Genomic DNA, 72,089 nt, shown 5'->3' with positions numbered 1-72,089 from the left:
AATTCACAACATATATATAAATATATCAAATAATTTAATTAAGTAAGAACTATCATTTATACAAGTAATTCATGCTTTTGAGGCCTAAACTACCCGGACTTTAGCATTAATAGTAGCTACGCACGGGCCCTCGTCACCTCGTGGGTACGTAGCCCCCACAATTAGCAACAATTATTTAATTTAATCACCTATGGGGTAATTTCCCCCTCACAAGATTAGACAAGAGACTTACCTCGTCTTGCTCTAATTTAATCCACTAGTAGGCCTTTTCCTCGATCATCCAACTTCGATTGGCTAGAATATAACCAAAAATAATTCGATACAATCACTAAAATTTATAGGAATCAATTCTATAAGAAAATACTACATTTTCAATAAAAATCTCGAAATTAATTAAAAATTCGTCTGTGGGGCCCACATCTCGGAATCCGGCGAAAGTTACGAAATTCGACAACCCATTCAATTACGAGTCCAACCATACCAGTTTCACTCAAATCCAACTCCGAATCGATACTGAAATCTCAAAAATCCGTTTCTATGAGATTTTTCTAAAATATTTCCCAACTTTCAATCTCAAAACACTAATTTATGGTGAAAACAATGATATACTTGTATATGTAGACCAAATCCGAGTTAGAATCACTTACCCCAATGTTTTTTCCTTGAAAATCTGTCAAAAGTCGCCTCTGCTCAAAGCTCAAGTTCGTCAAAAATGGCGAATGGGACGAATGCCTTCTTTTTATAAAACTGCCTAGACAGCCTTCGGAACTGGGCCTTGAACTGGGCCTCAATCGTGGCTTCTATGATGGCCCTCGAGTCTAGGCCTCGATCGTGGCTTCAATCACAGGCTCGAGCCTGGACCTCGGTCATGGCCTCGATTATGGCATCGAGCCTGGTCCTTCGATCATAGCCTTGATCATGGCATCGAGCCTGAGCCTTCGATTGTAACCCTCGATCTTGGGTCTCGATCTTGGCCCTCGAGCATTGCCTTCGATCATGGCCCTCGAGCTGGACCTTCGATATCTGGGCTAGATCCCGTGCCTCATCCATGGCTTCGATATCTGGGTTTGATCCTGGGCTCGATATCTGGGCTCGATCCTGGGCTCGATATCTGGGCTCGATATCTCGCTTGATCACACCCCAGAATGTCCAACAGAAGAGGAAAAATTGCAGCAGCTTTTTAAGTCCAACTTTTGATCCATTAACCATTCGAAACTCACCCGAGGCCATCGGGACCTCAACCAAATATACCAACAAGTCCTAAAACATTGTACGAACTTATTTGAAACCTCAAATCACATAAAACGACGCTAAAATCACGAATCATGCTCCAATTCAAGCTTAATGAAACTTAGAATTTCCAACTTCTACATTTGATGTCGAAACCTATCAAATCAAGTCCGATTGATCTCAAATTTTGCACACAAGTCATAAATAACATAACGGAGCTATAAAAATTTTCGGAACTGGATTTCGACCCCGATATCAAAAAGTCAACTCCCCGGTCAAACTTCCAAACTTTAAATTCCTATTTAATCCATTTCAAGCCTAATTTAACTACGGACTTCCAAATAAAATTCCGAACACGCTCCTAAGTCCAAAATTACCATACAGAGCTATTGGAATCGTCAAAATTCTATTCCGGGGTCATTTTCTCAAAATATTGACCGAAGTCAAACTTGGCTTTTTAAAGCCAACTTAAGGAACCAAGTGTTCCGATTTCAACCCAAACACTTCCAAATCCTGAACCAACCATCCCCGCAAGTCATAAATCATTAAAAGCACATACGGGAAATTGTATTTTAAGGAACAGGGTTCTAAAAGTTAAAATGACCGGTTGGGTCATTACATACTACTTGATTCATTTCTATTGTCATTTTATCTTATTATAATGTTTAAATATTTTACCATATCATTATTTATTCTCTAGTAGGGCCTGACCTGACCTCGTCACTACTCTACCGAGGTTAGGCTTGGCACTTACTGGGTACCACTGTGGTGTACTCATACTACGCTTCTGCACATCGTTTTGTGCAGATCCAGATACATCTTATCATACTAGGCATCAGTGAGTACCTGTGCACGGAGACTTTGAGGTATATCTTCCAGCGTCCGCAGACTCCGGAGTCCCCTTCTATTATTGTTGTGTTGCTTTCTCTATTTTCTTAGACTCTGTTATATAGAGACATTGAGGATAAATTCTTAGAAGCTTGTGACTTATATCTACCAGGTTTTGGGAGTTGTAATTATTTGAATTGTAGTTTATTTATTTCAGATTTAAATTTTTATTCCGCATTGATAGGCTTACCTAGTCTTAGAGACTAGGTGCCATCACGACATCTTACGGAGGGAATTTGGGATCGTGACATAAATGCAAGGCAGCAATCACACCAAATCATCATATAAAAACAATTTCAACAAACAAGGATCTAGGCATGATAAATAGAGGATTTAATAAGTGCCAATAATTTCTAATTTAATACATAAGGGCGTCTACAAATTTAAACCGATATAATTTGTGCATATAAACCAGGTACGTACTCGTCACCTCGCGTACATGGTTTTCAATCACACAATTTTCACATAAGACTCAATGCCTAAGGGAAATTTTTCCCACTTAAGGTTAGGAAAGATACTTACCTCGACGAAACTAAGTCAATGCTTTAAATGATCCTCGCGAGTAAAGCCACCTCCGGATGGCTCAAATCTCAAATTGGCCCCTTAATAATACTACGATGGTCCACCACACTAAACAAATTTCAATCTACAACAATGAAACACAATTGCACTAATATTAGTAACAAATTTCTAGATTTTTGGTCATTTAGGCATTTTGTCAAACATCTAGAGTGCATAATTCTCTACAACCTCCTTCATTGGAATTTCCTCACCTAACAACCACCTTCTACACAAATGATTCACCTCACAATCGTCTCTAGTCCATCCGCAACTTCCTTTAGCACATGCATGCCCAACAATTCACTCCCAACCCACAAATCTTATCAATTAATTCATTTTACAATCTCTACAATGGGTATTCATTTAACTTGAGAATTTCTGGCTTCCAATCACCATACCATGAGTTATAATACTTAATTCATACTCATATTCCCATAATAAATCCGTACATATAAGTCTAAGCGTGTAGGATTATCTTTTTGGAAGAAATCTTGCAAAGCCCTCGTTTGAGTTCTTGAAGAAATTTCTTGAAGATCTAAGTATTTTGCGTGTAGATTTCATCAATACTAGTGTAGAAATAATGGAATTTCACATCCAGATAATGGGGATTGCTTACCTTGAAGAAGAGAGGAGTTGGTGGTCTTGAGAGAGCGGAGAAGAGCTCCAAAATTCGTCCAAATGAAGTGGGAAAAATGAACCCCGAAATTATATCTATAGGCCCAGATTTTTGGGTTTCGGATGCTGCCTCGGATGCTATGGCAGCACTTCACTGCCATCCCTTCATTCGGATGCGGCCCCGGATGCTTCGCATCCGCAGTCTCCTCTTCCAGCCTTTGGTAATTTGGTCATAACTTCTTGTAGAAATGCCCGATTGACGAACGGTTTGAAGCGTTAGAAACTAGACTTAAATATATTTCATTTGATAGGTTGTGCATAACATAAATCCTTATATATATGTAGATACTCTCGTCCTAAGTTAGGTCTTGTGCCGAAACATAACAAATCGATCCGGAATGATCTCAAATTTTGCACACAAGTCGTAAATGACATAATGAAGCTATTCAAATTTTCGAAATTGAAGTCCAAGCCCAATACATCAAGGTCAACTCCCGGTTAACACTTTTCTTTTAAGCTTCATAAATAAGGATTGCTCCTCCAATTTAATTCCGAACCTTCCAAAACCAAATTCGACCGCACACACAAGTCATAATACATATTACGAAGTTGCTCGGGACCTTAAGTCGCTGAACGGAATGTTAATTCTTAAAATGAAAGGTCGGGTCGTTACACTCCCGAAGATAAGTACAGACGTCTCTGTACCGATCCGCGAGACTCTAATAAACTGGCTTGTGACTCACGACACCTATGAACCTAGAGCTCTGATACCAACTTGTCACCACCCAAACTCCCTCCGTATAACATCGTGACGGCACCTAGTCTCTATGACCAGGTAAGCCTAACAAATTGTGGAAAATAACAAAACAAAAGTAAAACTTGGCAACTAACAGGAATGGATAACTGAATAACTAGTAACAATGCCGCTCGACATGTACAATAACCAATACTCTATAAATACACAGTCTTCCCAAAACCCGGAACATCGTAAGTCACAAGCTATAGAAGGAAAATAGCATCTCTATACACCATAGTCTAATAAAAGGAATGCATGAAGTGTTTGACATAGGGGAGAATAGAGGGGGACTCCTAGGTCTACGGAAGCGGCAGATGTACCTTGAAGTCTCCGTACAACAGCAAGCACTCTCAGCTAATAGCGGGGCTGATAAGAAGTACCTGGATCTGCACACAAAAATGTGTGCAGAAGAGTAGCATGAGTACACCACAACGGTACTCAGTAAGTGCCAAGCCTAACCTCGGTCGAGTAGTGACAAGGTCAGTCAGGCCCACTGGTATATAATAAATAAAGCATGGAAATATAACAGTATATTAAGAGACTGAAATTTAACAAAAGGAAAACACAGCAAAAGTAGCAGTACAACACAGGGGTAAATAATAGGGGATCTCCCAAGATACCGTCTCGTAGTCCCGAAGTAAAGAAACAAAGAGATCTCCCGAGGTACCGCCTCGTAGTCTCAAAAGTAAATGTGCAGGGAGAACTCCCGAGGTACCACCTCGTAGTCTCAAAAGTAAATATGCAGGGAGAACTCCCGAGGTACCGTCTCGTAGTCTCAAAAGTAAATGTGCAGGGAGAACTCCCGAGGTACCGCCTCGTAGTCTCAAAAGTAAATATACAGGGAGAACTCCCAAGGTACCGCCTCGTAGTCTCAAATGTAAATGTGCAGGGAGAACTCCCGAGGTACCGCCTCGTAGTCTCAAAAGTAAATATGCAGGAAAAAACTCCCAAGGTACAGCCTCGTAGTCTCAAAAGTAAATGTGCAGGGAGAACTCCCGAGGAACTGCCTCGTAGTCTCAAAAGTAAATATGCAGGGAGAACTCCCGAGGTACCGCAAGTAAACACACAGCTCAAACCGATAAATACGATAGTTAGCAGCAAGATTTCTACAGTTATACTGATAAAGAACAAGGAAAAGCAGGAAATCAACTAGGCATGCTTCACAGAGTTCAAATAAGCAGTTAAAGCATGTAGACATGCGATATTAGACCAAACAGGATAACTACACATATTGGAATAGCTCAATTAAGAATGAAAACAGACTAATACTCATTTAAACGGTATAACTCAAATTAAAGGAAAAACAGGTTACTACTCAATAAATAAATCGGGTTTTACAACAAATAACTCATGTACGTACTCGTCACCTCACGCACACGACGCTTACATATCACAACAGTACCAAATCCTAAGGGGATTTTTCCCACACAAGGTTAGGCAAGCCACTTACCTCGAACCAAGCCCAATTAATCTGTAACAATGCCTTTTCTATGAATATCCGACTCCGAATGGCCCAAATCTAGCCAGAATCAATTACATACCATAAATACAATTATAAGAAACTAATCTAATTAATAAAATCAAAGCTAAAGCAAGAAATTAGAAAATTGTCCCAAAAAGCCTCCCCGGGCCCACATCTCGGAATCGGGTAAAAGTCACAAAATATGAACACCCATTCACTCACGAGTTCACTCGTACCAAAATTATCCAAATCCGATATCAAAATCTGGATCAAAACTCAAAACTTAGTTGAAGAACTTCCACCCTTTTCCCCCAAATTTCTCAACCAAATTCCTTAATTAGATAATAAAAACAATTATAGATTAGTGAAATATAACCATAAACAAGTTAAGAATCATTACCCCCAAAGTTCTCTCTAAAATATCCTTGAATTAACGCCTCAATCTGAAATCTCAAAGACCCAAAAATGAAAATGGGACAAAACCCTCGAACTTGGCCCAATTCTGCCCAACGATTTCGCATCTGCGGGCTTATAATCGCACCTGTGATGCCGCACCTGTGGAAATTCCATCATAGGTGCGGACTTAACTTAAGTCCCCTGGGTCCGCATCTGCGAGAAAGCGTCGCACCTACGGATGCGCTCCTGCGACCAATGAACCGCACCTGTGACCCTCACCGCTCCTGCACGCCATTCCACCGCAGAAGCGACCTGCGAACCCAGTTTGGGCTGCCCAAATCCGCATCTGCGCTCCTCCTTCCGCACGTGTGAGTCTGCACCTGCGGTCTCCCCACCGCAAGTGCAAAAACACCAGAAACCAGAAAACTTCAGCAATTTGCATAAGTCCAAATTCAATCCGTTAAGCATCTGAAACACACCCGAGGCCCCCGAGACCTCAACCAAACATACCAACAAGTCCTAAAATACCATACGAACTTAGTCGAGTCCTCAAATCACATCAAACAACGCTAAAAATATGAATCACTCTCCGATTCAAACTTAATGAACTTTAAAACTTCAAACTTCTACAACGGATGCCGAAATCTATCAAATCACGTCCGATTGACCTCAAATTTTGCACACAAGTCATATTCGACATTACGGACCTACTCCTACTTCCGGAATCAGAATACGACCCCGATATCAAAAAGTCCACTTCCGGTCAAAATTTTCAAAAATTTGACTTTCGCCAATTCAAGTCTAAATCAGCTACGGACGTCCAATTCACAGTCCGGGCAGCTCCTAAGTCCAGAATAACCCAACAGAGCTGACGGAACCAACAAAACTCTATTTCGGAGTCGTCTTCACACAGTTTCAACTACAGTCAAAATCCTAAGACTTAAGCTTCTGTTTAGGGACTAAGTGTCACAATTCACTCTGAAACCACAACAACAACCTCCCGACAAGTCACATAAGCAGAAAAAGATACGGGGAAAGTAATAAACAGGGGATCAGGGCTATAACTCTTAAAACGATCGGCCGGGTCGTTACACCTAGGGTGATAGTTGAAAGGATATTGGGTACGATTAAATACTTGTAGAATTAGTGATTGATCAAGATGGAATCTGCTAATACTTGGTAATGAGTTTAAGCTCTATGTTGTCATGAATTATAACCGACCAAATTAAGACCTTGGCCAGGGCGATTCAATGAAAGTAAAAAAGAGTTTCTTAGGTCATTCAATGGTCGATTATTTTTGACATGAACACATAGATAGTCGCCTATTAGGATTTGACAGTTAAACCATATCCTAGGGTGACCCAGAGCTATAAGGATAGAAGGAATTAATGCATTATTCTTCTACGGGTTCTTAAGAGTAAATTGTATACTTCATGCTATCCGGTCGTTGAGGAGTGTTGCTAGACGCCACCCTTGATTGGTATATTGATGTGATCAATTTACTACCGATTTAGTATTGAACCTATGGGGCCGCACACTAACGAGTGTTTTGATCTTTGCTAAAGGATGAATTACTTTATTATTTGATAATTAAATTAAAGAATTTAATTTAGTCAAATAAATTTAGTTATTAGTCCAAATAAAATATTGTTATATTCTTTGCTAGTATAGAGAATATAATTAATATTGTGAACAAATTAAAGTTTTCTATTTGGAATAGAAAATTATATATATATATATATATATATATATATATATATATATATATATATATATATATATATATATATATATGTGTGTGTGTGTGTGTGTGTGTGTGTGTGTGTGTGTGTGTGTGTGATATATATATTTGGTACTTATAATTAGTATTTATTTATATATGGAATATATATTAAATATTAATAAGGAGACTAATTCAAAATCCACAAAACACCATTTTAATTCTTCCTTGGAATTATTTTTCTAAAGTTCAACTTTGACTTGGAAAGGAATTAAAATACCATTTTAATTCTTCCTTTTCCATTCACTTATATATAGTGATATATTTGTGAACTTGAAGAATATATGAAAACCTATAAGGTGTATGTGTGCCCCAAAAAATCAAGAGAAAATATTATTGCGAGAAAATTGTTTCTTGTTCTTCTACCTTTGAGTTGAGATTTTTGAGAAAATTTTAACACAATATTTTTCGTTCAATTTGTTCGCGGTTTTCATTGATCAAAGAGTTGATAGTAAAGATCGGTCTCGGTGTGGATACGCATAGAGTCTTCGCACTATCGAAGAATTTTTGAAACGAGACTCTCTTCACCAGGTACGTCTTAGATCCGATCCGATTTTTGACATATAAATAAATTTTAAACACGAAAAGATCTTCCTAGGATTGTTATTATCTTCCGCTGCGTGTTATGAACACCTCCCGCAATCCTGCACCTCTACCCGAGAAACAGAAGAGAAAATTTTTTTTTCATATTTGTGTCTCACGCGGAATAAATTTTTTCCAGTAACTAGAATGGAATTATACGCACATACAGGCTGAAAACATGAGAAAATTGATGAGATGCATTGTTTCTCTAATTTTAAGAAATGCACCTGGACAAAATGATATTCACGCTAAAAAAATTAGCATGCACATAAATGTACATATGGGCAACAGGTTGAACGAAAATAAATTCCATTAAACGTGAATTATAAAAATAGATTATGACAAAGAGCTTTTATATTTTCTCCATACCATGTTAAAAGTTCTTTTTTTTGGGTCCAAATGTTAAAAGTTCTAGTTTTACTCGATATGCCTTTTGACTGAAGAGTTGAAAATATGAGTTGTTAAATATCCTGGAATAAAGGAAAACCCAAATCATTAATAATTAAGAGAGCCTGCATGGCTTAGAGGACACTCATTAAGGAATAACGAAATTAGATCCCTCAATGTGTGTCGTTTACCTAGATAATATTTTATTATTTTATCATAGTTTTCGTCAAATCTAATAATAAACTTGTTAGATATTAACGGAGATAATAATATTTAGAGTCCGGAACCAAAGTGTGATTCTTTTAGACTCAAAAGACACAAATAGGTAAAAAAAGAAATTGTGTACCATTTTATATATAGCGCGGTTATTCAACGCGCTCTATCTTAACGGCGGCACGTTTGTTCGTTAAGGTATAGCGCGGTGAATAACCGCGCTATATTTGAACTCAAAAAGGGCGGGAGATATAGCACACATATAGGACGCGCTATCGTATAGTGCATATAGCGCGTCCTATATGTGCGCTATACCTACTTAAAAAAGCGGGTCTCCATCTTTCCCGACCAGGAAACCAGAACCCCCCCCCCCCCCCAATTTTTAAAGCAAAAAAACTCTCCATTGGATCCCACCCATCCCACAAAAAGTGTATCTTCTCCGTATTGTAGCAAGCTAATACCGGATCTAAGTGGTTATCGCGTAGTGGATTGCTCGTTTCAGCCCCCAAATCATCAAATCTTCACCTTTCAAAAACTTTTAAATCGAGGTATTCCGCCTTACTTTTTGGTAAAACTCATGTATAAAAAATGCGTATTAGTTATTTTTTACTGTGGTCTATATTTTTTCGTGATTGTTTTGTGATTTAATTAATTTGTTATTTTTTATCCGAATTAGTTTATTTATGTGCTAAAAATGTCACGACCCAAAATCTCACCCGTCGTGATGGTGCCTATCTCAATACTAGGCAAGTCAAAAATCTCAATAAACCACAATTTCTCTCAAGATTGAAAATAAAATAATTAAATTCAGCGGAAGAAATCTAAAAATTTCAAATATATCACTCCCAAAATCCGGTGTCACTGAGTACATGAGCATCTAATGTGAATACAATATTTGACTGATAAAAACCACTGCCTGAAAGTATAGAACAGTACAATAACTAAAGAAAAGAGAGACATGGTCAGCGGACGCCAAGCAGCTACCTTGATAGTCTCCAAGTGACAGTACTCTGAAATCTAACAATCTCCGTGTCCGAAAGCACCTGGATCTGCACACGAGGTGCAGAGTGTAGTATGAGTACAACTAACTCAATAAGTAACAAGACTAACCTCTAGGCTGAAAGAAATGATGAGCTCCGCAAGTACAGTTCAGTAAAAATAATGGTACAGAAATATAGGCATGCTTTCAAGTTCAACAGATAAACTCATTACAAATGAAATAGATCAATACTGCATGATATAAGGAATATGACATCTCAGTAGCAAGACCTCCTGTAGATACTGGTCACCAATTATTCAGTCACTCGGTACAGTTTATGGCCAGTCTAGTCCCGGGATGTTTCAACCCGTATATATATACACATCGACTGACAGTCAGTCATTCAGTACCGTATAAGGCCAATCGAGCCCTTGGATAATTTATCCCCAAATGCAAATGATACGGACAAGATCCATGTCCAGGTAATTTATTACTATATAAATAAGTAAGGAAAGTCCATGCCCCGGGAAAATCCATCCCAAATATATATATAAGCAGTAAGTAAGGCAAGTCTATGCCTTGGAAAATTCATCCCGAATATATATAATCATCTACGCTCACTGGGGGTGTACAGACTCCGAAGGGACTCCTTCAGCCCAAGCGCTATAAGTCGACCGCGCTCACTGGGGGTGTGTGCAGACTTTCGGAGGCGCTCCTTCAAGCCAAGCATGATATAAAGCCAATATGGCCTACTGCAGGTGGGCAGTCCCGATCCGTATAATAATAAAGCCAATGAGGCCTGCTGCAGGCGGGCAGCCCCAATCCATAAAATAGTAAAGCCAATAAGGCCTGCTGCAGGCGGCAGCCCCGATCCAGAATAATAATAATGTATAAAGCCATTCTGTTCTGCTGCAGGCGGGCAGCCCCGATCCATTTAATAATAACATATATAAAGCCAAATGGCCTGCTGTATTGCGCAGCTCAATTCCATAAATAACCTCACAATGGATAATTATTACTGAGTGTGAAATGTATATTTTAGAACAATTAATTCAACAGCATCACGACCCCATAGGTCCTAAAATATTGACACATAGCCTAAACATGATCTTTATTGCTAGCCTCAGCTTAATTCCTCTAACACGTGCCACATGTTCAGATAATAACATGATTCTTTAATTTTGCTTCTTCACAGGATTTATTCAAGACACACTTTCTGTGGTGCACGTCTACATGTTCGTTACCTATCGTGTCTGTCACCTCCAAACAATTCATATCATACCAAATTTGGGGATTCATACCTTCATAACCAAATTTAGAAGTGTTACTTATCTCAGAGTGTGAAATTCTTTACTCTGGTATGCCTTTGCCTCGCAAATCGGTCTCTGAATGCCTCAAATCTAGTCACAAATAATTTGTTTCAGTCAATAAAATTTATTGGAATTAACTTTATAAGAAAATGCTAATTTTCCATAAAAATCCAAATTTTAGCTCAAAAATCGTCTGTGGGGCCCACGTCTCAGAACTCGACAAAAGTTACAAAATCCAAAAGTCAATTTAACCACGAGTCTAACCATATCAATTTTATCAAAATCCGACCCCAACTCGACCCTCAAATCTTCAATTTAAACTAAGAGGGTTTTCAAACTTTTCCAACTTAATTCGCCAATTAAATAACAAAAACAACCATGGATTCGGGTAATTTAACCAATATTGAGTTAAGAACACTTACCCCATTGTTTTCTCTGAAAATTACCCAAAACTCGCCTCAATCCGAGCTCCAAATCGTCAAAAACTGAAAATGGGACAAAGTCCCATTTTCAGAACTTAAACTCACTGCCCAGGCTTTTTCTTCTTCGCGAACGCGGTCAGTGCCTCGCGTTCGCGAAGCACAAAATAGTTCCCGTCAAAATTCCTCATTCGCGAACGCAACATTACCCTCACATTCGTGAAGCACAAAATGCCTCTGCCTCAATGCCTTCTACGCGAACGCGTTCAACCCATCGTGAACGCGATGCTTCATTCCCCCTCACTACGCGAACGCGACACCCCCTATGCGAACGCGTAGACCAATTGCCTGGGGTCCTCAGCTGCTTCCTCTCTTCTTCGCGAACGCGTAACACCTCTCGCATTCGCAATGCACACCCAGTCCACCCTTCGCGAACGCGTTCTTCTCTTCGCGAACGCGAAGAGCAAATATTTCCAGCCTCTCAGTTCCTCTTCACGAACGCGAGGATCCACTCGCGAACGCGATGAAGGAAACCAAATGGTGCATCGGAAAAATTCCAGCAGAGTTCCAAGTCCAAAATCTAACCCGTTAACCATTCGAAACTCACCTGAACCCCTCGGGACCTCAACCAAATATACCAACAAGTCCTAAAATATCATACGAACTTAGTCGATTTTTAGAATCGAATTTCGACCTCGATATCAAAAAGTCAACCCCCCGGTCAAACTTTCCAAAATTTGACTTTTGGCATTTCAAGCCTAATTCTACTACGGACCTCCAAATAATTTTTCGGACACACTCCTAAGTCCAAAATCACCATACGGAGCTATTGGAATTATCTGAATTAAATTTTGAGGTCGTTTACACATAAGTCAATATCCGGTCAACTATTTCAACTTAAGCTTTCAAACTAACTCCGAAATACCTTAAAACCAAAACCAACAATTCACACAAGTCATAATACCTCGTAAAAAATTATTCAAGATTTCAAATAGTTGAAAGGAGCGTAAATGCTCAAAACGACCGGTCGGGTCGTTACAAAAAATTAGTAAAATCGATAAATTATTATTTTATGAATAATTAATGTTATTAGTTGTTATAAAAAATGTTTACTAGTTGTTTTTTACCGTGATCTATGTTTTTTCGTGATTGTTTTATGATTTAATTAATTTGTTATTTTTTATCCGGATTAGATTATTTATGTGCTTAAAAATTAGTAAAATAGATAAATTATTATTTTATGAATAATTAATGTTATTTGGATTTTATTGTTATACGTATATTAATATGTGACTTTATTTTTGTTTAGTGCCATTTTGTGCTATGCTGTGCCCGTAATTATAATGTAGTGCCCGTAATTGTAATGTAGTGCCCTTTAGCGTAGTAAAACTGATAATAAATTTTAGCTAATGGTAGTTGACTTTGTTCATGGCCATTTTGAGTAGTGTTACTTTAGTGAAAAAATATTGGAAACTAACATATGAAATATTAATATAGAAAATGTATCAACCAAAGTATCTGTTATATGAATAATTACTAAATTATCTTTGTAACTATTGAAATTTATCATTTAATTATCTGCTAACCCAAAAATAATCTGAAAAAAAGATGATAGTTCAAACACAAACTCTCTCGAATTTTAATCAACAAATGTAAGAAAAATACCATAAAAACAACAATATTTGTCAAACTAAGTATTTTTATATGAATACTTATTAATTATATCGTGTATAGTTATAAAAATTAATTATTTAATTCTATTATACCCAAAAATAGTTGAGTAAGAAACAAACATATAAAATAAGAAACTAACATATAAAATAAGAAACAAACATGTAAAATAATAAACTAACATATAAAATAATAAACTAGCATATAAAGTAATAAACAAACATATAAAATAATAAACTAACATATAAAATAAGAAATAAACATATAAAATAATAAACTAACATATAAAATAATGTAATAAACTAACATATAAAATAATAATATAGAAAATGTATCAACCTAAGTAATAATGTATTAAAAATATCGATTAAATATAATACATGACACGTACAACATAAAAATAAAATACTAGACTCAACACATCAATGTGTTTGTTTAGTCACTATCACCCATTATTTTGTGCTTCAACCACTTAAATTTCTCTTCCAATCTATTTTTTTCTTCTTCTGCCTCTTTTAGTTTCTCCTGCAATGCCGCAAGTTGTTCTTGTAATTTCACGATCTGGAGTTCGTATTCATCAGTCAAATTCGAAATGTTTAGCAAACATGATTTGTAGTATTCCTGATTAATGGGTTCATCATACCATTCCTCAAAACCACATTGATTTTCGTCCTACCAATGAGAGAATAACACAAGACTATTAATTAACATGTTATATAAAAAGTATTAACAAATATTTCTTCCAAGAATAATAACTTACAACTTGTGTACACATCCAACATCTGCGCCCCAGATTATGTCACGACCCAAATACCTAACCAGTCGTGATGGGTACCTGCGCTCACTGGGGGTGTACGGACTCCGGAGGGGCTCCTTCAGCCCAAGCTCTATATTGATGCGGTGTGCAGCCTGATCTAATATTATTGCGGCGTGCAACCCAATCCAATATTGTTCCGGCTTGCAACCCGATCCAATATTGTTGTGGCGTGTAACCCGATCCAATATTGTTGCGGCGTGCAACCCGATCCAATAATATATATATATATATATATATATATATATATATATATATATATATATATATATATATATATATATATATCCCACCCGCTTGTTGCGGCATACAACCCGATCCATATACCTCACAGCTCGCAGCTCGGCACTCAGGCCCTATCTCAGTCACTAATCTCTCCAGCCCCTCGGGCTCACAGAATATCATAATAATTAGCCCAAATAGAGAATACAACAAGTATCAACAATAAATGAGAGGGAATGGAGATATAACACACAAGTAAGACTGTGACTGAGTACAAGACAATAATTAGCAGTCAATTCAACAAGTATACGATAGTTGCGGGTCCCAACAGTGATATCATATGGCCTAAGCATGGTTTCTAACATGAAAGGAGTCAATTGCTCAAAGACAAGGAAAAACAAGTAATAACAATGGCTATTCAACTTTACAGTCTCACGGAACGGACCAAGTCACAATCTCTCACGGTGTACGCTCACACACCCGGTGCATCACCTCCAAATATTCACATCATACCAATTCACGGGGTTTCATACCTTCAAAACCATATTTAAGACTGTTATTTACCTTAACAGCACAAAATTCCTACTCCAAAATGCCTTTGCCTCTCGAATCGGCCTCCAAAAGCCCACATCTCAAAACCCGGCGAAAGTCACAAAACCCGAAAGCCCATTCATTCACGAGTCTAACCATGCCAAATTTATCAAAATTCAACCTCAATTGCCTCTCCAAAATCCCAAAATTCACTCTCCAATTCCCAAGCCCTAATCTCCCAAATTTCACCTCACACATTCACCAACTAGGTGTAAATATCAGTGGGGAAACACCATTATTGAAGATAAATAGACACAAGGAACTTACCTCAGTGATTACTCCAAAATCTCTCTCAAAATCCCCACGAGCTCAAAAATGATGAAAATGGTGAAAAATCTCAAAGTCTTCTATTTATAGGTTTTGCCCAGACTTCTCGCACCTGCGGCTCCATTTCCACATCTGCGGAGCCGCATCTGCGGGAAAAGCCCCGCTTTTATGGAAAATCACTAAAACACCGCTTCCGCTCCTGCGATCAAGTGACCGCATCTGCACTCTTCGCGGGTGCGGGAATTATATCGCACCTGCGGTCCAAACTCGCACCCGCGCCCCTAAATTCGCTTCTGCAACCATCGCAGGTGCGGGAATGCCATCGCACCTGCGTCCTCTACCCAGATCCTCCTTAGCCGCATCTGCGGCTCCTCCTTCTCTTCCGGGCTCGCATCTGCGGTTCCCACTCCGCAGGTGCGGTTACACCAGTAGCAGCAGCTTTAGCTAAAATTCCTCAACTCCCATCAAGCCGTTAACCACCCAAAATCACCTCGAGGCCTCCGAGACCTTAACCAATTATACCAACAAGTCCTATAATCCGATACGAACTTAGTCGAGCCTTCGAATCCCTCAAAACAACATCAAAACACCAAATTACACCCGGATTCAAGCCTAAAGAACTTCTAAACTTCCAATTTCCACAATGACGCCGAGACCTACCAAACCACGTCCGATTGACCTCAAATTTTACACACAAGTCAAAAATGATACCACGAACCTATTCCAACTTCCAGAAATCCAATCCGACCCCGATATCAAAATTTTCACTGCCAGCCAAAATCGCCAAAATTTCAACTTTCGCCAATTCAAGCCTAATTCTACTACGGACCTCCAATCACATTCCGGACGCGCTCCTAAGTCCAAAATCACCTAACGGAGCTAACGGAATCATAAAAATTCAAATTCGATGTCTTTTTCTCACAAGTCGACTTTTCCAACTTAAGCTTCCAATTAAGAGACTAAGTATCTCAATTCACTCCAAAACCACTCCGGACTCGAACCAACCAACCTGGTAAGACATAATACAGTTGTAAAGCACAAAAGAAGAAGAAATAGAGGAAACAGGGCTATAATTCTCTAAACGACCGGCCGGGTTGTTACAGATTGCAATTTGACCAACATGGCTTCAAAATCGCACGTTTACCATAGTAACATCTTGGTACGTAACTGCGTCCAAACATGTCGTAATGCTCGAAAATAAAAAATTAATGGAAAGTTTTTCTATTCATTTTTTCACGACGCAAATAATAAATAATATGCGCGAGGTTTTTATAGGTAGCTAAGAGTGATTTTAGGTTACATAACGCATATTGGCGAGGCGCTATGTTTCGTGTGATAATGATTCTTTCGGGTACAAGTGGGTCCAGCTTTTCAGGTCAACAACTTTTTCAGGTCGACATGACAATACACATAGCGCATATTGGCGAGGCGCTATATTTCGCGTGATAATGATTCTTTCGGGTACAAGTGGGTCTAGCTTTACAGGTCAACAACTTTTTCAGGTCGACATGACAATACACATAGCGCATATTGGCGAGGCGCTATGTTTCGCATGATAATGATTCTTTCGGGTACAAGTGGGTCCAACTTTTTAGGTCAATAACTTTTTCAGGCCGACAACTTTTTCAGGTCGACATGACAATACACATAGCGCATATTGGTGAGGCGTTATGTTTCGTGTGATAATGATTCTTACGGGTATAAGTGGGTCTAGCATTTCAGGTCAACAACTTTTTCAAGTTCGCGCAACTTAGTTCTTCTTAAGCTGAACTAAGAGATCAGTATTCAAATACCATTTGAATAACCGTAACAACATCCAATTCAGAAATGCCACTAACATTTAATAAGTGGTTTACGAAGAGGCAAAAAGGTGAAGGTAGTTCAAAATATCCACATGGAACACGTCATAACACAATCGATCCCTACCTTGAAACAAATATGCTAGGTTGCTATACTGAGTTGGTTGATGACAAGTGGTATGGTGTTCTGCGTCCCTTGGAAAATAAGCCTATCAATATATACACTGAGCTCAAAGTTGCAGGGCACATTATTGAGGGCGAAGTACATTCTACAAAGCCTGAAAGTATGCGAAAAACTACAATGGGTTCCCCTTTACTCAAAACGATGTGATTATGAAGTACTATGTCACTGGCATGGGCTTGTTGTGACACAAGCACTGTCTGTAACCTTCCAAACAAACACACACAAAGATGAACCAGAAGTGATTCGGCATTTGATGAAGGAGATTCAAAAGATGGAAAAGGCACTAGTTGTTCATCATGCAATGGATGATCTTAACTACCTGGAAGGGACGGAGGATCAGTACTGGGATTTATTAGAAAATAAAAAATTGCATAGAGACAATGATTATCCTGTTTTCCCAACATTTGTCGATAGGAGGGACTACATAAGTTTCTACCACAAACGTTGGACGTGGGAGTCCCATATTGTTGTCGAAATCAGGCAAGTGGTCTTATTGATGATAGCGAGGAAATACAAGAAATGTGTGTCAGCTGGGGCCTAGATTACGATGCCCTTGGTCCCGAAGGGTGCGTACGAGATGTTGACGAAGAAGATGAAGATGGTGACAATGAAATAGTGCCAGACAACGACGATAATGGCGAATGACAATTGTTTTTTTTATCTCTTGGGGTGTATGCTAAATTGTTGTATTGAATCTTTAATGCTAAATATCAATTAAATTTAACCCCATTGGAAACATAATTTTATTTCATACATTTTGCAACCTAAACATTTACATAAATTTAGTACAACAAAATTACTCCAATGAACAACTATGTTTATCCTTGATAATTGGGCACATTGGATGAACTACCACCTGGAGCTGAATTATCACCGCTTCCCAAACCAGCTGAAGGATATTTACGGTGTTCTTGTCCTATTTGGGAACATATGCCACATTTACATGCATAAACAGTAGCACCAACATCTATTTGGTTTCGTATACGCATTCTTCTTTTCACTTGCCATTGACACATATAATCCTTGTTACACACCATTTTAAATAGTTCCGGCGGCCAATAATGCTCAGCACCCACTGGCTACAACTGTCCACTATAGGTGTTTAAGTATGCAGCAACACTATATTCTTTATCAACGTACCTCATTGCCGTGAAACCTATATGTTGAAAGCACTTCATGGCATGTGAGCATGGCAAGTGATAGATTGACCATTTTCCACAGGAGCATAATCTTCTGGATTTTTTGATGGTGTGTGTATTATTCTCGCGGTTTTGATGCATACCAGTGCGAACTTCAAAAATATTTCGCTCGCTGCAATACTGCAAAAATGAATGCCACTATGCTCGCTTCCTATATTTCTCAAATCGTTTCATTGGTTGTGGCATAAAATCAACACCCCTTTCTATCAATGACGATGCACCTCTAGATCTTTCAACAAACCTCTTCGCTCTCTGCTTGAATGACATCCGCACCATGGCAGTGACAGACAATCCACATGCAGACTTCAATAATCCATTGAAAGACTCTCACACATTTGTAGTCAGAATTCCCCATCTTCTACCACCATCCGCATGCAAAGTCCACTTGTCAAGCTCATGTCGCATCAACCAACGATAGGATTCTAGGTCTTCCTACCTAATCAATTCCATTCGACTCCTGAATTTACACTCTTGGTGATCTGTTGCAGCCATCCACATTAAATCATGCAAGTCCTTTTTCCACGAAAAGCCCTCTGGAAGTTGGCCTTCAAGTGCCTAACCCAGTAACGGTGGTAGGAATACGGTTCCTCCCATGCACGCAAATTTTGTATAGAACTTAAAATACCGCCATACCGATCAGATATAAGACAAATACCTAAATGCGGTTTCATAACGTGCTCCTTCAAGTGGTTCAAAAACATTGTCCACGTCTCTTGGATTTCATTGGCACAAATAGCAAATGCTAGGGGATATATACTTCCATTAGCATCTACTGCAATGACTATCAATAACTTAATATCATACTTTCCATAGACATGAGTTCCGTCTATGGATATTACCGGCTGACAATGCACAAAACCATCAATGGCTGGTTTAAATACCTAGAACATATATCTGAATATGTATTCCGGTATTCCCGGACTCCGCTCAAGCTTCCATTCAACAACAGTCCTGGGGTTAAAGTGTTGTAATGCAGCCATGTACCTGGGTAGAGCGGCAAATGACTTATCCCAATTACTACAAACAATTTCAAATGCACGTTTACGCCCGAGAAATGCCTTTCTTTTGGTAATGGTACATCCATATACCTGGTGGACAAATGTTATACACTCTTCGATCTTGTACCTTATGGACGCTTCAATGTGTGGAATCAAGACAAGAGAAATCATGTCAACATTCAAGTTAAAATGATACCCACTGAATGTGTCCATTTCACAATTGTGGGTGCCAATGTATTTCCCCATAATTCACTTATTTATTTTCAACTTTCTCACATGCAACATCCAATTACAACCTTGAAACCATCTACGACAAATAACCTTGTATACTTCCGAAGATGACTCATGAACTACGATCTCACGACACTCTTTTATGCTGTACATCCGCACTGCCCTGCTTAGGCGCGCTTTATCAGAAAAAAACATACCCTTTGACAACATCGTTGCTCTAGATTCATCCCACATTATTGTCCGAATTTCGTCAAGATCCCTTGTGAGGGCATCGACATTGTCACACCCCAAAATCAGGGAGCGCGACCGGCGCTCAACCGAGTGAATCCGACTGAGCAAGATAATACATATTTTCATTAATTAGACAAAAAGGTGTTCATGTCTACAGTACCAATTCACTTACCAATAGTTTCATCATTTGTAGTGTCTCAAATGGAACAAGTAATACAACCACAGCATAATAAAGTTTGACTTTCCCAGCACCAATACACAACCCACACTATGTCTACGGAGCCTCTATAAATACAGAAGAGTACTAGGATAATGCCGGTAACAAGGCCCCGGCTGTACCTCAACAACAAAGTACATGAGAAACAAAAGATACATGACCCCGAAGTGAAGTGGGGCTCACCAAGTCTGTTGGGAGGAGAGTGTGCCACTATCACTGATCAATGTCGCCTGCTATGGAACCTTCTGCATCCATTAAAAGATACAGCACCCCCGAAAAAAGGGACGCGAGTACATGTGGAATAGTACTCGTATGAAAGGCAGACAGAACAATATTTAAAAATATGGTAACTCAAATAAGAGGCATTTAAAGTACATCAAAAGACTACAAAACATCGCGTAGGTTCAAATATCAAGCCTTATTATACTTGCATCATTCTAAACTTCTTTTAGGGTCAACCGAGCCATATGATCTATACGTGGAACACATAATATAATGTAATTGAAATAACATGTACAAACGAGGACAACGAAAGTGACACCTATTGTCTGCATTACTAATGCATCTCATTAGACCGCCCTTAGTGTTCACATATCATATTATACACTTATGCATTTCACTGACCATCCATAGTGTTAATTCATACCGTATACCTATACATCTCATACACAATGCACCTATGTGTTTCATAGACCATCCACGGGATTTCATAACACAATATACATATGCGTTTTATAGACCGTCCACAGAATTTCATAACACAATATACCTATGCGTTTCATAGACCGTCCACAGGATTTCATAACACAATATACCTATGCGTTTCATAGACCGTCCATAGGATCTCATAACACAATATACCTATGCGTTTCATAGACCGTCCACAGGGTTTCATAATACATTATACTTATGCGTTTCATAGATTGTCCACAGGATTTCATAACACAATATACCTATGCGTTTCATAGACCGTCCACAGGGTTTCATAACACAATATACCTATGTGTTTCATAGACCGTCCATAGGATTTTATAACACAAGATACTTATGTGTTTCATAGACCGTCCACATGATTTCATTCATTATTCTTATTTTGGCAAACGACCACAATTCATGTTCATACTATCGCTTACTTGTACTAGCCACGGGTGATCATAGGACATTAATGACATTATTATGTAAAGGAGCTAAAACTCATCTCATAATTTTCACACATTCTTTCATTTCATTCGAACTATTGGCCACATATGTAATTCTCATTCTAGGCATGATGGCCACATTTAGTATTCCATACTCACTCTTTTCACTTTCAAACATCATCATCATCAACAACAACAAGGCATTATAAATCAATATTTTTAGTACACATGCGAGCAATTAAGAGTCTTAGGCACATAGAGGTTTTTCATAAAATTTGGCATAATATCCTTCGTTTGAACTCGACTTGAGGTCGCAATATTATTAACGCACAGCCCATACTTTGAACATATTCTCAAATGATAACATAACATAGTAAAATCATCTTGGGATATATATTGTACATATATCTTTAATCACAAGCTTATTCGGAATAGCCACTTTCATAATCAATAATTCAGGACTTTACATAAATTGCATGAATATCGTGGGGTTTAGTTATAGGAGAGGAATTTAGCCAACATGCCTCAATGGAGCTTCCTTAAACTCTAAAATATTCTGGAATTCTTAGCAACTTCAATCTATTTTAAAAATATAACAAATTGAACCAAAATTAGGAAGATGTTCATGATTCTAGCTCATTTGAACATTTTATCAAACACTAGGTGTGCATTAAGGTTTCAATGTCCTTTTATGGAGGATTTCATCACCCCCGCAACCCAATCTTTACCATTTTTAGCTCAACAAACTTCCTACACCCTTTGATAACACATGCATATAAAATAAACAACTCTCATGCCCTAAAATTATCTCGCTAATTATCCATTTCTAGACAAAACTCAAAATTAAGGGTTAGGGTGTAGAATCTTACCTCTAGGATGAAGACCTAGTGAATTTCCCTTCTTAATCTTCCAAAATTTGAGCAAGAATTGAAGAACAATTATTGAGGAATACCTTCTCACTCTAGGGCACTCTCTCTCACTCTAAAATGTCAGATTTTAGCTCAAAAATGGCCCAAAGCATGTATTTAACGAAGTAGGGGCGTGTGAGACTCGACAAGTACTATTTATCATTACTCGACTTGCGTGCGCAGTCCGTAAAATTTTTCAAAAAGTTTTTATGCGAAAAATAAATAAAAATGTGAATTAGAGCTTAAAAACTCAACTGAGTTGACCTTGGTCAATATTTGTAGAAAACGGACTCGGATCAGTATTTTTGATAGTTTTGGTAGGTCCGTATCGTAATTTGGGACTTGGGTGAATGCCCGGAATCAAATTTCGAGGTCCCTAGCCCAAGTTATGGAATTTTGAAGAAAAATTAAAAGTTTAAATTCAAATAGTGACCGGATGCCGAATTATGTGCAAACGATCCCGAAATAAAATTTTGATGATTCCAACAGCTCCGTATGGTGATTTTGGACTTAGGAGCATGATTGAAATTTTATTTGGAAGTCTGTAGTGAAATTAGGCTTGAAATGGCTAAAATAGGAATTAAAGTTTGGAAGTTTGACCGGGGAGTTGACTTTTTGATATCTGGGTCGGAATCCAGTTCTGAAAATTTTAACAACTCCGTTATATCATTTATGACTTGTGTACAAAATTTAAGGTCAATCGGACTTGATTTGATAGGTTTCGACATCGAATGTAGAAGTTGAAAATTCTTAAGATTTATTAGGCTTGAATCTATGTGTGATTCGCATTTTTAGTGTTGTTGGATGTGATTTGAAGACTCGACTAAGTTCGTATGATGATTTAGCACTTGTTGGTATTTTCGAACGGGGTCCCGAGTACCCCGAGTGCGATCCGTATCGAAATCGGATCAATTTTTGGACTTAGGCAAATTCTGAAATTTGCAGCTTCTGGTGTCATCTTGGTGCGGGCAGGTCCGCAGGTGCGATGGAATTTTCCGCACCTGCGAAGACGCAGATGCGGTCCAAAGCTCGCAGAAGCGAAGGCAGCTGGGCTGAGCAATTTCCGCAGATGCGGGACTGCAGGTGCAAGAATTTTGTCCGCATGTGTGAAAGCACTAACCAAATTACAAAAACAAAGGGGTTCCGATATTTTTGTCATTTGGACATTTTCAATACGGTTTTGGGCGATGTTTCAGAGAGAATTCACGGGAAAACTTGAGGTAAGTCACATGTGATCATTGTTAGTCAATTATATTGGATTATCATTGAATATTTCGAATAGATTACATATTTTTGAGGTGAAATTAGAGGATTTGGGCCTAGGGATTTCAAAATGAGAATTTGAGATTTGAAGGTTCAAGTTGATGTCGGTTTTTTGTAAAAATGGTATGGTTGGACTTGTAGTTGAATGGGCGTTCATATTTCATAACGTTTGCCGGATTCCGAAACGTGGTCCCCACGGACCATTTTTGAGTTAATTTCGAATTTTATTGAAAAATATAGTATTTTCTTATGGAATTGATTCTATAATTTTTTGTTAACTGTATCGAATTAATTATGACTAGATACGAGTCGATCGGAATCGGAAAATCGAGAAAAAATCAAACTACTTGGTTAAATTTGAGCAAGTCGAGGTAAGTGACTTGTCTAACCTTGTGTGGGGGGAAATTTCTCCTATAATTGATATTAATGTGATTATTAAAATGTATTGAAAGTCGTGTACACGAGGTGACGAGTGTGTACACTGGCTAAATATAAAAAATTATATTTTTAAATTGTGTAGATCATTGTTGCGCATTTATTAAATTATTTTATCTTGTTATATTGTTCATCATTGATCTGAGATATATATCTTAAATTTGTTTGACCTTTTCCTGCTAATTGTTATACCTGTTTAGCTGAAACTTGATTTCTTTTATTCTGTGCATTACTTGAAGGGTGATTTTCTTTAAATTAAACATTATCAATATAAAGTATTTGACATTTTAAATTTGATATTGAAGCAACGTATTAAAGATTTTGAAATATTATTTTCCTGAATTATTTATTCTTGAATATTTTGTAAGATTTTTGTACTCATTGTGATGGAGCCGTGAGCTCTTTATTATGAAAAAATATTATTTATGATTTATTTTGGCATGCGCCGTGAGCTCTTTATTGGAAAAAAATATTGTTGTTGAATTATTTTGGCAAGTTACATTATTTGAGCACTTGAGGTACAAATTATGATATATTGTGATATTAATACGTATGCGGTGGTATAAGGTCTGGGTATTAAAACACATGCGGTGAGATAAGGGCGGCTTGATACGCGTGGCTAGTAGGGGGAACTACTAGAAGTCATGCGGTGTGATAAGGATGGCTAAAACATGGGATGCTATTTCGGGAAAAATATTTTCTTTCAAATAAATTGTGAAGGCTCCCGCGGTGAGATAAGGAAATGAGATATTGTGAATTTATTTATGATTTGGAACTACGAGGCGGTACCTCGAGAGTGCCCTTGTTGATATTGATTTATGGCCGCAGTTGCCTTGATTATTTGTTGTGATTTTCTTAAAATTGAAAGGAAATTCTATTTTTTTCCACGAGATATTATTTAAAATTCTGTTTTGTTTCCACGAGATATTATTTGCCATTATTTTGCTTAATTAAATAGTGACACACTACTTGATTCATTTCCAATGTCATTTTATTTTACTATATTGTTAAACATTTTTTCATGCCATTATTATATTCCAATAGGGCCTCACCTGACCTCGTCACTACTCTACCAAGGTTAGGCTTGGCACTTACTGGGTACCGCTGTGGTGTACTCATACTACGCTTCTGCACATCTTTTTGTGCAGATCCAAGTACATCTTACCAGCCTAGACGTCAGTGACTTACCTGCGCAAGGAGACCTCGAGGTATATCTGTCAGCGTTCGCAGGCTCCGGAGTCCCCTTCTATCATTTTTATGTTGCTTCCTTATTTTTCTTTAGACCTTGATATATAGAGACATTGAGAATAAATTCTTAGAAGCTTGTGACTTATTTCTACCAGGTTTTGGGAGTTGAAATTGTTTGAATTGTAGTTTATTTATTTCATATATTTATTATTATTCCGCATTGATAGGCTTACCTAGTCTTAGAAATTAGGTATCATCACGACATCCTACGGAGGAAATTTGGGGTCGTGACAGGTCGGGTTTTAAAAACTCAAAAATAAAACTCCGGAACAAGGTCTGCGATCGCATATACGATCGCATAATCGATATGCGGACCGCATATCGGCCGCATAATTGGTGTCCAAAGCTAGCCAAAACTCTGCTTGGGTCTGCGGTTACAATGCAGCCCGCAGACTTGTTCTGCGGTAGCATAATGAACCGCAGAACAGTTCTGCGGTCGCATAGTCGACCGCAGAATGGCATCCAAAATTGCCCCTCTCCTGCCTCACTCTGCGGCCATTATGCGGTTCGCAGAGTGATTCTGCGGTCGCATAATGGACCGTAGAAATGTATTTTTCTGCCAAAAAATTTCCTTTAGCCCTCAGTGCATTGTTCAACCCAAAATGTCTCCCGCAAACTTATTCTGCGGTCGCATAATGAAACGCAAAATAGTTCTGCGGTCGCATAGTCGACCACAGAATGGCATCCAAAATTGCCACTCTCCTGCCTCACTCTGCGGCCATTATGCGGTCCGCAGAGTGATTCTGCGGTCGTACAATGGACCGTAGAAACGCATTTTTTTGTCAAAAATTTTTCTTTATCCCTTAGTGCATTGTTCAACCCAAAAAGTACGAACCGCTATGCGGCCCGCAGACTTGTTCTACGGTCGCATAATGCAACCACAGAGCAGTTTTGTGATCTCATAGTCGACCGCAGAATGGTATCCAAAATTGCCCCTCTCCTGCCTCACTCTGCGACCATTATGCGGTCCGCAGAGTGATTCTGTGGTCGCATAATGGACCGTAGAAACGTATTTTTCTGCCAAAAAATTTCTTTTATCCCTCAGTGCATTGTTCAACCCAAAAGGTTTGAGCCGCTATGCGGCCCACAGACTTGTTCTGCAGTCGCATAGTCGACCGCAGAATGGCATCCAAAATTGCCCCTCTCCTGCTTCACTCTGCGGCCATTATGCGGTCCGTAGAGTGATTCTGCGGTCGCATAATGGACCGTAGAAATGCATTTTTCTGCAAAAAATTTCCTTTATCCCTCAGTGCATTGTTCAACCCAAAAAGTCCGAGCCTTCTAAAATCCTTAAACACGTAAGAACCAATTCGGCACCACGAAATATTATTTTCTTTTGCAAAACTTTTACTGAGTTTTACACTTAAGTACTTCAAAATTTTCCGAGGTGTTACAAACATCCGGCATACTTGGAAACTGATCAAGGTAGGGAATCTCCCTTGAATGAAACGGCACATGGGACTCGTACACTCTTGGTCTAACAGGAGGTGGAGCATGCTCCCTCATCAAATCAAGTTCAGCATTATCTTCCTCCTCATCATCACCCTTGTCAGGGAAGAGTGTGTCATCTTCGGACTCATCAGCATTGTTGTCATAATCACTATTCTCTTCCTGACTTTGCGCATCTGCCAGATCCCGATTAAATATGTCGTCTTCGGACAATTGAGTAAGGACAGGACCTTCAAGTTGCTCGTTTTCACTGCACAACTAATAAAATAATGAGTTTCTCAAATTTATCCAAATATTACATATAAACTTTATCACTTCACTTACAAATCATAATGTGTTGATATCCCATGATGCACATTATCCTGTTGATGATGACTCCCGAATGGACCACCATGATCCAACACACCAAAACTAGGCATATTCTAACTGTATGTTGGTTCATAACTTGTAAAATTTATATCTGGCCGGTACCCCCTGTGGAATATATGAGTATTAATACACATTCATTACATAAAAATAAACATCATAACATAAAGGAAAATTGAAGTTTACCGCTCAGCTTGTGGATTATGTAAACTTGGGGAGAAATTATGTCCTCGCTCTGTATTCGCCCGTGGAGATAAGTTTAGGTCTGGCCAAACTCTTTCACCCAGAACCTGTTCGGATAAAACTGCTACAAAAAAACCACTCGACGATTGAGGGATATCCCTATTTTGCGGAACCTCATTATTGCGAACGTCTTCAACCTTGACGTACATTTCCAATATTTTTATCACAAGAAGTTCCCGGTGTTCATTCGGAGTCCTCAAAAAATCTGTCAGAGTTTCATCGTCTTCGATGTTAAATTCAGCATAACAAGCAACCCCTTGCGGAGTAACTGAATATGGATATCTTTCGGTTACTTTAATATTCACCGAACGTTTGCTCACACTCATTTTTTTTTACATAACAACGATACCAATCTATCGTACTCCATTGTAAGTGACAACTTAACATGACACTGTGGAGAACAAGTATAACGTACTGAGTTATTCTCCACCACAACTTCACCCCCAATATAATGAAACCCTAATTTTTCGCTCTTAGGACATTATGACAAAATGCAAAATAACTTAACGAACAAATATTTTGGAAGACCTGAAGGATCCAGAATGAATTTTTACCTAATTCTGGAGCTCCTTAAATAAGAAAAAAACCAGACCGAGGGTACAATAATTGAAGTATAGCGCATGCATAGTAGGCGCTATATATTTAGTGCATACATAATAAGCGCTATACCCATATGAATTATTGGTGGTCAGTTAAGTGCAGAAGAATTATTGGTGGGGCAGGACATTTTATATATAGCACGGTTATTCACCGCGCTATACCTTAACGGGCAAACGTATCGTTAAGGTATAGCGCGGTGAATAACCGCGCTATATATAAAATGATACACAATTTTTTTTTTTTACCTATTTATATCTTTTGAGTCCAAAAGAGCCACACTTTGGTTCCGGACTCATAATATTTACCTTTGAGATGAATGGATTAATTTGGTTTAAATCTTAAATAAATTTACAAAGAACTTAAGTTCAACGGGTTGAGAGTATAAAAAATATTTACAGAATTATGTCACATTTTGATAACTACAAGTGAATACAGTAACCATTCGACTGTAACAAGTTTTTAAAAATAAAAAACAAAAAAGGAAAAACCAAATCTATTAAGTACATACCGAAAGCGTTTCTCCCCATTCTAGTTCTGTTCTCAAATCACTTCCTTCAGCTCAGTGGCATCCCAAGCTTTTTTGGCGGGAAAACCTTCATAGCTTGTTCATCAAACAAATATATACTTAGATTGAATTTTTGCAAATTGATTGTTGATCAGCTCAACAATGTCGAATATGAAAGTTTGCGCGCTGTTCAGACCTCTGAATTCGAAGGAACTCTCTGAGTTTCGCGATGCTGTCTCTGTTCAAGGCATTACCTCTGAGTCCTTCGTAATCAAGGTTTTGTAGCTCAAAACTCTGTTAATCTTACATCAATTTTGAACTCGTGTATGTATCGCAAAAAGTTGGAATTGTAGTACTAAATTTTCACATTAGCAATTTAGAATGTGGTTTTTGTGATTTAGTTGATTTTGTTCGATCATTATAGGATGAAAAGGAACAGGAATTTGATTTTACGTTCGACAGAGTTTTCTATCAAGGATCTGAACAAGCTGATATATATGAATTTCTAGCTCTGCCTATAGTCCAAGGTACGAATTGAATTTTGTGAGAGTCATTATAAACAAATGAACTAGTTTTAAATCCAGTTACTCTTTTCACTTACAATATTCGTTGTTTGGATGGATTTGAAATTAGGTGCTGTAGATGCAATAAATGGTACGATTATCAATTACGGACAGGTAAATGTTTGATTACAGCCTTTTATGTTAGCATGCTGCGTTTTTATATGTGAATTGGAGATTTTCAGTACAAATACTGCATCTGATTTGTTAAGGGATCAACTGTAGAAGGATAAGAACGAAGACAACACTCAAATCCTAGTGGATAATTGTAGTAATTTGTTAGTGGTTAATATAACTATGCCTCAGTCTCATACAAGTCAAGGTTGGCTATATGAATCTTCCATGGACAACGTTACTCCATTTAAACTCATCTTTTGCCAATATTATGAAAATATAAAATAAAAAGTATAGAAGTTCTGTGTATTTTCTAAATAATTGTTAGTGATTGATATGAGGAGAAAATTCTTCTTTTCTTTTCCGTACTTTCATGTTTTGACTATTCTTTGTTCTTTTGTTTCTTTCTCAGACCGGAGCAGGAAAGACATATAGCATGGAGGTAAAATGATTTTACAACATTCATGATTCTGCGTTTTATGAAAGTATTAGTTCATTGTCAACTCTGTTGGCTTTAGGGACCAAGCATTCTAGATTGTGAAAGCAAGAACAAAGGACTATTGCAGAGGGTAGTGGATGGGCTTTTTATGGCCATAATGAATTCGGAGAAACCAATCAAATACACAATCAAATTATCAATGGTGACAATCTATTAATTCTTGATTCTATTGTTATTGATTTCGACCTTTTATATGGAGAGTGCAATGCGTCTCTCTTAGTCATCAAGGAATAAAAGCTATTTTAAGCAAATTTCTGACTCTTACAGGTAGAGATCTACATGGAGAAAGTAAGGTTTGTGTCACTTATCAGCACTTTTACCTGAGGAGATTTTCTTGATCCGCGTCTATTGCTTTAACCCAATATCTCTTTGTTCATAAGCATGGCTTTAAGTTGTCAATTTCTCTCAGGGATCTGCTTGATTTATCGAAGGACAATATACAGATAAAAGAGAGCAAAGTACACGGAATAATTCTAAGTGGAGCAACAGAAGTAAGATTCATTAACGCCCTCTTGTTGTTCCACGTTTTCCTCAAAATAGCTGTACTGTTTTAGTTTTCAAGCATGTAGTATGCTCAACATAACTTGGTATTTTCAGTTTGGATTTAGCTTGGATTGCCTTCAGCAATCTTGTGCTTTTCCACGTGCAAAAGTTCTAAATATATCCACTTCCTATGGCTGACATGTCGGAAGCCTGATATGGCCTTAGTGCTGAATTCTTTGACTTTCAGAAACAACAAATTTATGAAAGAAAATCTATTTGTCCTTGATTCACAACTCAAAAGCTGTATATCTGTCTCTAAATTTCTTTTATGATCCTTGGAAATTTCTAAAGCCTCCAGAATCTTAATTTTTTTCCAGGTAGCTATATCCGACTCTGCAGAAGCACTACAAAATTTATCTGTAAGGGAAAAGGAGACAATAAATTTCCATATGAGGTGTTTTATATACTTTGCTACTAATATGGCTGTTCATGATGCAGAGTGGGATAGCTAATAGGGCAGTTGGAGAAACACGTATCCTTAGCTCTTTCTGTGCATCTTGTCTTAAGAAAACTCTTCCTTTTACGTCTCTATTCTGTTTATTCTTTGTTAGGAAAATTTAACTATCCTAGAAATGAATATGTCGAGCAGCAGAAGCCATTGCCTTTACATATTTACTGTCCACCAGGAGCTGACAAAGGATAAAAGGTATTATCCCTCAATAGGTTTGATATACTTGAAAGATCTATCCAAAATATTTGAATTTCCAAGCAGGACCAAATTTGGAAAGCTGATACTCGTCGACTTGGCTGGGTCTGAAAAAGTTGATAAGACTGGAGCTGAAGGTAAAATTCTTGAAGAAGCAAAGACCATCAATCAGTCCCTCACAGCACTTGGGAAAGTGATAAATGCTATGACTAGCAGTGCTCCAGGAAAGCCAACTCATATTCCTTATCGTGATTCTAAGCTCACTCGGATCCTACAAGATTCTCTTGTTGGTTTCGCTTCCTAAGCTCCATTTTCACCATACTTCCAAGTTCCAGCCTACATGATGATCATCTACATTGTTTTTCGCAGGGGGGATACTCTCAGACTGCATTACTTTGCTGTTGCTCTCCAAGCCCTTACAATGCTTCAGAGAGCCTCTCCACCCTGCGATTCGGTGCTAGGTATGTAAAATTAGTTTTCTTTAAACTTGTTATCATGGTGTCAAGAAGGGAATAATGAGGGACATAACGCACAAAAGGAGATAGAGGAAATTATGTAAAGACCTCTATTAGCTAGCTCTACACTTAAATGGAATTTAGGGATTTCATTTTAGTATTACTTTCACTAGAGTAACTTTGTTTATTTCCTTTATTGTGATCCCGTAAGGTAAAGGCACATGCTGCCATTGTAGTTTTTATCTTGTTTTCGTGTCCCTCCAATTTACATTCCAGAATATTGCTTTTGCTCTTATTTTTCTTTCATCAATTTGTCCTCATGTTAGTTTACTTTGTATCAGCCAATCATGTCTAGCTAGCAATGTATCTGCATCTAGGAAACTTCATTTGGCATTGACTGGATATGGTACTGTGAATGATCAATGAGTCTAGGTAGTGCAGCATGGATCTGTTAATTATTAATGATGTTTGAACAAGGATTCCACCAAAAATTACAACAATAAATTCTACATATGGTTCTCTTTGTAGAATGCAGAACTTCTTTACTTGTGAAAGGTGTACTTTCACAAAAGCTACAAACAATCGGAAATATTCATATCATAGTGATTATTCAAAACTGAAAATATGTATCTTCTTTCACCAAAAACCCCAAATCTGTTCTCTCTCTCTCTCTCTCTCTCTCTCTCTCTCTCTCTCTCTCTCTCTCTCTCTCTCTCTCTCTCTCTCTCTCTCTCTCTCTCTCTCTCTCTCTCTCATTTGTGGCTTGATCTAGTTTTATCTAAAAAGTAATGCTATTTGGTGCTCGCTGATACTTATAAAATACCTCCAGTATGGCTCTGAGTTCTACTTTCTGTCTTTTCAAGCAGAGCAAAGCATATAAAGGCATCAGTACATGTTAGTTGCAAGGAAGATCTAGACAATAACAAGGAAGCAACCGTCTCAACCAATGGAGATGAGTCCAGGGAGAGGATATTGGCCAAGGTCTGAATTTCTTGATTCATGTAATTTAAGCTATCCTTGGTTACTCTAGTATAAGCTAATATCTTATTTACATAGCTGAGAGTGAGAATGACTGCCGAAGATGTTCAATTGCTTGAGGAATTATTTGTACTGGAGGGGATTTTCTATGATCCCAATTCAGTTGAGGAGATAGAAGCTGCATATGAAGATATTACGTCAAGGACAATCTCATCATTATATAAAACCGTGGTAGAGCTGAGTACAGTTGCGGAGAAGGTAAGAGATCCATGATTTGGAAATTCACTGTGAAATTAATAGGGTTCTATTCAGTTTGATTTCACTGATTTCCTTTTATTTGTGCTGTTATTTAATGAATAAGAAAAAGATTAAAAAAAAACTTAGGGGTAACTGAGCTTTGCCAGAAGTTCTTTTTGGCATTAAAAGCTCCTCTGCATCGGCTTGTTATAAATGCTAGTGTGTTTGCTGGAGTACTTTGGAAGGATATTTCCAGAAAGATTTCTTACTCGGCAAAGGCTTCAATGAGTAGGTTAGGAAGGAGTTCTGCATATATTTTTTGACTTAAACACTTTTTGGTAGAAGATTCTGCGGGATTTTTGAAAAGAATGAACCAACTATACCTAAAGAAGACTGAAAGCCTGAAATTGAGAAAATTAGAGAACTATGTATGATTTCCTTAGTAGTAGTAAAATGACTAAAATCCTTCGCATGTTTTACCTTCCCTTTTTTTTTAATTAAATAAATACGAGCAGAAGATTGATGTTATATAAGTAATAGTTTATGATTCACATACTGTTTTAGAGAACATTATCAATTGGACGAAACTAATGTATGGTAGAACCAGCAAGAAAAATATGTAGGTAAGTATTTTAGAAATATATGATTAGAACTCTATTTAGATCATGGAGACGAGTGACGAGTCAAAACCATCCAAAAGCTTTTCCCACTCAATCGCATTATTCTTTTACGAGGCGAGTTTTCCTAATGACTATAGAGCTTCATTTTGATTGTGCCGTATGAATCATTTTGCAGTTGAAGAGGGAGAATGCCGCTCTTAAGGCCAGCTTGAAAGCTTCAGAAGAGTCTTATCTACATCAACTCGAAAGAAGGCCGCTCTGCTTGATTCTCTGATTGTAATAATGGACCTTCATTTTTAAAGACGGCGTTTAAGACATGAATATATCAAATAGCAATTTTCAGAAACCACTATTGTGTAGTGGCTATTAACTTCCAAAAAGCTACCATATACATAATTACTTCGTATAGCTACTATTCAGTTGTTACGGTAGTGTATTCACATGTATTCGCGCTGCTGTATTCATAAATACAGCAGCAAAAAGCGTCTAAAATCATGGCAGTTCAGCTGTACGCGCATGTATTCACATGTATTCGCGCCATGTATTCATGAATACAATAGTAAAAAATGCTTAAAACCAGGGCAGTCCTGCTGTACGCGTATGTATTCACATGTATTCGCGTTGCTGTATTCATGAATATAACAGTAAAAAGCGCCTAAAATCAGGGCAGTCCAGTTACGTTGTACACGCATGTATTCACATGTATTCGCGCCATGTATTCATGAATACATCAGCAAAAAGCGCCTAAAATCAGGGCAGTCCAGTTGTACGCGCATGTATTCACATGTATTCGTGATGTTGTATTCATGAATACAGTTGTACGCGCATATATTCACATGTATTCGCGCCATATATTCATGAATACAATAACGACAATCCTTTAAAAATAGGTATGTCCGGTTGTCTAAGAGAGGAAAAACATAAATAGCGTATTTCATGGCTTATTTCATGCCTCAATGGTAGTATATACCATAAAATACTTATTTTATTATAAAATATAAAAAGTAGCTATAGAAAATAATATTTTAAAATAATTTTAGTTTATAATAAATAGGGTGTATACATTTGGTACAAGAGATAAAATTTTCTATATCAAATAATCGATATTAGCTAGGTTGTTTGGCGTCTGGTGCTTTTGTTAATCAACCATAAAAGGTAGCAGGTTGTTTGTCTTCATAAAAAAACAAAAAGGTTGTTTGTCTTTTTGTTGGCTTACTGACCAATCACATTATCATCTTCCATCTCGCATTGAACCATGCAAAGTGTTTCTAACGGTAAAACAGCTGTATTATGAAAACTTCTTGTGAAAAAACTCTTACGCAGTAACAAGGTGAATTTCGTTTCAATCAGATTAACTGATTTAGGCATAAAACACTTTTTACATCGATGACCCTAATCTTTGAACGATTAACCCGCTTTGTAAAGACTAAAGAATGATCTATTTGCTTACGTGGTAAATGGTAATTCACTTTATGTTGAGTTGAAAATAGTCTCGTCAAAATATAAATCCGAAGCCAAATATATAGGATCTCTTCCTAAAATGAATTATGAATTAAGGGGAGTCAGAAATTTGGGTGATAGCAAAGAGCTATTTGATCTTCGGTTTAGTTGGACTGATTTCCCCAGCCAAAAAAGACGTGCTTTTGATATTATTTTGCAGAATTTAGGTGGTCCGCTTATATAGAAACCGAAAATCTGAAATGCTTTTTTTATTTTTGGCTTTTGGTTAAAAAATAACTTTTGCAAAAAATCTTCAAATTTTTGAAACAAACACCACCTTAGATTGGTGCACTTTCTTTTTGTGGACATGTAACAGAAGCCTTAAAAGTTTGCTATTCGTGGAAGCAAGTTCCAATTTTGCTTGTAAAAAGGAATTGAAGCGTTTTGGTCCCATTTGCCTTTGCCTTCTGATATTTCTATTTTTCACATTACTCAAATTTGTTTTCAAGCAATATTTTCTTTAAGCCAAAAATGCCCTTATTCTTAATCTTTTTTGAGTTTATCTATATAACAGGACTTTCATTGACTGTGTATTTCACGATCCAAAATCCAACTAGTCGTGATGACATTTAACCCAACCCGCTAGGTAAGCCAGTTAACTACTAATCAATTCCAATAACAATTAATAAAGCAATTAAGTAAAGAAATATCTGAATCTGATACATTCCTCAAGAACTGGTAGTACAAATCATGAGCTTCTAAAAACAGAGTTTACAAAGCTGGTATGAAGTAAATACATCATTTGTTTGAAAATTACATAAACAGAGTTTTATGAATCTAAGGCTAGCATGAACAAGAGACAGCTACAACCGGAACGCAGGTACATCTTCAGATCCAGCTCCCAACGAACACAGCAACATCAGCAACCAACATCAGCAAGCAAGGTGCAGAAGTGTAGTATGAGTACAACCGACCCCATGTACTCAATAAGTAACAAACCTAACCTTAGGTTGAAAGTAGTGACGAGCTTGTACCAAGGTCAAAGTCCAACTCCAATAACCAACAACAGTTCATCACAACATAACGCAAGTAATAAAAGAAGTAACTCAAAGATAAAATGCTCAGCTTAATCATGATTTCTGAAAATAGTTCTGCCTTTCAAGTATATCAGTGAAAACCCAAATCGTTCTCCGAAGTTGCCAAAAATATGAATAAGTTTGAAAACAATAATTTTCCCAAAAATCCTTTCAATAATAAATAAGATGTTTCATTTTCTTTCCAGATAACCAGTGTAAAACAAATACATCACTATGCCCATCTGTCAAATATGTGTGAGAAATCATGAATGATGTGATACCGTACAACATGAGGAAAATACATCTCTATGCTTGTATGTCATGTGTGCATGTCAATGCAATGTATCTCAGAGATGAACTCATGTACTCACACTCTCAGAGTACTCAATCTCACTTTCTCACACATTCCACTCATCATGCCCAATCACTCGGTACTGTATATGGCCAATCCGGCCCAGGGAAGATCCATCCAGGAATATACATATCAACTTATCATCAGTCACTCAGTACTGAGTAGGGCCAATCCAGCCCGTGGAGAAGATCCATCTCCAGGTATATAATGCTTCAGACAAGATCCATGTCCAAGGAAGATCCATCCATCAATAATATCAACCGCGCTCATTGGGGGTGTGTGCAGACTCCGGAGGGGCTCCTTCAGCCCAAGCGCTATAAACCGCACGGGCAACTCACGTGCTGCACGGACAACTCACGTGCTATAATATCAATATCTGGATCCGCACGGACAACTCACGTGTTGCACGGACAATTAACGTGCCATGGTATCAATATCCTCACAGTCAGACCCTCAGCCTCACTCAGTCATCAATCTCTCCAGTCTCTCGGGCTCATAATGTCAGGAAACTAGCCCAAAATGATGATCTAATGTGTCAATATGTAGCAACAGAGACTGAGATATGATATGAAATGAATGAACATGACTGAGTATGAAATTGCAATGTAAGCAAATAACTCAACAGCAATAACGACCTCAATGGGTCCCAACAGAATAAGCATTTAGCCTAGATGTGATTTCTAACATGAATCACAGCTCGATAACTCTAGTACGTAGAGATTTCATGATTACAGAGAAGTTCAGGTAACTACACAGTACCACAGGAATAACAAAGTCACAGTTCACACGGTGCATGCCGACGCGCCCGTCACCTAGCATATGCGTCACCTCAACACCAAACACATAATACGTATAATCAGGGTCATACCCTTTGCTCCAAGATTAGAAGAGTTACTTACCTCGAACAAGATGAATCCAATGTCGAGCAAGCTAAACACTGTTTCAGAAATTCCATTCTCCGCGTATCAATTTCTGAACGGCTCGAATCTAGCCACAATAAATTTGATTCAGTCCACACAATTATAGGAATTAATTCCATATCAAAATACTAATATTTTCACACAAAATCTGAAATTACACTCCAAAAAATCGCCTATGGGGCCCACATTTCGGAATCCGACAAAACTTACAAAATTCGACAACCCATCCAATTACAAGTTCAACCATACTAATTTCACCCAAATCCGACCCTGAATCGATGTTCAAATCTTGGAAATTCCTTTAATGAAATTGTAGAAAATTCCTCCAATTTCTCTTGAGAAATCAATAATCTAATGTCGAAAACGAAGATTAATTCATGGAATATAATCACAAGGGAGTCAAGAACACTTACCCCAAGTTGTGTGAAAAATTTCCTCTCCAAAATCACCCAAACTGAGCTCCAAAATTCGAAAATGGCTAAAAATAGCGAAACCCCGAACTTAGCGCCTTCCGCATCTGCGGGCGAATAGCCACATCTGCGACCTCCGCTTCTGCGCAAGAAGCTCGCATCTGCGACGTGCAAACTGCATCAGCGGTCGCGCTTCTGCGCGCGCATGTCCGCATATGCGGCCTCTGTCCAAAGCCTTCCTGGCCGCATCTGCGGCTCCTTTGTCGCTTCTGCGACCATCGTACCTGCGCAAACCAGCCGTCGGTGCGGTCACACCAGAACCAGCAGCAGCCATCAATAACAACATGAAAAAAAAAGTGTGAAATCAATCCGAAACATGCCCGAGCCCCTCGGGACCCCGTCTGAACATACCAGCAAGTCCCATAATTTTGAACTTTCAACATCAAAACGACAACACACCTCAAATCAAAATCTATGAACTTTGAACTTTCAAATTTTATATCTTGTGTCGAAACACATCAAATCAATCCGGAATGACTTCAAATTTTGCACACAAGTCATAAATGACATAACGAAGCTATTCCAGTTTCCAGAATCAGATTCTGACTCCGATATCAAAAAGTCAACCTCCCGGTCAAACTTCCCAAAAAAAAATCGACTTTCGTCATTTTAAGCCTAATTCCACTACATACCTCCAAATAATTTTTCGGATATGCTCCTAAGTCCAAAATCACCATACGGAGCTACTAGAAATATCAGAATTCAAATCCGAGGTCGTTTACACATAAATCAACATCTGATCGACCTTTTCAACTTAAGCTTTCCATTATGAGACTAAGTGTCTCAATTCATTCCGAAATCTCTCCGAACCCAAACTAACTAATCCAATAGGTCTTAATACAGCTATAAGGCACAAATAGAGCAGTAAATGGGGGAACGGGGCTGTAATACTCAAAACGATCGGTCGGGTCGTAACAGTGTAAAATATAAATGTAAACTAACTTTATAAAGAAGTATAGAATACCACTTATGGTTAGAGAAATATATTGTATGCATGTCAATCATTCTAACTAAGCTCAGATTAAATAAGTATAGATCACATGCGGAGAGTTGGCAGACTTATTTTAGTAGTTTACTGAAACATGTTTGGCCCTTCACCTAATGCTCGTACTCTTCATTATTTTCTCAATTTAGATCCACCTTATGTTTAAAAGTAGAAAGATTACACTATCTTACACTTGGGAAGCCAAGAAAAAAAGGAAACGACAATGTTATTCATAGAGATACGTTGAAGACAAGCAACTTTCAAATGTACATGCCTGACCAAGATTGAGTAAAACATGACATCTGAAATGAATGCACTGACATTCTAAAATGTCATAGTCACATAACTATATCGCCAGTTTTTCTCAGCCGAGTATTTTTATCACTTATCAGTGGTTAGATAAAATAACATAGAAAAGGACAATTGTTACCTGATTGATTACAGGGAAAGTGTCCTAATCAATCTGTTTCTCCTTAATAGAAATACTTCTAATCATAGCATCCATTATCTTTGAAGGATATGTAAGTAATTGAACAACAACCAATTCACAATCTTTTAACCTTTCCCACATCTCAAAGATAACTTGAAATTGAAACAAAAGCTCACCAGCTCTTATTTTAAGAGGACGAAAAATCCAACTTTTCTGTCAAAGGGGCAACAAACATGGCTTCTTCAACCACTTGTTTTCTCCACATTCTTGCCCTCTTCTTCATCTGTTTTCCCCTGGCCAATACCATAGATTTCGATTACCCTGCAGTCTTCAACTTTGGTGATTCAAATTCTGATACAGGAGGGCTTGTTGCAGGCGTTGGTGATCGCCTGGAGCCACCTAATGGACAGACTTATTTCCAGAAACCATCTGGGAGGTTCTGTGATGGCCGGCTAATCATCGATTTCTTGAGTAAGCTTCCCAATTTAATGTGCCATTCTTTTTATTTTTTGGGGAGATGGTCTTCATTTCAAGTTTATATTGATATTCTGGTTTTCTTTTTTTGTTATGCATTTTTGTTGCAGTGGATGCAATGGACCTGCCATTCTTGAACTCCTATTTGGATTCCATTGGTGCACCAACTTTCAGAAAAGGAGCTAACTTTGCAGCTGCTGGTTCAACCATACTTCCTGCCACTGCATCATCTGTTAGCCCTTTTTCATTTGGGATTCAAGTTGCTCAGTTTTTCAGGTTCAAGAATCGGGTTCTCGAAATCCAAGCTAAGAGTAAGTTTGGTCATGTTTTGATTATCAGAACCCCTTTTTCATAACATCAGAATCCTATATCTTGTGAGATTTTATTGATTTTCTTTGCAGCCAGAAAATATGATAAGTATGTTCCAGCTCAAGATTTTTTCCAGAAAGGTCTTTATATGTTCGATATAGGCCAGAATGATCTTGCTGGTGGATTTTATTCCAAGACATTGGATCAAATTCTAGCTTCAATTCCAACAATTCTTGTAGAATTTGAAGATGGTGTCAAGGTCAAATCTAATAACAGAAAATTATGCAAAACTCCTGTAGTGCTTATGAAATGAAGCTCTAAACTTATTTCCGCTTCATTTTTGACATCACAGAGATTGTATGACCTAGGAGCCAGGAATTTCTGGGTTCATAACACCGGTCCTTTGGGTTGCTTAGGTCAGAATATAGCCAAATTTGGAACTGATGCATCAAAGTTGGATGAACTAGGATGTGTTAGCTCACATAATCAAGCTGCAAAAATTTTGAACCTGCAGCTTTACGCTCTTTGCAAGAAGCTGCAGGGCCAGTATACAGATGCAAATATCACTCATGTCGATATTTTCACCATCAAGTCTAATCTGATAGCAAATAATTCCCGATATGGTAATTTTCTTTACTCACAATGCAAAAAAAGGAGAAATTATAGTGTCCAATTTCTTTGGGATTTTAGAATTTATGAGAAATAAATGAAGTTGGTAATATTGTTCCTTCATCGATATCATATGAACTTTATTTAACATTTGATCTTTTGCTTTTATGTATTGCAGGATTTGAGCAGCCCTTAATGGCTTGCTGTGGATATGGAGGACCTCCACTCAACTATGACAGCAGGGTTGCCTGTGGTCAGACAAAGGTGGTTGATGGAAACAATGTCACGGCCAAAGCATGCAATGACAGTAGTGAATATATCAATTGGGATGGAATTCACTACACAGAAACTGCAAATCAGTTGGTTGCCTCACAAATTCTCACCGGAAAATACTCCGATCCACCCTTTGCAGACAAGATGCCTTTCCTTCTTAAACTGAAGTTTTGAGGAATTAACATGCTTGTCATTGTTTTATTCTCTGTATAGTACTTATATATTCTGATTTATTAATGAAATTCATCACTTCCATGAATGCCTGAAAATACAGAACAGCTTGTCGATCATGTGATGAAATGTACCACACTAAATCCCCCTTTATATTATCAGCTATGCAACAGGGAAGTTTCTCTACTCTCATAAAAAGAAATGGTAATATCCCTTATGTTAGGGGAGGTCCAAAATTTTCATTTTTATCCTTTTTAAAATTTCTCATGAATCAGTCATTTCAAAATAGACCATTTGTACAAGATAATATACATGCTTACTCAAGTCAAAATGAAATCTTCCAGAATCAGACAGTTCACTTCTTTGAAACATATGCATAGTATTGAGCCATGGGAACAACGAAAGCAATCACTAACAAGCCACCAACGACAAGTGTGAATTGTCCTCTTTTCTCATCTGTTTCCTCTCTGGATTTGAAATTGGATTCTCTTTTATTATCCTTGAGCTGGGGACCCCCAGGATCAGGAAGGCCATCAATGGCAGCAACAAGACGTTTGGCAGTGCTGTAAATTGCTTCATTGTACTTCTCTTCAGTAGCCAAGACTACAAACATTGAAACCAATAGCCTCACCATCAGAAACAAGAGCATTAGTGTACAAGTTTCATTATGAAACAAAAGATAATTGTTCTGGAGTCTAATTCTCCTCTATTTACAACTGAAATGCAGCCTCTTGAAGAAATGCAGGGTAAGACTGCGTACAATAGACCCTTGTGGTCCGGCCCTTCCCCGGACTCCGCGCATAGCGGGAGCTTAGTGCACCGGGCTGCCCTTTTTATACAACTGAAATAGAGAGACCTTACACTTTCTTCTTTTAACTTCTAAGCAAGGTTGCCTCTTAAAAGTGTAATCCAATTTAATGAATATTCATAAGCCCCATGGACCAACTAAAAAGGGAAGTTAAAGAATGGAGCACTGAAAGCTCGCGAAGTAGATAGCAGTAGCAAGAAATGACTTCTTAACCACCATTTATTTTGCAACACATACCGGAAGAGTACTAATTAACCCTACCGTTAATGACTAGTTAAAACAACATGAGTGGTCTGATCTCTTAGTCGATAAGCTGACAAGCATCCTTTTCCAGCGTGCATTTTTCAAACAAAAATGACAAATATAGGATCAAATTCACTCTTCAAAAAACTACTCGTCATACCTCCCGCTTGTTGTGGAATCTAGCTACTCAGATCTGATTTCAAGCCATTAGTTAGTCTTTTCGCCTTTATTAGCAGCACTGGTAATTTGTTGTTAATCTCGAAATACAACATAACAATCAAAGTTGATACCTGACCTTTGTAGTTTTTGTTTTATTTGGTCATGATATTCAAGATTATGAAGGGGTATTCTCCAGCAAAACTTCAAGTCAAAGACTTTCAACCTTCTTGGCGCTTTAATTGGACCACAAAAACTATCTTAATGCATACATACCTAGCAGGTCCATGTTATAAAAAGATTCCTTGAATGAAGGAAAATTTGCCACAATTCTCATGACAAAATAGCAGAGAAGCAAATCCTGCTACAATAGAATATGCTCCTCAGAGAAGTTTAAAGGGAAAAAAAAAAGAGTCGGGAGAAATGGATATGTTTCCATTTCTTGCATGTTTACATGTCATTGCCATCCAACTAGAATCATTCTTGTTAAACAATTCTTATTGCATAAACTGAATAACTAATAAGGAAAAATCCTCATTCCTCCATTAGATTGTCTCTAGATCATTACGAATATATAAACAACTAGGCAACTCTTTTGGAGTTTGTGTTTCTAGGTACTATTTGTAACTCCATAGACATGACAAGGAAACAGCTTTTCTAGCAGCTAAGACCTAAGGTTAGAAAATCAAGCATTTATCAAACTCAATACAACAACAACAACAACAACAATAAACCCAGTGTAATCCCACAAGTGCGGTATGCGGAGGTTAGTGTGTACGCAGATCTTACCCCTACCTTATGAAGATAGAGAGGCTGTTTCCGGTAGACTATTTATCAAACTCACTAAATTGTTTAAATGCCATTGTTAATGTTGACGAAGGGCATTAGACTTTTCTAACCTAGTAGCATCTATGCAAAGTAATATTCTCATATTCTAATTCTCTGTACTATAATTCATGTCCTACCAAGATTGTTATTCTTACTTCTTGCCAATAATCCATTCAGTTGGAAATCAATTTCCATGACAAAATCAATCAACACGCCCAAAACAATAAGGAATAGAAAGGAAGTGTTGCCTACCTGGAAGGTTCTCTGAGACAGTAGCATCAAGAACAGTGTCTCCAACAGCCTTTACAAATTCAGGACCACCAGTTATCGCGCCTTCCTTTTGACTTGTAATGAGCACAACTATACCCTTGTCATTTCCTTGCTCAACACTCGGGTACCACTTCTCCAAAACAGTATCAGCGTACTCAAAAGCATCAGCTTTGCTCTACAACCCAAAAAGTTAACTTTTTGATTATTTTCCTCCCTCATTATATGACAGGTTCATTTTTTTCTTCTCCTACTGATCTTGTTATCGGAAAAAGAGAAAATGGGTGGGGGGGTGGGGTTGTAATTTACAGGTTTAGGCCTACCAGCACTTAAGTTTCACAAAGGATTTATGAGAAAACTTTTAAGTTTAACAGCAAATCAAGCAGAAAAGCATCATAAAGATTGATTTTTTTTCTAATCATGGTCTAATTCATGGTGTGGCTTCTAATGACAAGATAAAGAAGAGAAGGAAAATTACAGTGAGTTTGCGGACAGTGATGAAATTAATGTGGAAGCCTTTTCTCTTCTCCACATCAGACAACAATGCCTTCAAATCAGACTTTGTCACCCTACTAAGTACACCAGCATCATCGACCACATAGGAGTCCTTTGGAGGACCTTCATTTAGCACATCAAATTCAGAAGCCAATGCAGAACCAGATAACACAACTGGACAAAAATTGAGGGCTAAAGAAATAGCTACAGCAGCTAATCCTTGCTGAACACTGGAAAACCAACTTTTGGGTATTGAAAAAGATGAGTCTTTGTCAATCTTGGAAGCTTGTTTCTTGAGGCTGCAGCAAATTGGCTTAGCTGAACTTATTGAACTTGATCTAGGTAAGTGAGAGAGGGGAAGAAAAGGCTTTGAAAGGGAAGCTGTTTTGGGGTTGAAGAGAGGACAAAGAGAAGGAGGGGAGAGAATGGTTTCCATAGTAAGAGATCAGAAATGGTGAGATAAGAGAGAAGATTCTGTGCATGAGAAAGTTCTTGTTTCTGTTTCTTTTTCTCATTCGGGTGGCTTGTGTTGTCTCCTTCATTGGTTGTGGCTGAATATTAATCCGTATGGATAACGTTTTCCTCCACCAGTCCACCGTGGAGAAACATAAGGGCATTTTGGTCTTTTTGATTTTTAGAGGGAGGTTTACCACACTAACAAATAATCCCAACATAAAAATTTGTATAAGCTAATGTTACTAGAATGGGATGTCAATGAATATTTAAAAATCGATTAAACCGACCAAATTGTACTGTACCGAACTAATTTTTATGTTTCTTTTAATAAAACTGTAGGTTTTTATTTAAATCTATAACAGTACTGCTAATTAGGGTAGGTTTTTTATTTATGAAAATAAAACGAAAAAATACCGAACCGTACCGAATAAATTTACAATGTAAAAATTATATTTATATATTAAGTTTAAAATAATAAAGCATTAAATTTTTTCTCGGGCCTTGGAATTATGAAACAGTTACAAGCCAACAAGTAATTAAACTTAAAATCCTAATTCCCAAACCTATTATGCTAATCCTATTGAAACTAAATTATTTCCAGCATATTCACTAGCAAGACACAAGGTATTGTAGCAGTTATGAGTAACAAACTACAATGTATTGAATATGTTTCCTTTCGCATGATTTAGATTTATCTTTTTGAATATTTAATCTTCTATAGACTTTATTCTGAGTCTCATCTTGGTTAATATATTGTATTTGTGTAGTTTCTTTTACGTTATTGTAGAATAGTTGATGGATCTATACTCTAACCATCTTTCATGTTTTCTTAATTCATTACTTTTTAAATTGTAAGAATGTCGAGAGAATTTTGCTAAGTTCTATAAAAATACGTGTGTTATTGCATTCTACTTCTACTAGTGACTTTTACATGACATTTAAAAAAAATTATCGAAAATTAACCGAACCGTACCGATACCGAAGAGAAACCGACATGATTGGAACGGTTTCGAAAAGTCTATTTTTGGTTATATATAATAGAATAACCGAAAAATTGATATGGTGCAAATTTTATAAAATAATCGGCAGAACCGAACCACTGACACCCCTAGTTACTACTACAATATTTTGATTGATGGTACAAGAAAAAATAATTGTGGTTTATTTTTTTAAGCTTTCTATTGAATGCCTGCATAATAAGTTAAGTGAGATTATGTGTATTATTTTATGCGTCAAATAATATAAATAAAAATATATTTATTAGCAATACATAAGAGTATTTAAATATAAAAAATATAAGATAATCAATCGAATTAATAATAATAATTCCCATATTATTATTTTTCGAATAAAAACGCCATTTGATGCAAAACCAATCCTTGCACTAAAATTTTTTATATTAAATTTCAGTGTAATCTACGGGTGTTTAACGGGCGGGCTGGGATGGGCTGGACACAAAAAAAACTAGCCCGTTCGTTTAACATTGCGGGCTGTTAGCGGGCTGTACTTTTTCGAGTTTTTTTTTGTCCGTCCGGGTTCGGGCTTAGCGGGCTGGATCGGGCCGTATAATTTTTTATTTTTTAAAGTAAATTTTATTTTTCTTATTCAATGTTATTGATACTTAAGTGTTTGCAAACTTTTAAGGCATAGAATTAAACTTTGAAGTTTAAAGTTTTAAATTTGAAATTTGAATTTTATAATTTTAAAATTAAAATTTGAAAGTAAGTGGCTACAAAAAATTATTTAATAAGACCAATAGACAATATGTAAGGATCAAGATTCGAAGACTTTTATTTGATATTTTTATTGAATAATATATAATACTTCAAATTAAGTTGCAAATTCTTTTTTGATTTTGTTATTTTTGAACTTGCAAATTAAAAGTTTACAACAATTATTTTAAAAAAAAAAATAGTACATCACATGCTTTGCATCATTTTTGTAAGTTCATCCATGTCAACATGAGGTTCTTGATTTCCGGTATTGATTGAATCAGAACCATAAACCATTATATCTCCAATTTCTTGGTCCTCCGCTTCATCTACCTCGTCACACCCTTGATTTCGCCGTTCTGATCTTATCCAATCTCTGAAGCACACTAGAATTTCCAAAGCGTTGCTACCCAATGAATGACGGGTATTTCCTAGTTGCTGTCTTGCTTGGCTAAATGCGCTCTCTGATGCGACTGTTGAAATCGGCACATTTAGCACGTCTCGATCCATGGCCGAAAGAACAGGAAATTGATTTGAGTTGCTCCTCCACCAGCCCAGTGGTAGAAATTCCTTTGTGCGGGGCTCTGGTGACTTTTGCAAGTAGAATTGAACTTCACCAATATTCCTGTTACTGGTTTGTTGATGCTCCCCTACTCCCCTAGTGTAGACCAAATCAAATAATCTTCAACACCATCATTATCATCCAAAGCACTGGTCCCACATGTTGAAACTGAACTTGAAGGAATATTTGCATCTACAACAGAAGAAGCATCAACAATGTTAGCATAATAATTATATAATATTTCTAAATGTTTGTGTAGATCAGAAATACAAGTGTCAATATCAGGAGTTTCAGTTGGTCCAATATATAAGAATATAAAGCAGTGATTAATTGGAGACAAGTGGCCATTTTGATAGAAGGGTTTAAAATAGTACCAATTAGGTAAATAGGGGGAATTAGGTAGAAATATTTTTTAAACTTATTTAGCATATATTCAACAACAGAAGTATATCATCTTTCTTCTTCAAATTATGTAGTAAAAGAGAAATTTCAGCAATATGAACTAAACCATTTGCAATAGTAGGATAATTTACAATATTTGAATTTGACCGTCGGCAACGGTCCAAAAAAAAAAAGAGAAAACCCATTAAAAACGGGCTGAACCGGGCTGTAGCCCGTTAAAAACTCGTTAACTCGTTAACGGGCTTAGCGGGTTCCGGTGCACCGGTATAAAAAAACTGTTCGTTTGAAACCCGCTCCCCGCCCAACCCGTCCTAGCCTGCCCCCCCACCCTCCCCCCCACGCTACAGTACCGGTCTGACCCGGGCTGAACCGGGTTATAAACGGGTCAGCCCGGCTCGATTAACATGTATAGTGTAATCATGACATAAACTAAGCAACTCCTAATTTCTTTCTTTTATTTTTCTTCAATTTCTTCAAATCCCTTAATTCTTTTTTGTTTTGTTTTCTTGTGCTATATATTGGAACATCTAATGCTTTGATTAATGTCAAACAACACATTGAAATTTTGATAGAGTATTATTTTCTGTCACGACCCAAATTAACCCTGTCGTGATGGCGTCTATCGTGGAACTTCAAGGCCGATAAGGCTAGGCTCAAAACAAACTGATATTCTTATATTCAAGGATAAATTCAAGGCCATTTAACATAAAAACCTTCGTAAAGGAGTTCAAATTAAAATAAAAGTGCGAAAACAAAAAGCCCGACATCAGGGTGTCACTAGTCATGAGTATCTACTGCAATTTGTCTAACAATATCAAGACTAACATAGTCTGGAAAATAGCTAAATACAACTAAAGAAAAATAGGAGGGAGAAGAGCAGGGGCTGCGATCGCCAAGCAGCTACCTTGTTATCGCCGAGAAAATCTGCAACCAGAATAATCAACAAACGCTACCATGTCCAGCTACACCTGGATCTCCACACAAGGTGAAGGGAGTAACGTGAGTACGCCAACTCAGTAAGTAACAATAAATAAAGACTGAGCAGTAGTGACGAGCAATAAAGCATATCAAGTTCATATCACAAAAATTCAGTAAAGTACAACACGCTCAAAAAAATCAGTGTTTGAATCAAATCATCTCGTTTAAAACCCAATTCTAGTAAAATCATTTGAAGATATTTTTCAACAATTTCAAACAGAGGCTCAATTCAAAGGTGAGCAAAAAATGATAAAATCATAAACAACAGCCCCTCGGGCATACCTCACAATCACTCGTATACAGCCCCTCGGGCAAACCTCACAGTCACTCATGCCTCCCAATCGCTCAGCACTCGGCACTCGCACTCAGTAGGTACCTGCGCTCAATAGGGATGTGTACAGACTCCGGAGGGGCTCCTTCAGCCCAAGCGCTATATCAAGCCAAATCATGGCATAAATCACTCAGGCCCTCGGCCTATATCAAACATGCTGCGGCGTGTAGCCCGATTCCATAAATATCCTCACAAATCAGGCCATCGGCCCCACTCAGTCATAAACCTCTCAAGCCACTCAGGCATTTCAGTAAAAATAGGGTGCTCAGCCCAAAACAACATTTATATGCATCAAAATAGAGTAATAAAACTGAGTTATGCAGTAAACAAATATAACCATGACTGAGTATATATTTTCAATCGAAAAAAATGAGAGGATAATAAGAAAAGGCCCCTAAGGGTCCAAACAGCACTAGCACAAGGCCCAAACACGACATTCAACCCAATTTACAGAAAACTCTTTCTAAAACATATAAGTATCATATAGTTTCAATAAAATATGCAACTTTACAGTTGCTACGGGACGGACCAAGTCACAATCCCCAACAGTGCACGCCCGTCACCTAGCATGTGCGTCACCTCAAAATAGTAGAATGATGCGAAATCCGAGGTTGCATACCCTCAGGACTAGATTTACAATTGCTACTTACCTCAAACCGGTAAAATCTCTACTCAGCTATGCTCTTGCCCCTCGACTCGGTCTCCAACTGCTCTGAATCTATTCACAATCAGTACAATACCATCAATTTATGTTAAAGGAATGAATTTCACAAGAAACACTATCAAATTAGCCCAAAACCCAAAATTAGCTCAAACTCGGCCCCCGGGCCCACGTCTCGAAATCCGACAAAATTTACAAAACTAGAAATCTCATTCACTCACGAGTCCATACATATGAAATTTGTCAAAATCCGACATCATTTGGTCCCTCAAATCCTTAAATTAAACTTTCCAAAATCCCAAGCCCTAACCCCTCATTTTCACTAATTACATAATTAAATAATGAAAAATCACCATATATACGAGTATTAGGGCTCAAGAAACTTACTTCACTGATAGCCCCTGAATCACCTTTCGAAAATCACTGCAAAAGCTCCAAAAACCGACTTGAAAATGGTGGAAATAAACCAAATTCGCGAAGGGTTCTATTTATGGTTTCTTCCCAGGCTTTTCGCACCTGCGGACCATTACTCGCTACTGCGCAACCGCACCTGCGGAAAAATTCATCGCAGGTGCGGAAGTCACTTATGAGCCCAGGTTTAGCATCTGCGGCCAACCTGTCGCACCTGCGCGTGACACGTCGTATCTGCGAAGCTAGCCTTCTTCCTTCCTTCCGCATCTGCACCCCAGGTCTCGCACCTGAGGGCTCGCAGATGCGATAGCCTTCTCGCACCTGCGCATACTACCTAGCCCAGCACTTCCCGCACCTGCGAACCCCCATGCGCACCAGCGGCCCCGCACCTGCGACTCCCCTTCCGCAGGTTCGGAAATAACAGTAGCAGCAGCTTCAACTGCATTTTTCAACTTTGACAAATTCGTTAACCACCCAGAATCACCCCGAGGCCCTCGGGACCTCAACCAAAAATACCAACAAGTCATATATCAACATACAAACTTAGTCGAACCTTCAAATCACTCAAAACAACATCGAAACACCAAATTACCCGTGGATTCAAGCCTAAGAACTTCTAAAATTCCAAATTCGGCATCCGATGCCGAAACCAACCGAACCACGTCCGAATGACCTCAAATTTTGCACACACATCATAAATGACACTACGAACCTTCTCCAACTTCCTAAATTCCATTCTGACCCTGATATCAAATTTTCTATTGTCGACCGAAATCGCCAAATTTTTAACTTTCGCCAATTCAAACCTAATTCCACTCCGGACCTCCAAATCACATTCCGGACGCGCTCCTAAGTCCAAAATCACCTAACGAAGCTAATGGAGTCATCAAAATTAAATTCTGAGATCGTTTACACATAGGTCAACATCCGGTTGACTTTTCCAACCTAAGGTTCTAAATAAGAGACTAAGTGTCTCATTCCACTCCGAAACCACTCCGGACTTGAACCAACCAACCCGATACAATACAATACAGCTAAATAACATATAAAGAAGCAGAAATTGGGGAAATGGGGCTATAACTCTCGAAACGACCGGTCGGGTCGTTACATCCTCCCCCTCTTAAACAACCGTTCGTCCTTGAACTGGTCTAGAAACATACCTGGAGTCTCGAATAGGCGTGGATATCTGCTCTGCATCTCCTGCACAGTCTCCCAGGTGGCCTCCTCCACAGGCTGACCTCTCCACTGCTCCTTCACCGAAGCTATATTCTTTGACCTCAACTTCCGAATCTGTCGATCCAAAATGGCCACTGGCTCCACATCATAAGTCATATCACCCTCCAACTGAACCGTGCTGAAGTCCAAAACATGGGATGGATCTCTGATATACTTCCAGAGCATGGAAACATAAAACACTGGGTGCACACTCGACAAGCTGGGTGGCAAGGAAAGCTTATAAGCCAACTCCCCTATCCTCTGAAGCACCTCAAAAGGCCCAATGAACCGGGGGCTCAGCTTGCCCCTCTTCCCAAACCTCATAACACCCTTCATGGGTGATACCTTCAGCAAAATCTTCTCCTCAACCATGAAAGATACATCATGGACCTTCGTGTCCGCATAGCTCTTCTGCCTAGATCGCGTCGTGTGAAGCCGCTCCTGAATCAATTTCACCTTATCTAATGCATCTTGGACCAAGTCTATACCCAAGAGCCTAGCCTTACCCGGCTCAAACCATCCAGCCGGATATCTACACCTCCTCCCATATAAAGCCTCATACGGAGCCATTTGAATACTTGACTGATAATTGTTGTTATATGCAAACTCCGTAAGTGGCAGAAACTTGTCCCATGAACCCCCAAAGTCAATGACACAAGCGCGCAACATGTCCTCCAATATCTGAATAGTGTGCTCGGGCTGCCCGTCTGTCTGAGGGTGAAAAGTTGTGCTCAACTCAACCTGAGTACCCAACTCTCACTGCACGACCCTCCAAAACTACGATGTGAACTGAGTACCTCTATCTGAAATGATGGAAACTGGGACACCATGCAGGCGAACAATCTCTTGAATATAAATCTCTGCCAACCGCTCTGAAGTATAAGTTGTACCAAATGGAATGAAGTGCGCGGACTTGGTCAGTCGATCCACAATAACCCAAATAGTATTGAACTTCCTCGAAGTCCGTGGGAGCCCAACTACAAATTCCATGGTGATCCTCTCCCACTTCCACTCTGGGATCTCTAATCTATGAAGCAAGCCACCCGGTCTCTGATGCTCATACTTAACCTGCTGACAGTTGAGACACCAAGCTACAAACCCAACTATATCCTTCTTCATCCGCCTCCACCAATAGTGCTGCCTCAAATCCTGGTACATCTTCGCGATACCCTGATGGATGGAATACTGCGAACTGTGGGCCTCCTCAAGAATCAACTCCCGAAGCTCATCTGCATTAGGCACACATATCCGGCCCTGCATCCTCAACACACCATCACTACCAATAGTCACATCCCTAGCATCACCTTTCTAAACCATGTCCTGAAGAACGAGTAAGTGGGGGTTATCATACTGACGCTCCCTAAAGCTGGTCAAATAAATCATCAATACGAGGCAAAGGATACTTGTTCTTGACTATGACCTTGTTCAATTGCCTATAATCAATACACATTCTCATGGAACCATCCTTCTTCTTTACAAATAGAACCGGTGTACCCCAAGGTGACACACTAGACCGAATAAACCCCTTATCAAGGAGTTCCTGAAGTTGTTCTTTCAATTTCTTCAACTCCGCTAGTGCCATACGATACGGTGGAATAGAAATGGGCTGAGTGCCCGGCACCAAATCAATATCGAAGTCAATATCCCTGTCAGACGGCATGCCCGGCAGGTCTGCAGGAAACACATCCGGAAAATCACGTACCACCGGAACAGAATCAATGACAGGAGTCTCTGCACTAATATCCCTCACAAAAATCCAAATAAGATATGCTACCCTTCTCAACCATACGCTGAGCCTTCAAATATGAAATGACCCTACTTGGTACATAATCTACAGAACTACTCCACTCAACCCTCGAAAGTCCCGGCATAGCTAACGTCACCGTCTTAGCGTGACAATCTAGAACAGCATGACATGGAGATAACCAATCCATACCCAATATCACATCAAAGTCAACCATACTGAGCAGCAAAAGGTCCATTTGGTTCTCCAGACCCCTAATAGTCACCACAGATGACCGATATACACTGTCCACAATAATAGTATCGCCCACAGGAGTAGATACATGAACAGATGAAATAAAAGACTCATGAGGCATATCCAGAAATGGGCAAAATACGAGAAAACATATGAATACGTAGAACCAGGGTCATAACATCTGAAGCAATAGCATCTGGTCTGGAAGGGAGGGAATAGAAACGGGCATGGCCACCCCCGGATCTGCATCCCCCTCTAGGGCGACCCCTAGCTGACTGACCTCCACCCCGAGCTGACTGGGCGGGTGGTGAAGTAACTGGTGCTGAAGTCAGAGGCTGACTCCTTTGCTGAGATAGACCTCCATGACGAGGACAATGCCTCCACATATGCCCAAACTCCACACACTCAAAACAACTCCATGGTGCTGGTGGCGGGAACTAAAGGGAACCTCTAGCACTAGGATAACTGGTAGAAGAACTCGGCATGGAAGGGGCCTGAACAGGTGGAGCACGGGACGAACTCTTAGTTGGAAGGGCACTAAGTGATGAGTGGCCCTGATGAGAACGGTGAGAACCATGTCCAGATGATGCACCACGGTGAAATGGCTGAGCTGACTGAGCTTGTCTGAAATGACGACCTCTACCGTGCTGGAACTGACCCCCAAAAGGAGCACCGCTGAATCCACCCTGTCCACGAGGCCTCTTGGCCTCCCTCTCAACCCTCTCCTGACTACGGACCATCTCAATCTGCCGAGCAATGTCGACAACCTCATCAAAAGTAGCACCTGAAACCCTCTCTCTGATCATGAGCAATTGTAGCTGATAAGTGAGACCATCAATAAACCTCATGATCCTCTCCCTGTCCGTGGGAACCAACCAGATAGCATGACGGGCCAACTCAGAGAACCGCATCTCATACTGTGTCATAGACATATCACTTTGGTAAAGCCGCTCAAACTGTCTGCGTAGCTCCTCTCTGCGGGATCGAGGCACGAACTTCTCCAAAAATACCACGGAGAGCTGCTTCTAAGTAAGAGGTGTTGCGCCAACAGGACTACGCCTCTTGTAAGTCTCCCACCATCTGAGTGCAGCCCCAGAAAACTAAAAGGTAGTGAATGAGACCCCACAAGTCTCCAGAATACCAACAGTACGGAGTATCCTCTAACATCTGTCCAAGAAGTCCTGGGCATCCTCTCTCTATATGCCACTGAAAGGTGGTGGCTGGAGTCTCCCAAACCTCTCCAACCTACGCTGATCATCATCAGGCATAACAGGAACCACATAATCCTGTGCAGCTGCAACCGGCTGGGCTGGTGGTGCCTCCGATGTCTGAAGTCCCTGAACAACCTGCTCGGGTGTGCGAGCGACGGGAGTCTGAGTGCCTCCCCCGGCCTGAGAAGTGGCTGCGACCGTCGAGATGGAGACCGCCTGAGCAAGGCCGGTACATGTTGTCAGAATTTGAGCTAGGGCCTCCTGAAGGCTTGGAATCACAATAGGCACAGGTGGTGCCTGAGCTGGTGCATCAACAACTAGAACATGGTCCTGATCTGGTACAACTGGTGGATTTGCAGGTACTGCCCCAGCTATTGTACGGGCTGCACCTCTGCCCCAACCACGGCCTCTACTGCGGCCTCGGCCTCTCGCGGCCCTGGCTGGTGGTACTGGTGGCTGGCCCTCCTGACCGGTAGCACGAGTCCTCACCATCTGTGAGAGAATGAAACAACAGATGTTTAGTTACTAGAATCAACAGATTCGCACGACAAGAATTCAAGAATGTGGAGTTTCCTAATGGTTCTGTAGCCTCTTGAAGATAAGTACAGACGTCTCCGTACCGATCCGCAAGACTCTACTAAACCCGCTTATGACACGTGAGACCTATGTAACCTAGGCTCTAATACCAATCTGTCACGACCCAAACTAACCATGTCGTGATGGCGCCTATCGTGGAACTATGCAAGCCGACTCATTTTCAAAACAAACCGATATTTTTATATTCAAGGATAAATTCAAGGTCATTTAACATAAAAACCTTCGTAAAGGAGTTCAAATCAAAACAACAGTACGGAAAAGAAAAGCCCGACATCGGGGTGTCACTAGTCATGAGCATCTACTACAATTTGTCTAACAATATCAAGACTAACATAGTCTGTAAAATAGATAAATACAACTAAAGAAAAATAGGAGAGAGAAGAGCAAGGGCTGCGATCGCCAAGCAGCTACCTTGCTATCCCCAAGAAAATCTGTAACCAGAATAATCAATAACCGCTACCGTGTCCAGCTACACCTGGATCTGCACACAAGGTGCAGGGAGTAACTTGAGTATGCCAACTCAGTAAGTAACAATAATAAATAAAGACTGAGCAGTAGTGACGAGCAATAAAGCATATCAAGTTCATATCATAAAATTTCAGTAAAGTATAACACGCTCAAAAAAATTAGTGTTTGAATCAAATCATCTCGTTTAAAACCCAGTTCCAGTAAAATCATTTGAAGATATTTTTCAACAGTTTCAAACAGAGGCTTAATGCAAAGGTGAGCAAAAATTGATGAAATCATAAACAACAGCCCCTCGGGCATACCTCACAATCACTCGTATACAGCCCCTCGGGCAAACCTCACAGTCACTCATGCCTCCCAATCACTCAGCACTCGGCACTCGGCACTCGCACTCAGTAGGTACCTGCGCTCACTAGGGGTGTGTACAGACTCTGGAGGGGCTCCTTCCGCCCAAGCGCTATATCAAGCCAAATCATGGCATAAATCACTCAGGCCCTCGGCCTATATCAAACATGCTGCGACGTGCAGCCCGATCCCATAAATATCCTCACAAATCAGGCCCTCGGCCTCACTCAGTCATAAACCTCTCAAGCCACTCGGGCATTTCAGTAAAAACAGGGTGCTCAGCCCAAAACAACATTTATATGCATCAAAATAGAGTAATAAAACTGAGTTATGCAGTAAAGAAATATAACCATGACTGAGTATATATTTTCAGTCAAAAACATTCAGAGGATAATAAAAAAAAGGCTCCTAAGGGTCCAAACAGCACTGGCACAAGGCCCAAACACTGCATTCAGCCCAATTTATAGAAAACTCTTTCTAAAACATATAAGTATCATATAGTTTCAACAAAATATGCAACTTTACAGTTGCTACGGGATAGACCAAGTCACAATCCCCAATAGTGCACGCCCACACGCCCGTCACCTTGCATGTGCGTCACCTCAAAATAGTAGAATGATGCGAAATCCGGGGTTTCATACCCTCAGGACTAGATTTACAATCGTTACTTACCTCAAACCGGTCAAATCTCTACTCAGCTATGCTCTTGCTCCTCGACTCGGTCTCCAAATGCTCTGAATCTATTCGCAATCAGTACAATACCATCAAATTATGCTAAAGGAGTGAATTCCACAAGAAAAACTATCAAATTAGTCCAAAACCTGAAATTGGCTCAAACCCGGCCCTCGGGCCCATGTCTCAAAATCTAACAAAATTTACAAAACTAGAAAGCCCATTCACTCACGAGTTCATACATACAAAATATGTCAAAATCCGACATCATTTGGTCCCTCAAATCCTTAAATTAAACTCTCCAAAATTCCAAGCCCTAACCCCTCATTTTCACTAATTACATGATTAAACAACGAAAAATCATCATATATACGAGTATTAGGGCTCAAGCAACTTACCTCACTGATTGCCCTCGAATCACTTTTCAAAAATCACTCCAAAAGCTCCAAAACCCGACTTGAAAATAGTGGAAATGAACCAAATTCGCAAAGGGTTCTATTTATGGTTTCTGCCCAGGATTTTTGCACCTGCGGACCATTCCTCGCTTCTGCGCAACCGCACCTGCAGAAAAATCCATCGCAGGTGTGGAAGTCACTTATGAGCCCAGGTTCCGCATCTACGGCCAACCTGTCGCACCTGCGCGTGACACGCCGCATCTGCGAAGCAAGCCTTCTTCCTTCCTTCCGCATATGTGCCCCAGGTCTCGCAGATGCGATAGCCTTCTCGCACCTACGCATCCTACCTAGCCCAGAACTGCCCATACCTGCGAACCCCCATGCGCACCAGCGGCCCCGCACCTGCGACTCCCCTTCCGCAGGTGCGTAAATAATAGTAGCAGCAGCTTCAACTGCATTTTCCAACTTTAACAAATCCGTTAACCACCCGAAATCACCCCGAGGCCCTCGGGACCTCAACCAAAAATACCAACAAGTCATATATCAACATACAAACTTAGTCGAACCTTCGAATCACTCAAAACAACATCGAAACACCAAATTACCCTCGGATTCAAGCCTAAGAACTTCTAACTTTCCAAATTCGGCATCCGATGCCGAAACCAACCGAACCACATTCAAATGACCTCAAATTTTGCACACACATCACAAATGACACTACGAACCTACTCCATCTTTTGAAATTCCATTCCGACCCCGATATCAAATTTTCCGCTGTCGATCGAAATCGCTAAATTTCCAACTTCGCCAATTCAAGCCTAATTCCACTTCGGACCTCCAAATCACATTCTGGACGCGCTCCTAAGTACAAAATCACCTAACGAAGCTAATGGAGCCATCAAAATTAAATTGCGAGATCATTTACACATAGGTCAACATCCGGTTGTCTTTTCCAACCTAAAGTTCTAAATAAGAGACTAAGTGTCTCACTCCACTCTGAAACCACTCCGGACTTGAACCAACCAACCCGATACAACACAATACAGCTAAATAACACATAAAGAAGCAGAAATGGGGAAATAGGGCTATAACTCTTGAAACGACCGGTCGAGTCGTTACAATTTCACAAAAGAACAACAAGTTCTTCCTTCATTTCTTCTAAAAAAGGCTACTAGCAAGATTCTTGTTTACCCTTAAAATCGGATAATAATTAAATTTATAAGTTGTTTTAAGAATATGTGATTTCACTTGGAACAAACTGAGAAATATAAAAATTGAAGTTAGAAATTAACTGTAAAATAAAGCAAACTGATATATCATACAGCTTTGGCCCTTGAGCTAGGTTGCCCCCGCACCAACTAAGTGTATTATTGAAGAATAAGAACTGAACTACTGAATAAGAGAGCTTAAGAGAGAAAACGTAATATATTGCTTTTTTATGCGTGAATCTGTACCTACAAAATGATTGGAACCCCCTTTATATAGTAGAGGAGTTCTACAGATGGTACAATTTTAAATACAGAAGGAAATCTCCTGATTGGCTAATCAGCCGGTCTTGACATGATACATGCCGAGATCTCTGCCACAATCCTTGTACGGTAAAGGATTCCTCGGCTTTCTGTTATTTGACTTAGTAGGCTTCCTTCGATCTCGCTAGATCTCTATCCTTCTCGGTCTCGACCTTAGCCGGTCTCGATCTCGATCGATCCCTAAATCACGAGCTAGGCAATATTTATTCATGTAACGATCCAATATAACTTGGGATTGAACCTCGGTCTACCACCCCGGTCTCGATTAACCATCCTGATTTTGACCGTATACAGATAGTCCCCTCATTTTTTGGAAAGTAATGACAAGAAACGATTTGAGCCTTCGATTATGATGTAATCGTCGTGACATAAGCAGCAGAAGTGACCAAAATGTCTCGTCGGTACAGTTTCCCAGGTATTTAATGCGCGTCAGTCGACGGTCGGCCACTACCAGTTTTGAACCGTCGTTGTGAAACTAATAAATAGCCCCCTTCTTCATTATTTCAAACTTTACTTTCAAATCTTTTTCATTTTAATCTCTATAGTCCTTTGCCTTCTTCAAAGCTTCATATCTTCAGATCTTTGAATTTCTTTGCTTGTTCTTCTTAAAACACCAAATACTTCAGTCTCCATTCTTCTTTGCCCATAAAAACTAAATGGCCAAAACATCTAAAATTGTTCCACAGAAAGAGGTTGCTTCCTCATCTCGGTCAGCCGGCGAGAAACCAATGGTGGAGCCACGCCTTGAAGAACTTATTACCGGGGGGTGTGTCATAGATTCCGACTTTAAGAACGAGAAACCCTCATCGGTTCCTGGTCGATACGAGCCAATATCGAGATATATATACTCGATACCCAAAATCCTCCTTGATCAGGTGAAGAAAGATTGCAACTGGGGAAACAAAGAGGTTGTGATACTGACACCAGAAGAAGCGATCACCACCCACGTGGAAGGGTTCCTGAGTGTTTACACTTATCCTTTCATGTTGGGTCCCCTCGATCCGATCATCGTAGACTTCTGCAAGAAATACCAGGTGACCCTCGGCCAAATTCATCCCTCTTTCTAGAGGTTCGTGATACTGCTCCGTTTTTTCGTGAGCAAATTCGACGGGCTTCCCTTTACCCTTGATCACCTCATAAGATTATATAGCCCTCGACTCTATTGAGGTGGGCTGATAAAGCTTCAACGCCGGGCCACCAAGGCTCTTATCTCGAGTATAGATTAGGGGTGGCAAGTGGGCCGGGCCCGGTCCTAAGTGGGCCGGTCCTAAGTGGGCCGGTCCTAAGTGGGCCGGTCCTAAGTGGGCTGGTCCTATGCGGTCCGGTCCTAAACGGTCCCGGGCTTCGCGGGCTTATTGCTGGAACTGGCTCGGGACCGGGACCACGAACTAACGGTCCCGGGTTAAGCGAGCCGGTCCCGGGCCTAAACGGGCCCAACAAAAACTTTGTATTTTTAATTTTTTTTTTTATAGAAGTTATAGAAAAAAAATAGTAATAAAGATATATAAGCTATATTCGATTTATATACTATATATACATCTTAAAATATATATATATACTATATTATATATACATAGTATACATCTTAAAATATACTATATATACATCTTAAGATATACTATATATATATAGTATAGTATAGTAGATCTTAAGATATATATACATCTTAAGATATATAAGCTCTATATATATATATATAGTAAGATGTATATATAGTATATCTTAAGATGTATACTATCGAATATGACTTATAAACTATGTATATATATATTATAGTATATATATATTATAGTATATATATACATCTTAAGATATATATATATATATATATATATATATATATATATATACTATAATATACTATATATATATATATATATAGTATACTATACTAGTATACTATATATATATATATATATATATATATATATATATATATGTATATGTATATCGAATATAGCTTATATATCTTAAGTTGTATATATAGCTTATATATATATACTATACTATATTATACTATACTATACTATACTATACTATATATACATAGTATATAAGCCATATTCGATAGTATACATTTTGAATTTTATATATAGTTTAATGACTGTATGGAAGGTTAAAAACCTTTACTCAAGCAAGGGGTCTGTCATAATATAATACATACTTTTATTGAGCCCATGTGTCTAGCAGTTCTAACCGTGAAAGAAGATGCCCTTTTAACTCCTTTATCGGGCTGAGGTTCACGGCTGGCTAGACGGAGCCACTAAGGCAAAGCCAATAAGAGCAGTGTTATATCAGACTGTACCAACCATCTTGACACCAAGTCAAAACTCTATATATAAAACTCATTTATATTTTAATAGATGCCGTCTTTAAATATAAGGGTACTGAATTAGCTAGATTAAGAATTCTCTTATATGTTAAAATAGAAATCTTTAACTGGTGGAAACCTTCCAGGCATATAAAAGCCAGATGTGAGGTGTGAAACATGTCCAGTTCCCGGTCAAACGGTGATTTCTGTTTTAATTTAATTGAGAAGGCATGGCGGATTACCGCCCGCCACTTGATCCTGTTTAAATGGTATCAGAGCCTAGGTACTTTCATAGTATATATAAGATAGATATGAAATATTCGACATAGATATGTTTCTGAAATATGGATTTAGGAGAAACTAGTATGAAAAATACTAGATTGGAAGAGGTAGATATACCTCAAAACCTTGATTTGTTAAACAAATGGACTATTCCTAAAGTCCCTATTAGAACAATCTATGATTATGGATGGTTTGATAAACTCTCTTCTAAACAACTTGTTAAAACAACTGAGCAATCTTTAGCTTTAAATTCGTCTGAACAGACTATTCGTTTGTTAAACAAGCATGATGTAGATGTTTATAAACACCAGTATAATTATTTGCATATTTGTATGGTTCAAATTGCTTTTAAGCCTTTAACCCTTAAAGGGTTACCAGAGACATTTTTGGCTGCTCTCAGAGATGCCAGAAATTTGAATTTTAGACAGTCTCTGATGGGTTCTATTGAATCTACTGTCGCCTATGGCCCAGTATATTTTAATACTCAACCCAATTTGCAATTATCTTTATCTGATGTTAATATACTTGATACATTAACATTAAATGTGAAAACGCATGGTTATAATTATGCGCCTGGTTCTGAACTGATATGTTTATCGTATAGAATATATTTTAAATTACTATCTACGTTAAACCCCAGATGTAAATTATATGATACATCTGATCACACTATTCTAGTGGAAACGAATTTTGCAAAGTCTAAGGTCACCACGAGAAGACCTATTAAGTGGGAAGAAATTAATTTTCCAACCACATGGACTTTGGATTCGGTTATATCCCCCAGTCAGATAACTGATACTGTTAGTAATACTGAGTATTCTCATATTACTCAAAATCCGGATGGTAGGATTTGCATTCAGTTTGACGATAATAGTTCTACTTATAGTAGACAGTCATTTTCTAATAATAGACTGTTGCCTACTATTAGTTCTAGTTATAACAGACATTCCTTTACTAGTCGTAGACTGTTGCCTGATATTCAACACATTTCTCCTGTTGAACCAGTCTATGGACCAGCTAGAAATCGTGCTGCATCTTTACACACAATTTCTACTAAAGTAGGTGATAAACCTGTTGAAAGGGTTAAGATTAACCCCAAAACAAATATTGTTCAGGATAGTGATAATATTTCTGATAAGGATATTCCTTCTGCGTCCGAAATGGATTTTGACCCCAATGATTCTTAATGATTCCACACCAAATTGATTTTAGTCCAGGGTCACAAGCTAGAGGTTATATTCAAAAAGAATTTTTTACTGATAAATGAAACCAGTTTAAAACTTGGTTTTTTGATACTTATAGTAAGGAAGATTTAAACAATATTTCACAAGAGTTTTATGAAACTTGTGCTTTACATAATCAAATTATGTATTTTGTTCCTTGGTTTATAACCACATATTTACCACTTTTTATAAAAGTTTTGGAAAGATCTTATAAAGACGGGAGTGGCAATATTACTAAAGCCATTTACCCTCCTCAATCATCTTTTGTTTTACCTAATAATACAGGTATTACTTTTACTGCATTTCAAAAATTTATTGATGAAGATGTTGCTGCAGTCAGCATCGCAGAAATTAATAAATTAATTTCTCAAAATAATTATTTGAGTTTATATGTTAAAGTTTTGGGTGAAAACGTTAGTTTTCTTAATAAAAAACTTGATAATTTAACAGTCTTGATTAAGGAGATGAATACGAAAAAGACTTTGACTGATATTGCCTCTTCTTCAGGAAGCAAATCAGAACCTCAGATTGTTGTTACTCATATTCAAAGACCTCCTGATATTCAGGATTTTAAATTTAAATCTTTTGGAGACTTAGAAGAACTTCTTGATAAAAAGTTATCCGGTTTGAATATCAAACCCATTGATTTATCAAATGATTTTGCTGATAAATTAGATTCTACTTTTGACTATAAAAAGGATGTTTTGTCAGAGTTTAATAAACTCAGAAGTTACCCCAAAAAGAATAGTAAGTTTGCAGATAGCAGATATGCTGATAAACCTAGAATGCAGACTTATTATTACAATCGTCCTACTCCTCAAGATGTTTTAATAGAGGAACGTGATTGGAATCAGACTAATACGTCTTACAGTGGTTCCGAAATTTACGAATGGAATCTTGATGGTTTGACTGATAGGCAGTTAACTATTCTAGTACATAGAATGCTTATGTATGCAACTATCTGTAAAAGTGTAAAAAATACAGATAGGAATTTTTGCAGAATGATTGTTGCAGGTTTTACTGGCCAACTTCGTGGCTGGTGGGACAATTATTTATCTGTCGACGAAAGGGCAATGGTTATTAACGCTAAAGCCGTTGACGAAGGACTTGATAACTTAGGCATGGCCCTAGTGGCAAATAGAGAAGATGCCGTTTATACCCTTATTCTTACTATATTAGAACACTTCAATGGTAGATTTACCAACCAAAATGAAACTGTTCGTACTCTCCTTAATAGCCTTAGATGTAAGAATTTAAGTGAGTTTAGGTGGTATAAAGACACCTTTATGAGTAGAGTGATGGAACTACTAGAAAATAAGTTTGAACATTGGAAAGCTAAGTTCATAGATGGCCTTCCCTCTTTATTTGCCGAAAGAGTTAGAAAGGTTTTAAGAGGTAGTTATGGAGAAATTTCTTACGCAGACTATACCTATGGTAAATTAATAGGAATTTGCACACAGGAAGGATTAAACCTGTGCAATGAATTAAGATTGTCCAGACAACTTAAGATGGATAAGCTTAAAGAAAGAAACCAGTTAGGGGACTTTTGCGCCCAGTTCGATTTACCCGAGACTTCTACTCATAGGAAAAAGAAACATAAGTATCATAGATACCCCAACCAAGACAGTCCTTATAGGAAAAAGAGATCTAGATATAGATCCAAAGAAGAACGAGAAGCCAAGAAAGCACATCGCAAGTCTACTAGATTTACCAAAAATAGGTCTAAGCGAGATCTTGCTGACATTAAGTGTTATAAGTGTGGTAAATTTGGCCATATAGCTCCAAATTGTAAGCTTCAAAAGCTGAAAACCTTAGGACTAGAAGATGAACTACGTGATAAGGTTTATAGTTTGTTATACACTTCTGGATCGGAATCTGATTATTATTCTGAATCAGAATCCGAAGCTGAAATTGATTTGCTTGATTTATCTGATAGTGATAAAAATATTGATAATACTTGTACAACTTGCAAAGGTGATACATGTACTTGTGATGATGAATTTTATAAATTACAATCACAGTTTCAAGACCTAAACATGAAAACTATTACTTCTGATAATGTAATAGAACTTTTAAAAGAAGTTAATGATGAAAAACTTCGTAAAAAAATTATTAATTTGGCTGCTAGTTCAAGTTCTAATTCAAGTTCTGGTTTTGCAAAACCTTTTGAAAAAGAATTTGAATATTCTCCGCCTTATTCCTTACTAGAGGTTAATAACCGTTTGTTAAACAAAAATGCAACTCCAGCAAGAGATTCTTCTTTCGATGATTTAAAAATTGAAGTTGAAAACTTAAAACGAGAGATCAAATCTCTTAAACAAAATCAAATGATTTGTGATCATAGGATTACTCAGATTGAGAAAATCAATTCTCCAGCTGAGAAATCTAATGATAAAAACAAAGGTATTTTTGAAAATGATATTGAAGAAAAACCTATTAATTTTAATCCTAAACATGATATGTTTTTAGGAATGATGCAAATTATTACTGCTCATAAATGGTACATCAAATGTACTATTCTCATTGATAATAGTTTCTCAATTACAAACATTGCCATGATTGATAGTGGAGCAGATGTTAGCTGCATTCAAGAAGGTTTAGTACCTACGAAATATTTTCAAAAAACTACTCATATGGTTAGATCTGCATCCGGACATGCTTTAGATATAAAGTATAAACTTCCTAATACGGGTATTTGTCAGAATAAAGTCTGTATTCCTCACTTCTTTTTCTTGGTAAAAAACCAGTTATACCCTCCAATTATACTTGGAACACCGTTTATTAACGCCGTTTATCCTTTTACTAGTATAGACTCGAAAGGTTTTACTGCTACTTATAAGGATAAAGAGATAAGTTATACTTTTGTTACAGATCCAGTAACTAGAGATATTAATGCTTTAATTGATATGAAGCAAAAACATGTTGATTCTTTACAATTAGAAATGTTTAGTATGAATATATTTGATACTCTGAATTTTACTAAAGTACAGGAAAAAATCAAATTGATTTCCGAGCAGATTGCTATTGATATTTGTGCTGAGCATCCTAGTGCTTTTTGGAATCGAAAAAAGCATATTGTTACTCTTCCATATGAAGATAATTTCACTGAGGATGATATTCCTACTAAATCTCGACCTTGTCAGATGAATGCAGAATTGGTAGAATTTTGCAAAAAAGAGATTGATAGTCTGCTATCAAAGGGTTTGATAAAACCCTCAAAATCTCCTTGGTCTTGTACAACTTTTTATGTTAATAACGCAGCTGAAAAGGAACGTGGTGTTCCTAGATTAGTCATTAATTATAAGCCCTTGAATAAATATTTGAAATGGGTTAGGTATCCTATTCCTAATAAAAGAGATTTATTGTCTAGATTATATGACGCCAATATATTTTCAAAATTTGATTTAAAATCTGGTTATTGGCAAATTCAAATATTTAAAGAGCATACTTATAGAACTGCTTTTAATGTTCCATTTGGGCAATATGAATGGAATGTTATGCCTTTTGGTTTAAAAAATGCCCCTTCAGAATTCCAAAAAATTATGAATGATATTTTCAACCCTTATCTAGACTTCGTCATTGTATATATCGATGACATTTTGGTATTTTCCAAAACACTTGAAATGCATATTAAGCATTTAGATATTTTCAAAAGAATTGTTATACAAAATGGTTTGGTAATCTCAAAACAAAAAATGAGCTTATTTCAAACTAACATTCGATTCCTAGGACATTATATTTGTCAGGGGAAGATTACTCCTATTCAACGATCGATTGATTTTGCCTCAAAATTTCCCGATGTTATTACTGATAGAACTCAGTTACAAAGATTTTTGGGAAGTTTAAATTATATTTCACCTTTTTATAAAGATCTGTCACGTGATTTAGCCCCCTTATATGATAGGTTAAAAAAGAATTATAAAATCCCTTGGACTGATAGTCACACTACTTTGGTAAAAAATATTAAACAACGTGTTAAATTTTTACCTTGCTTAACCCTTGCTAATCCTACATGGCAAAAAATTATAGAGACTGATGCGTCTAATATTGGTTATGGAGGGATATTAAAACAGATAAATCCCAATAATAAACATGAATATCTGATTAGATTTTACTCTGGTAAATGGTCTGAAGCCCAGAGAAAATACGCTACTGTGGCACATGAAATGTTAACCATAGTAAAATGTGTTTTAAAATTTCAGGACGACTTATACAATCAAAAGTTTTTGATAAAAACTGACGCACAATCTGTTAAATATATGTTTAATAGAGATTTTAAACATGATGCCTCAAAAATGATATTTGCAAGATGGCAAGCTCAATTAGCCCCTTTTGATTTTGAAATACAATATAAAAAGGGAATTGATAATTCTCTGCCAGATTTCTTATCTCGTGAATATTTACAGGATGGAACCCCCTGGGGTAGGGGAAGAGGTAGAGGTTGGGGAAGATCATCCCCACAGTCCAAAGGAAGGTCATCACCTTCGGGATCGTCATACGGATCCTCATCAAACTCCCCAGTTATACAAATGGGAAGAAGGAGTTTAGTCAATGAGAGGATATCTCTCAGAGAAGAATCATCGATTGGACCATCCGTCCATCTGGAAGATATTCCAGAAGATAGTCCGTTATACGCACATTTGCAGGCATATTTGACTGCTCAAAAACAGAAAGATACTTCTGTTAAGCAAAGTAATACTTTTGCTTCAATTACTAAAGATGACAATGATGATATCAAGTCATACGAGAAAGTGCCAAAAAGAGAAATGATATTTCTCTTAGAAAATTCTGACATTCAGAGAAAAGAAGAACCATGGAAGATATTCCAAAGTATTTGATAAATGGGTTATATTATCCGGGTGAGTCATACAAAACCCGTTCCTACTATGAAACGATACTGACCAGTACTGGAAGTGCAGATTTTCAGCACTTTTCTGGGTATAGCACAGACGAGAACGTTTATAACTTCTCGAAGATTATAATTAAACAGATTATATCTGTTGAAGACTGGGGTATATCCACAATGAAGGAAAGGCAGATAAGCCTTAACAAAAATAAAATGAATTTTACTTATTGGGATTATATCCAAGCTTTTGATAAAGTATTATACTACAATAATGATAGACACAAACATACTTGGTTTATAAAAGTATGTGCAAAGATATTTGCAATAACTGTTCCTAATTGGTTTCTAAACTGGTGGTCATACCACGGTCCAACAATAAAGATTTTACCAGATCCATTTCTCATGTTATACAAAGAATGGATAAAAATTTCTCCTTTTATTAACGATTTATATCACGCAGATCATATCTGCTACCCAGAAAAAATTAACCAAATATATTTCTTTCTGGAATTTTCTATCCCTTGGATACACAAATGGAATCCAGAAGTCGGATTCACTGAAGAACAAGTCCCCTGCTTATATAGGACTTTTTACAACAATTTTAGGGACAAGTTAATGAAGAAGGATCCCAAAACAAAGACCTTATATGGTCAAGAGCTCTTGGATTCAATCGAGATAAAGATCCAAGAATATTCCAGTAAACCTCAGAAAGAGGTAATTGATGACAGTTCAGTGAGGCATATTGCCAGAAGGATCTCCTTTCAAGAAGGAGATAAAACAGAGATGATTAACAGTTACTTGGAAGAGGTTAAAAGAAATTTACTGTCTTCCATTAATCAATATGAAAAGTCAGATACGTCAATGCAAAGTGAAACAAGCAACGATGATATTGCTGAAGATTCTCAGCCCATTGAAGCAGAAAGGATATTATCTGAAGAAGACTTACGTGATACAGAAGAATTCATCCGCAAATTAAAAAAAGCGGAAAAGAAACCAGCACAGTGAAACAGCTGGACCCCACTCAAACAGTGAAGCCGCCGGACCTACAGTATAGTGAAGCCGCCGGACCCACTCGAACAGTAGATACACTGTTCATCAACAGTAAATACACTGTTTCAACAGTAGAAACACTGTTACAGGGACCCACGGGGACCCACTTTTACTGTTCATAGATTCCTTTTCTTTTTCTATTTATAGAAGTCATTCGTTCATTCTTAGAAGGCAGACGTGAAGACTCCCTCTCTCTAGAACTCTCTCTCTCTCTCTCTCTCTCTAAGTGTAAGTAAAGAGTTAGTTTGAAGTTTGTAGATTGTAATAGAAGAACAAATAAATAAAAGTTTTCAGTTCTTCATCTTCATGGCCTTGCTTCTTGGCCACAAGGTACATACTTCTGTCTTTCTTAGTTTAGATTTTCTTCTAGTCTCTCCTCTCTGGCCGTGACGATGTCCGGCTAAGAGACTTCATATCTATGTTGAGTATCTAACTTCTCTCCTATATACACTATGAAAGCGACGGCATCTATTAAAATATAAATGAGTTTTATATATAGAGTTTTGACTTGGTGTCAAGATGGTTGGTACAGTCTGATATAACACTGCTCTTATTGGCTTTGCCTTAGTGGCTCCGTCTAGCCAGCCGTGAACCTCAGCCCGATAAAGGAGTTAAAAGGGCATCTTCTTTCACGGTTAGAACTGCTAGACACATGGGCTCAATAAAAGTATGTATTATATTATGACAGACCCCTTGCTTGAGTAAAGGTTTTTAACCTTCCATACAGTCATTAAACTATATATAAAATTCAAGTATATTTCAATTCTTATCCTTACTGATTGTGCGGATTACCGCCAGTCTTTAAATATAAGGGTACTGAATTAGCTAGATTAAGAATTCTCTTATATGTTAAAATAGAAATCTTTAACTGGTGGAAACCTTCCAGGCATATAAAAGCCAGATGTGAGGTGTGAAACAAGTCCAGTTCCCGGTCAAACGGTGATTTTTGTTTTAATTTAATTGAGAAGGCATGGCGGATTACCGCCCGCCACTTGATCCTGTTTAAATGGTAAATATACTATATATACTATACTATACTATATATACATCTTAAGATATACTATATATACATAGTATACTAGATATACTAGATATATATAGTAGATATATATGTATATATAGTATATCTTAAGATGTATATATAGTATATAAATCGAATATAGCTTATATATAGTAAGATGTATATATATTATAGTATAGTATAGTATATATATATAAGCTTATATATATATATATATATATATATATATATATATATATATATATATATATACTATACTATACTATATATACATCTTAAGATATATAAGCTATATTCGATTTATATACTATATATACATCTTAAGATATATATATATATATATATATATATATATATATATATATATATATATATATATATATATATACACACACACACTATACTATATATACATAGTATATAAGTCATATTCGATAGTATACATCTTAAGATATACTATATATACATCTTAAGATATATATATACACACACTATACTATATATACATCTTATATATACACACACTATACTATATATACATCTTATATATACACACACTATACTATATATACATAGTATATAATTCATATTCGATAGTATACATCTTAAGATATATATAATATATATAGTAAGATGTATATATATTATAGTATAGTATAGTATATACTATATATACAACTTAAGATATATAAGCTATATTCGATATATTCGATATACATATATATATATATATATATATATATATATATATATATATATATATATATAAGCTTATATGTATACTATACTATACTATAATATATATACATCTTAAGATATATAAGCTATATTCGAATTATATACTATATATACATCTTAAGATATATATATATATATATATATATATATATATATATATATATATATCTTAAGATGTATACTATCGAATATGACTTATATACTAAGTATATATAGTATAGTGTGTGTGTATATATATATATATATATACACACACACTATACTATATATATACATCTTATATATACACACACTATACTATATATACATAGTATATAAGTCATATTCGATAGTATACATCTTAAGATATATATAATATATATAGTAAGATGTATATATATTATAGTATAGTATAGTATATACTATATATACACTTAAGATGTATATATAGTATATCGAATATAGTTTATATATCTTATGAGATGTATATATAGTATAGACTATAGTATAGTATAAATATAAGCTTATATGTATACTATACTATACTATAATATATATACATCTTACTATATATAAGCTATATTCGATTTATATACTATATATACATCTTAAGATATACTATATATACATGTATATCTACTATATATATATCTAGTATATCTAGTATACTATGTATATATAGTATATCTTAAGATGTATATATAGTATAGTATAGTATATATAGTATATCTTAAGATGTATATATAGTATAGTATATCTTAAGATGTATATATAGTATAGTATATATAGTATATCTTAAGATGTATATATAGTATATCGAATATAGTTTATATATCTTAAGTTGTATATATAGTATATATATACTATACTATACTATACTATAGTATATAAGCCGTATTCGATAGTATATATATAGGCTTATATATATGTATATCGAATATAGCTTATATATCTTATGAGATGTATATATAGTATAGACTATAGTATAGTATAAATATAAGCTTATATATATATATATATACTATGATTTTTAATGCTATTCGATAGTATATATATATATATATATATATATATATATATATATATATATATATATATATATATATATATATATATACACTATACTATACTATATTATACTATATGTATAGCTTAAGATATATAAAAGAACAAAAATATTGTAAAGAGATATTCAAATCAATGCGTTATATTTTTATTATAGCATTAAAAATCATGGCAATATCTTTCTTAGTCTTCCTCCCCCTATGGAATGAGCACAACAAGGTGCTAATACCACCATTGAGAAGAAAAAGAAACTAATCAAGATGTGCCAAAACACAAGTTACATATTAATTTACATGGTATCTCTTACAAATTTCATAAATCCTTCAAGGTCCGGAGGAATTTCCGTTGGTGGTGGCGGAAATGAAGCTTGCTCATTACTTATTGGGATTATATCCAAGCTTTTGATAAAGTATTATACTACAATAATGATAGACACAAACATACTTGGTTTATAAAAGTATGTGCAAAGATATTTGCAATAACTGTTCCTAATTGGTTTCTAAACTGGTGGTCATACCACGGTCCAACAATAAAGATTTTACCAGATCCATTTCTCATGTTATACAAAGAATGGATAAAAATTTCTCCTTTTATTAACGATTTATATCACGCAGATCATATCTGCTACCCAGAAAAAATTAACCAAATATATTTCTTTCTGGAATTTTCTATCCCTTGGATACACAAATGGAATCCAGAAGTCGGATTCACTGAAGAACAAGTCCCCTGCTTATATAGGACTTTTTACAACAATTTTAGGGACAAGTTAATGAAGAAGGATCCCAAAACAAAGACCTTATATGGTCAAGAGCTCTTGGATTCAATCGAGATAAAGATCCAAGAATATTCCAGTAAACCTCAGAAAGAGGTAATTGATGACAGTTCAGTGAGGCATATTGCCAGAAGGATCTCCTTTCAAGAAGGAGATAAAACAGAGATGATTAACAGTTACTTGGAAGAGGTTAAAAGAAATTTACTGTCTTCCATTAATCAATATGAAAAGTCAGATACGTCAATGCAAAGTGAAACAAGCAACGATGATATTGCTGAAGATTCTCAGCCCATTGAAGCAGAAAGGATATTATCTGAAGAAGACTTACGTGATACAGAAGAATTCATCCGCAAATTAAAAAAAGCGGAAAAGAAACCAGCACAGTGAAACAGCTGGACCCCACTCAAACAGTGAAGCCGCCGGACCTACAGTATAGTGAAGCCGCCGGACCCACTCGAACAGTAGATACACTGTTCATCAACAGTAAATACACTGTTTCAACAGTAGAAACACTGTTACAGGGACCCACGGGGACCCACTTTTACTGTTCATAGATTCCTTTTCTTTTTCTATTTATAGAAGTCATTCGTTCATTCTTAGAAGGCAGACGTGAAGACTCCCTCTCTCTAGAACTCTCTCTCTCTCTCTCTCTCTCTAAGTGTAAGTAAAGAGTTAGTTTGAAGTTTGTAGATTGTAATAGAAGAACAAATAAATAAAAGTTTTCAGTTCTTCATCTTCATGGCCTTGCTTCTTGGCCACAAGGTACATACTTCTGTCTTTCTTAGTTTAGATTTTCTTCTAGTCTCTCCTCTCTGGCCGTGACGATGTCCGGCTAAGAGACTTCATATCTATGTTGAGTATCTAACTTCTCTCCTATATACACTATGAAAGCGACGGCATCTATTAAAATATAAATGAGTTTTATATATAGAGTTTTGACTTGGTGTCAAGATGGTTGGTACAGTCTAATATAACACTGCTCTTATTGGCTTTGCCTTAGTGGCTCCGTCTAGCCAGCCGTGAACCTCAGCCCGATAAAGGAGTTAAAAGGGCATCTTCTTTCACGGTTAGAACTGCTAGACACATGGGCTCAATAAAAGTATGTATTATATTATGACAGACCCCTTGCTTGAGTAAAGGTTTTTAACCTTCCATACAGTCATTAAACTATATATAAAATTCAAGTATATTTCAATTCTTATCCTTACTGATTGTGCGGATTACCGCCAGTCTTTAAATATAAGGGTACTGAATTAGCTAGATTAAGAATTCTCTTATATGTTAAAATAGAAATCTTTAACTGGTGGAAACCTTCCAGGCATATAAAAGCCAGATGTGAGGTGTGAAACAAGTCCAGTTCCCGGTCAAACGGTGATTTTTGTTTTAATTTAATTGAGAAGGCATGGCGGATTACCGCCCGCCACTTGATCCTGTTTAAATGGTAAATATACTATATATACTATACTATACTATATATACATCTTAAGATATACTATATATACATAGTATACTAGATATACTAGATATATATAGTAGATATATATGTATATATAGTATATCTTAAGATGTATATATAGTATATAAATCGAATATAGCTTATATATAGTAAGATGTATATATATTATAGTATAGTATAGTATATATATATAAGCTTATATATATATATATATTTTTAAGTATATATATATATATATATATATATATATATATATATATATATATA

The 72,089-nt window shown here is 37.4% G+C and overlaps 3 protein-coding genes across 4 annotated transcripts; 2 read left to right on the top strand and 1 right to left on the bottom strand.

Annotated features, from left to right (window-relative positions):
- Nucleotides 1-28,218: 28,218 nt before the first annotated feature.
- Nucleotides 28,219-33,196, top strand: LOC107826020 (kinesin-like protein KIN-1). 2 transcript variants are annotated; one of them, XM_016652954.2, is made up of 15 exons: nucleotides 28,219-28,474; nucleotides 28,623-28,725; nucleotides 28,832-28,875; nucleotides 29,285-29,314; nucleotides 29,391-29,513; nucleotides 29,639-29,664; nucleotides 29,781-29,862; nucleotides 30,232-30,273; nucleotides 30,353-30,386; nucleotides 30,485-30,560; nucleotides 30,627-30,846; nucleotides 30,930-31,021; nucleotides 31,882-31,996; nucleotides 32,072-32,251; nucleotides 33,026-33,196. In XM_016652954.2, the coding sequence occupies exons 1-15, from the start codon at nucleotides 28,361-28,363 to the stop codon at nucleotides 33,122-33,124; spliced, it is 1,380 nt and encodes a 459-aa protein (XP_016508440.1). In that variant the 5' UTR covers nucleotides 28,219-28,360; the 3' UTR covers nucleotides 33,125-33,196. The 2 variants fall into 2 exon arrangements, with proteins under 2 accessions (XP_016508440.1, XP_016508439.1); XM_016652953.2 differs by having other exon boundaries at nucleotides 30,485-30,846.
- A 5,443-nt stretch (nucleotides 33,197-38,639) lies between these two features.
- On the top strand, nucleotides 38,640-40,605 carry LOC107826017 (GDSL esterase/lipase At1g54790-like). The gene is made up of 5 exons (XM_016652951.2): nucleotides 38,640-38,994; nucleotides 39,108-39,308; nucleotides 39,399-39,565; nucleotides 39,659-39,929; nucleotides 40,094-40,605. Exons 1-5 carry the CDS (start codon nucleotides 38,757-38,759, stop codon nucleotides 40,360-40,362), a joined length of 1,146 nt encoding a protein of 381 aa, XP_016508437.1. The 5' UTR covers nucleotides 38,640-38,756; the 3' UTR covers nucleotides 40,363-40,605.
- LOC107826018 (UPF0603 protein At1g54780, chloroplastic) lies at nucleotides 40,602-43,699 on the bottom strand. The gene is made up of 3 exons (XM_075238489.1): nucleotides 43,140-43,699; nucleotides 42,647-42,839; nucleotides 40,602-40,962 (listed from the first exon to the last, which is right to left on the bottom strand). The coding sequence occupies exons 1-3, from the start codon at nucleotides 43,590-43,592 to the stop codon at nucleotides 40,715-40,717; spliced, it is 894 nt and encodes a 297-aa protein (XP_075094590.1). The 5' UTR covers nucleotides 43,593-43,699; the 3' UTR covers nucleotides 40,602-40,714.
- Between the last annotated feature and the right edge of the window lie 28,390 nt (nucleotides 43,700-72,089).

The sequence above is a fragment of the Nicotiana tabacum genome, chromosome 19 (genome assembly GCF_000715075.1).
Source record: "Nicotiana tabacum cultivar K326 chromosome 19, ASM71507v2, whole genome shotgun sequence".
Classification (NCBI taxonomy): domain Eukaryota; kingdom Viridiplantae; phylum Streptophyta; class Magnoliopsida; order Solanales; family Solanaceae; genus Nicotiana; species Nicotiana tabacum.
Note: the sequence above shows the minus strand (reverse complement) of the source record. Positions and strands in the feature narration are given on the sequence as shown.

What these genes read in the sequence shown, in the direction of transcription:
- LOC107826018 (XM_075238489.1), bottom strand. Translation starts at nt 43,592, where the DNA reads ATGGAAACCATTCTCTCCCCTCCTTCTCTTTGTCCTCTCTTCAACCCC. An exon ending in TCACTGTCCGCAAACTCACT is followed by an intron (nt 42,840 to 43,139) that starts GTAATTTTCCTT and finishes TTTGGGTTGTAG; the next exon opens with AGCAAAGCTGATGCTTTTGA. An exon ending in TGTCTCAGAGAACCTTCCAG is followed by an intron (nt 40,963 to 42,646) that starts GTAGGCAACACT and finishes CAATGTTTGTAG; the next exon opens with TCTTGGCTACTGAAGAGAAG.
- LOC107826017 (XM_016652951.2), top strand. Translation starts at nt 38,757, where the DNA reads ATGGCTTCTTCAACCACTTGTTTTCTCCACATTCTTGCCCTCTTCTTC. An exon ending in GCTAATCATCGATTTCTTGA is followed by an intron (nt 38,995 to 39,107) that starts GTAAGCTTCCCA and finishes TTTTTGTTGCAG; the next exon opens with TGGATGCAATGGACCTGCCA. An exon ending in TCTCGAAATCCAAGCTAAGA is followed by an intron (nt 39,309 to 39,398) that starts GTAAGTTTGGTC and finishes TTTTCTTTGCAG; the next exon opens with CCAGAAAATATGATAAGTAT.
- LOC107826020 (XM_016652953.2), top strand. Translation starts at nt 28,361, where the DNA reads ATGTCGAATATGAAAGTTTGCGCGCTGTTCAGACCTCTGAATTCGAAG. An exon ending in AGCTCTGCCTATAGTCCAAG is followed by an intron (nt 28,726 to 28,831) that starts GTACGAATTGAA and finishes ATTTGAAATTAG; the next exon opens with GTGCTGTAGATGCAATAAAT. An exon ending in TTCTAAGTGGAGCAACAGAA is followed by an intron (nt 29,863 to 30,231) that starts GTAAGATTCATT and finishes ATTTTTTTCCAG; the next exon opens with GTAGCTATATCCGACTCTGC.